The following is a 51,334-nucleotide window of genomic DNA, read 5'->3' as shown; positions in this document are numbered from 1 at the left end:
TTCCCTGGTAGCCCTTGTCAGTTCCCAAGGCGTGACCCCCTCACTACAGTGAGGAGTGGAACTTTTGCCTCAGGCAGTTTCTAGGGTCTCTACAGTGTTCACAGTTTGCAAGGGCCCCTGCAGTCTGCGCACTCTCCAGTGCACAGGCGTCTCCAGTGAAACTGCTCTGAGGGGCAGTTCCCTGGCAGTCTTCCTTAGATCCCAGGGACCCTGGTGTGCCCCCACAGACAGAGATGTTTCTCACTCACTCACTGTCTCTAGTGAGCATGCTGACCCCTACTCTGATTCCATAGGTGAGGTGGGGGAGGGTAGCTCAGTTTGCATTTTTGTGCAAGCTTTTCCTCCTTCTTATAGTGTGGAAATGTTCAAACCCCACATACCTTCATTGCTGTGGCGTACTGGATAGTCCCTCTGTTCTTCCAAGGATGATTTTTATACCCTTTTGAGGTAGTCTATTTCATTTGGTGCTGGGGGAAAGGAAGCAATTCGAATCTAGATTGCAGCCATGTTTACCCAGAAGTCTCCTCACAAATAGTATTCTCCCCATAGCTCACACGTTAACCCAGGGGTCGAAATGAGGGGAAAAAAGACCTAGGCAGCCTCAGGCTGTTGGCATCTCTACCCTCAAGTTATATCATGCAGCCTCTTGACCTGTTCAAACTATTATGAATAGAATTAGGAAGTCTTTATGAAAAACAAAGCTTTAACTATTCACATAAATTGTGTTGTTGTTGCTCAATTATTTCAGTCTCAAGACCTCTATTGTGGTTTTCTTGGCAAAGATACTAGAGTAGTTTGTCATTTCCTTCTGTGGCTCATTTTACAGATGAGGAAACTGAGGCCAACAGGGTTAAGGGACTTGCCTAGAATCACACAGCTAGTGGATGTCCAATACTGGGTTTGAACCCAGGTCTTCCTGAGTCCTGTCCCCATTTTCTATCCATGGAATACCACTAGTACAAATGCACTAGAAATACAAACTTAAAAACAAATCTGAAACTTTATTTTGACAAGACTACTCCAGACTATTTACAGCATATAGCCAAACATATATTTTTCTTTTAAATAATAGAAATATTTATTTTTATCTGAAAAAGAGCCAATGGCCATCATAAAGTCTGCTTATAATAGTTTAGATGTGAATGGAATCTTCAATCACTAAAGACAGCAAGACAGAACACAGTGAAAGAAAAAAGTAAAAAAGTTGAATGCTGAAGTTAACCTGAAAAGCTATACTTTTGAAAAATTGCATATAGTAATGTGGCCATATTAATTAACCTTTCCATTTTCTTAGATTTTAATTGGGGATTTTATTTTGGAAGATACATTTTAAATTGGACCAATATGTTTATGGCTTATCAGTTAGCAAGGTACTGAGGAAAGTTTGCTGGTTTGGGAACCAGAGAACTTGAGTTCCAAACAAATCCTGCCTCTGCCATCTTAGGTATGACCTTGGGCAAGTCATATAACCTCTCTTGGCTTTAGGTTCTTCAGTTTCTTCCAGCTTTAAATCTATGATCTCATTACCCACTTATTCAGTGTGAGGCACAGACCAAAAATGAAATTCCTATCCTTAAAGTGCTTCTGTTCTAATGGGAGAGGCAAGTACATATAGACGTATTTATAGATTATAAATAAGGATAAATAAATGAAGAGGAGTCAAAGGTAAGGCAGTTTGAGAGGCAGGGCACTAGTACTTTGGGGGGGGGGGGTCAGGAAAGAGCCTGTGATAGGGCATGCTTGAACTCCATCTTAAAAGAATATAGCGATTTGGTAGAACCGTCTTGTGAAGAGAGAATGAACTCTCTTTGTCTATTTTAATGTGCTCTATCAGCAACCTTTAACTCAATCAATGAAGAACTCACAAGACCCCTACTTTACACTTAAATGAGAGACTTCCCAAGTCACGTACTAGAGAAAACTCTCACCTCCAAAGGGCATTGCCCAGTCCTGGGCAGTCCTAGGCAAATTGAAAGGCTGCAAGTGGTTTCTGTGAAGAGGGGGAGAGACAGGAAACAATACCAAAAAAGGGGTATAAAAGAAGAGACCAACATGGTCTGGTTTTGGATTCTGCATAGGTGAGTAAAGCTGAAGAGACACGCTTTTCCTTGGAGTCATTCTGCATTGGTGGAACTCTGGCTGAAGACACCACTGGGATTTCTGGCTGAGGACTTCTGGGAAATCCACATGGAGATCGGAACTTAGAGAAGCTCCTGCCGGGGGCTGAGCCAGACTTCACCAGAGCAGCACTTAGGGCTGGTAGGCTACACCAGGCTTTGTGTCCTTCCTACATTTTCCACTTTCTCCATCACCATAATTATGACCATCAGATTTCCTAACCACTAGCTAAGTTGGGAAAGATGAGATTTTTGGTAGGAGTGAGATAATTTTGGAACAAGTTACACTTCCTAGTATACAAATAGTAGGCTTTGGACAGCTAGAGATCTTGATGCTCATAAGATCAGAAGATGCTCGTAAGATGCTCCTCATCATAAGATGAGGAAGAAGGAGGCTATAAAACATGTGGGTGGCTTCAATCCAAGTGAATGTGTTCCTCAAACATCATACCTCATTTCGAATCTGCGTGCCTTGCATTGGCTGTCCCAGTGCTCTCCCCTTCTTATTTCCATCTCTTTGCTTTTCCCTAGTTTCTCTTTAGGACTCAAATCAAATTCAACCTTCTACAGAAGAGGCATCAAACATGGAATAGTCCCAAGCTATTAAACCAGGTTGAAATGTAATTGGGATGTGCTTGACAAAAGTAAAAATCCAAAAGAACAAGATAATGTGAATTTGTAGTTTTCTAAATCAGTATGTAGCAACAGGGTTCCTTATGTAGGGTTCAGGAGCCCCATTAATTTTGGAGTTTGATGATATTTTTTATAGGAATCCTTCCCCAGTAATTGTACTCCTCCTCTTGCCTAGTGTCCTGCCTTTGCGATTACCTTTCATATTCTCTGTGTGTGCATCCATGTGTTGTAGATATGTCATTATTTACATGTTGTTCCTCCCTTTGGAATTCGAGCTCTTTTATTCCTCTCCTTGTAGCTACTGCATAGCACAGAACCTACAACACAGTGATGCTTAATACATGCTGGTTGACCCACTGCCAGATTAGTTGAATAATGGGACCAGACGCTAGTCACTTATGGGTCAATATGGAAGGAAATCTCTAGTAGAGTACTCCCTGGATCTGTAGTTTGATCTGTAAGTTTGTTTGTTTGTTTTTTAACATTTGTAGTAATGGTAGAATAAATGGCATGCTTAACAGCTGGCAGATAACACAAAACTGGAAAGGTCAGCAAACATGATGAATAACAAAATAGGGTCCCAAAAGATGTCGACTGAATAGAACAATAGACTAAATCAAATAAAACAAAATTTAAGAGTAATAAATGCAAAGTTCTAAATTTGAATGAAAAAAATACAAGTCTTTGAAAGAGATAAGGATGTTTGACTAGACAATCATTTTCAAGAAAAAGGTCAAGGGACTGTGGCTTACTCCAAATTCAGAATGAGTCATTGGTACAGTATGGCAGGTCATGATGTTAATGCAGTCATAGTTTGTATTCTAGTTGATTGGGTATCTAGAATGAAGGAAAGGATTAGCCCATTCTACTATGCCCCATACAGACCACATCTTCAGGATAAATGTATAGTTCTGAGCACCATATTTTAGGAAGGACACTGCTAATCTAGAGGACATCTAAAGAAAGACAACCAAGATGGCGCCCTTTCTCAATTACTTGAAAGGGAAGGAAGAGCTCATAATGCAGTAGAAGGCATTAGACTGTAATCAGTTTTTTAAAATGCCTTAAACCAGAATATGTCCTGCAAGATTAGACTGAAGGAACTGGGGGATTTCTAACTTGAAGAAGAGAAGATTTGGTTTGACATGAAAACTAGTTTCTAGAATTTGAAGGACATCCATGTAGAGGAATTGAAACTTGATCCCAGAAGTAAGAACTGGTGAAAACAGTTGGAATTATAGAGACCAATAGAGGCTTATTGAAACATGCCTTTGAGGAAATGTGTCTTCATTCTTTATTTCATTCTTGTCTCTGAGCAAAGACTGGAGGATCAATAATTGGAGATGGTATAGACATGATTTGTTCTCATATCCAGGTGGTATGTCTTCTTGGCCTCTGAAGTCCCTTCCATTTCTGGATTTCTGTGATTCTGTGACAAGAGGAGGGATAGATTTAGAAAAAGGAATGAGAAGGCACTCCAAACAACAGCATTTGCATGGGCAATAGCAGCATTCTGATTCAGAAAACCCTTCCATTAATTGGTTGCCCACTATTCATTTACCCTCCATGATATTCCGCACACATCATATAAGTAACAACACTGGCCACAATATACAAGATATGGATATGTGGTGCTACAAATTGAACCAGCATAATTATGTCTGATTTTACTGCCAATAGCTGTTCCATCCTTCTAGATGGAAAAGCTTTTATTAGAGATACAGATTCCTGATCATAGTGTAAGATCTTGTCTGTTTCATTTTTAATGGGTGAGAAGAATAAAGGCAAACATTGAAATCACTCAAAGATGTTCGGTTTGGACACATTGAGTTGCCAGTTCATGCTGATCTAATCCCTACCTGTGGCAGTTTCTTTATCCCATTTTCCATGACCCACTGGCAGCCTGTAATGTAATTCTCCACACTTATTCCTGAGAGGCTAGTTTACAAACCCAATCTCCAAATCAGTTCCAGGACATTGGTCCACCTGCCCTTTCTCCATTCCTCAAGAGGGAAGGAAGAGCTCATAATGTAGTAGAAGGCATTAGATTGTAATCCGTTTTTTTAATGCCTTAAACTAGAATAAAAAGTATACAAGGAATTGACAAAGAAATGACAAATTTGGGGCCCATGGAAGTTCGTTCACACCATCCATATTCTAAGCCATTGGGGTGGATTTTGAAGTCTGGGTGACCAGAGAGAGCGCCCACCCAATAGAATCAAGAAATCCTTCAAATATTCACGTGTAAATATGCTATACTTCTATATTTCTCCAAATATAAGGAAATGTTCCAGTGGTCCAACAAGTATATCAAGTATTTATTGCACTCTTCTAAATATAGATATGTATTATTTACTCTACAGGCATGAAATATTTACTTAGTTTTTTCCTTAAAAAGATATCGTAAATTATTCAGTGTCCATTCCATTTCACTGGTTTCCTGACACAGGTAAAAAAAAAAATAGGTTTCTTGGATCTTTAACAAAGCTTCAAGAATGAAGCTCTGAGGACCCACCAAAACATACTTCACAATAACCAAATTACCCACATGAGGATCCCAATTATGTCTGAAGCCAAACAAGGGAAAATGACAGGTGATGGAAACGTGAAAAGTAACCTCTTCAGTGCTAAGAAGTTGAACTCTGGTGGAAGGGAAGGATACAAAAAGTAAGTTTTCAACTCACTGTAACATCCTAAAGGGACTAATAGGAAAACAGAAGGCAACAAGCTCTCCAAACTTTAGCAGAGTTTCGAGACCAGAGACTCAAAGATTTTCATTCAGATCAAGACTCGTAGAATAAATTCAGCTGTCAGATGAGCATCGAAAGTTCATTTATTGTCTGTAATGGCTCCTGATAATAGGAGGGAAAATCCTTGGTGACTAATAAGGTACTTAATTTTAGGCTCCTTATCAAGAAGTGGGGTTTTTCTCTGTTCCCGGTTCTTATTATAAAGGTGTATAAATGATACTTTTTACTAGAGAGCCATTGAGAAGTGGCTATTTAGGATTTCAGCTCCGATTCTGCATGCTTTAAGAGGACATTTATAAGTGTTACCTCCACTAACTTACTTAGCAGGACATCTTAGCAAACCCATTGATCAAAGCAATGTTCCAATTTGCTTATACTAGTAGTAAGAGAGTTATAATTCTCTCCATGTCTACATGATATGCAAAGAGTGATTTCTCTTTTAAACCATGAGATAACCACATGTTTACATATCTTAATTAGTTTTCTCTAGGATGCACAGTTTGATGAATGAGGATTGACACCACTGAATGATGCCCTTATTCCACCTGTATTCAATAACAACTGGTTCTACTGAACTAAAAATTCATCTTAGAGTAAGTGTGCTATTTAGCATCTTAGGATATTCTACATGAACTGATGCAGAGTAAAGAAAGCAGATCCAAGGAAGTGATATGCACAACAAATGCAATGTAAATAGAACAGCCACACATCAGAAATCCAAAGCAAATGTAACATAATTATAGAGATAAATGGAACTCAGATGAAGAGGCGTTAGGAGACACCCCCCAACGAACCGCTTCATGGAGGTGGGAGGTTCATAGCTATTACATATTGCCCATCTTTTAGCACATTTTCAATATGTCGATCAGTTGTGCTGGTTCTAATTTTTCTCTTTTAAGTACTAGTTGTTCTATGAGATGGTTTTCTGGGAGGGAGAGGGATGCTCTTTAGTCATTTCAGTTGTGTCCAACTCTTAGTGATCCTGTTTGAGGTTTTCTTGACAAAGATACTGGAGAGGTTTGCCTTTTCCTTCTCTAACTCATTTTATACATGAGTAAACTGAGGCAAATAGGGTTTAGTGACTTGTCTAGGGTTATACAGCTAGTTAGTATCTGAGGTCAGCTTTGAATTCAGCAAGATGTGTTTTCTTGGGGGGCAGATGGGTAATCCACTGGTAGCTCAGTGGATTAAGAGCCAGGACTGGAGACGGGAGGTCCTAGGTTCAAATCTGGCCTCAGACACTTCCTAACTGTGTGATCCTGGGCAAGTCACTTAACCTCCATTGCCTAGCCCTTACCATTCTTCTGCCTTGGAACCAAACACACAGTATTAACTCCAAGATGGAAGGTAAGCATTAAAAAAAAAAAGATGAGTTTTCCTGTCTCCAGGTCTGGCCCTGTATTCACTGTACCACTTAGCTGCCCCAGGGAGAGGGATATTTGGGGTAACAATGATGATGTAAGAAATAAAAAAAAATCAATAAAACTTATCTTAAAAAAACACCATATTTATAATGTAGCACTCTATGTCCTTAATTCACTCTACTAAAATTTTTAATAATATTATTTTTTCTTGTCAGGGGAAGTTCCAGTAATTTGCTATGAGGAAGGCAGCTCTGGATTTAAACTAGCCTGAGATGCTTCCTGTTTCCTTGGCATCTTTAGTCACTAAGAAAGACCACTGACTTCAATTTATTATTTTGCTAGCCTAATTAATAAATTGATTTTTATACTCAGAAAAATATTATTCTGTTATAGTTGCTAAACCAAAACTGAATGCTTTAAAGATATAAAAATATTTAGCACAAATACACTTGTTAAAAAATTTTAAGTCTGATCTCAGACACTTCCTAGCTGTGTGACCCTGGGCAAGTCACTTAGTCTCCATTGTCTAGCCCTTTCCAGTCTTCTGCCTTGGAAACAATTCACAGTATTGTTTCTAAGATGGAAGGAAAGGGTTAAAAAAAAGAATTTATGTATACTATCTTTCACATTAGTTTATTTACAGTTTTATTTTGGGGATTTGGTTTTATATGAGTATTCTCTTACAATAATGACCAATATGGAAGTATGTGCTTTGTATTATAATACAAGTATGACTCAGATCAAATTGCTTCCCATCTTTTAGAAGGAGAGGGAAAGGAGGAAGGGAGATCATTTGAATCTTATAATTTTGGAAAATGTATGTTGAAAATAGTTATTACATGTAATTGGGAAAATAAATTATCTTTGAATAAAAAAAAATTAAGTCAGATTTTATCCATAACTAACTATCCTTATGGCTTGGAAGAGAATGTCAGTTGTTATTTCCCACTCTAAACCTTTCTAATTCCATTTTGGTTAGGGAAGAATGGACTCTCTCATTCATTCTTCCTTCATGTAGAATTTTTCTGTTTCAAATCTGTATCACCTCCCTCAACTCAGATTAATCCAAGAAATGATTGATAACAGATAGCATAAAATTAAAAAAAAAAGAATATTGGACTTGCAGTCAGGAAGACCTGGTTTTGAATCCTTCCCAAGAAATTTACTGGCAATGTGACCTTGGACAAGTCACTTAACATCTTAATCTCAGTTTCATAATTTATAAAACAAAGGAAAATAATATCATCTTTCACAGGGTTAAGATGACAAAATTAGATGCCTGCAAAGTAGTTTGCAAACCTTAAAGTGGGGACAGCTAGGTAGAGAGTCAGGCCTAGAGTCCAGAAGACCCAGGTTTAAATCTGATATCAGATACTTCATAGTTGTGTGATCCTGGGCAAGTCACTTAACCCTGATTATCTGACTCTTTCTACTCTTCTATCTTAGAACTGATAGATTTTTTAAAAAAATCCTTACAATTCTCTCTCTACTTTGAAGTTGTTATTTTGATCTCAATTCTGCCAATGGATGATGACCTAGAAACAGGAACTTAGCAAGAAGTCCAAAAGGAAGCAAGGATTTTAAACAAGACAGAAAAGTCAAATCTGTAGCAATCAGCATGAGAGACTCTGGCTCATGGATAACAGTGAGCCAGGACCCCCAGAGTTACTATTCAGATACCAGTCCAGGCAAGAATAGAGAAGCCAATCTCCTACTGGGTAGCTCCAGATGTAATAGATGGCTAATGAATTTCTTTCTTGAAAACTATTGACAAGAGAGAGGAATATATGGAAAATGAATTATAACTTCCAAGATCAAAGCTGTTGAAGCATCCAGGAAGGATTGAAGAGGTGGCTATTCTTTGGGGGAAATCATAGAATAGCAGTCATCAGGACATAGGTCCTGCCTTGGGAGCAGAGCATCATGGGGTTCCCTAAGCTTTATTTAAAAAAAAAAAGCCCTTAGAATCAATACTATGCATTGATTCCAAGGCAGAAGAGTGGTAAGGGCTAGGCAATGGGAGTTAAGGGACTTGTCCATGGTCATACAGCTGGGAAATCTGAGACCACATTTGAACCCAAGACCTTCCATCTCTAGACCTGGCTATCAATCCATTGAGTCACCTAACTGCACTTGATGGCTCTCTAAGCTTTATCAGAGTCCTTCAGTTTTGGACACTGATTAAATACCAGTTAAGCCTTCTAATTTCCTAAATATCAAGGTCCAAACACTCTCTGAACTCTTTTTCCTGGCAGAGGAAAATTTATCATTGGATAAGGAGCACCAGATTTGGAGCTGGAGGAGCTGAGTTCAAATTCCAGCTCTCCCCAACATTTACTAGCCATATGATCTAGGGTAAGTAATTTCACTTCTCAGGAACTCAATTTCCTCCTATGAGAGGCTTCAACTACTTATTCTTTAAAGTCTAGATCTTATCTCCTATCATTCTGTAATCGCTCAGATAATTCAAACTAAAAATCATGGAAGTCTGACTAGAATTATTGGAGTAACTCAGGCAGAGCCTGAGTTTTCTGTCTGACTTATCCAAACAACTCCTTAATTATCTTCTACTCTCTAGCTGTGAGGTCTTGGCCAGTGGGAGGCGAAAGGATTTTTCCATGGTCCCAAAGTAGGTTATTAGCTGTTGAGGACCCAGGCATCTTGACTGTCTCCATAGGAACCCATCAACTACTTCCCCATGGTTTCTACAGAGTTGGCCGAAGAGGTTATTTTTTCCCCCCTTTCTCTTCCTAAAAACAGCTGCATGCTGTCACTGTCACCAAATGATTATTACCTTCTACCTGAGAGCTGCTGCATTTCATACTATATAATTTGAAGCAGGGCGTGGGGGGGGGGGAGTTTGTTGCATAGAGGCATTTAAATAAAGATATTAATATTATAACTACTCCCCGGATTCACATTTTCAATGAATTTCACATTTTCCATCCAATTGGACCAGCGTTGGTCAAGTACAGATCAGGTTCAGGGGCCACAAAGATCATCAGATTTGGGATTGTCAGTTTGGGGCTCTTTCTTTCCCCTTCCCAAATGAGTAAAAATTAGAAACAGGAGGGAGGAATGAATAAGTCTTGTTTGAGAGAAAAACTTTTGTTGTAGATGTTTGACTAATAGCAGGGATATTTTGAAGACTGAGATTTAACATTATTATGAAGTCTAAAGTTATATTCAGAAAATGAGTTGCCATTTTAAGAAAGAACCTTTTTTTAAAATATCAAACCAACCATCAAATCTAATTAAGCACATCTAAAGCAGAAAGAACAGACACGCTAAGGAGGACTCCTCCAGTGTGAAATAGAACACGCCACTTGATAGCAACCCAAAGGGAGAGAAATTCTTCATGCCATTAAAAAAAATAAACATTCCTTTTTAGGAGAGATATCAGGTATCAGCAACATCAGGAAGGTTCTATTTAAGCGATGGTCTCACTGAAAAATGACAGCAGACATTTTAGGAAAATGACCACTGGCTTGGATTTTTATCAAAGAAATTTTGGTTTCTGGAAGTAACCATATAGCTATTTTATTTGACTTTGCCCTACTTTGTAGCATGTTGTTTCTACAGGGCCAACATATAAGCCTCACAGAGACAATGACCTTTGTCCCCTCTTTTGGTTATCTTTGACTTAACCATATACTTGGACTTCCTATTTTTTAAAAATAAATCTTCTGTCTTAGAATTAATACTAAGTATTGGTTCCAAGACAGAAGAGTAGTAAAGGCTAGGCAGTTGGGATTAAATAATTTGCCCAAGGTCATACAGCTAGAGGCCAGATCTGAACCCAGGACTTTTCTCTATGCCTGGCTCACAAGCCACTGAGTCACCAAACTTCTCCTTGGACTTCTTTATTTTAAAAAATATTTTTCCATGTTTACATGATTCATTTTCTTTTCTTCCTCTTTTCTCTTCCCCCTCCCAGAGCTAATAAGCAATTCCACTGGGTTGTACAAATGTTATCCTCTGATACCTGCTTCCACATTATTCATTTTTACCATAGAATAGTCTTAAAAGATGAAACCCCAAATCACATACTTGGACTTCTTTTGAATGCTTATTGCTAGGTGTGTCTCAGAGCCAAGACTCTTCCATCCCTGATCCTGGCAAACACACTGGACTGGTTTGCTGTTACCTTCTCCAGCTCATTTTACAGATGAGGAAACTGAGGCAAAAAAGATTAAAGACTTGCCCTGCTCTAATCATTAGAATATACTAGCTGGGAGTTAACCACTGGGAAATGTCAAAGCTTCAGGAAGGCAAATGCAGACCCTTGCTGGGAGTGCAGAAAGAGAGAGTCTCACCTGGGCAGGGGGACACAGGCAGAAGCAGAGTCATAGGCACAGGTGGCTTCAGAGTTTAATCCAGGAATAAAGAAGGAAGCAGAAATAGAGTTGAGACTAGAAAGCTAGGAAGAGCATCTCAGCCTCTGGAACATTGGTAGTAGCTAGATGGTACAGTAGATAGAGTGAGGGGTCTAGAGTCAGGAAGACCTGAGCCTTAAACACTTTATTGACTGTGTGACCCTGGGCAAGTCATTTAATCTTGTTTGCCTCAGTTTCCTCATCTGTAAGATGAGCCAGAGTAGGTAATAGCAGACCACTCTAATTTCTTTGTCAAGAAAACTTCCAAATGGGGTTGAGAAAGAGTTGGACCCACCTGAAAATAATTAAACAGCAAATAGCCATCAGGAATAGATCAGATGAATGGAACAGACAGATAAGCCCATGGAATTAAAATTTGGGTCACAGCAACCTAAATATAATGCTTTCAGGGGCCTTCCAGGTCATCTAGTCCCACCCCTCTCAATTTACATTCAGGGAAACTGAGGGGTTACCTGACTTGCCCAAGAGTATATTGGGGGGGTAGTGGCAGAAGCATGTTTTGCTTATTTGGTTGGTGAGTTCAGATCCCCTGTTCCCCCTGCCCCCTCCCCCAGGGATTATTTACCCTCTCCCTCGATATTAAGCAGTCTTCTAGGCATGAGTGAATAAAACTTAGCAAGTACATGCTGCTCCTCATACTGACAGAAATTTCTTTAGGGGCCTGAAATTTCAACAGAAAGTAATACAGTATGGCATAATAATAACAATACTAAACTTAGCTAGCATTTATTTTTAGGTTTTCTGGGCACTTTACATATATTATCTTGTTTGGTTTTCACAAGAAACATGGGAAATAAATTCTATTATTATTATTATCCCTATTTTGCAGATGAGGAAACTGAGGCTTATAAAAGTTAAGTGAATATGTTATTCAAGGTAATACAGCTAGGAAGAGTTTAAGGCAGAATTTGAACTCAGCTCTTCCTGACTCCATATCCACCCCTTCTCCCCCTATACTACCTAGCTGCTTCCAATGCTGGAAGATCTGGCTAGACTCAAATCTCCCCTCTCATTCTTTCTGCCTATGTAATATTAACTTTCTGGATTTCAATTTGTTGACATGGAAAATTTGAAATAAGGGCAGCAAGTGGGGCAATGGACAGAGTGCCAGGTCTGGAGTCAGGAAGGTCTGAGTTCAAACCTAGCCTCAGACCCTTACTAGCTGTGTGACCCTGGGCAAGTCACTTAACTCCTATTTCCCTCAGTTCCTCATCTGTAAAATGGAGACATAATGGAGAAGGAAATGGGAAATCACTCCAGTACTTTGCCAAAAAAATCCAAACCAAAACTCCAAGGACAAAGTCTGTGGGGTTCTGTAGAGTTGGGCCTTACTGAACAATAACAACAAAATGGAGGAGATGAATTATCCTCAGTGTTTCTGTTTAGCAGTCTTATTGGCTCCAGGGGTGCCTTCCAAAAAGGATCCCTTCGCAGGATCTATTTTGGATACACCTAACCTAGTGATTAGAGCACTGGATGACATGTTGGATCTGGGTCCTCCCCATCTGTGCTCCTTTCATAGATCTGGAAAGGTGTTTCAGATCCTGTCTCTCCATTCAGATTAATTATACCTCCTTAGATCTGCCTTGTGGTAATGAATATATTAAGCCATGTATATGGAAACACTCCCCAAGCTTCTTCAGAAGGTGCCTCATACCGCTAAGATGTTAAATTGCCCTTTCTTGCTGCAGCCTGCTGAAAAGGACTTTTATTAAAACACTTTTATTTCATTTATTTTCAATAAACACTCTGAGTTCATACATGTTCCCTATAGCAAATCCATAACCAAGGACTCAATTTTATACAAAGTGGCAAGGGATCCTGCCAAAACACAGCTGCGTTGTCTACGCTATGGTCCTTCTAAGCTCAATATATTACACTGTTCTCAGGGATATTAAATTGTAAGATGCTCCTGTGGGCTCTGGGGGAAAAGAAATGCAGTGGTACACCAAGTGATCAATCAACGTTTACTACGTATCTACTATGTACACTATTGGACATATAAAAGTTGGGTATGTCCTTGCCTTCATTAAGCTTATCATCTTCTAGGAGAATAGGATACAAGTATAAGTAGCTATAATATACAATATTTTCTAATATGTACATTATAGAGTTTAAAAAAAACAACAAAGTAGCAGGTGGAATCTGAGGGGGAAGGTCATTACCAAGAAGTAAGACTAAGGAAGGCCAATGGATGTATGGTTATGTGCAACTAGGTGGTGCCATAACGCAGAGTCACTGGCCCAGAGTCAGGAAGACTCATCTTCCTGAGTTCGATTATGGCCACAGACACTTATTATCATTGTGACCAAGGACAAGTCACTTCTCCTTGTTTGCCGCAGTTTCCTCATCTGTAAAATGAGCTGAAGAAGGAAATGGCAAACTACTCCAGTATCTTGGCCAAGAAGAGTTGGACTTGACTGAAATGACCAAACAACAACCACAAATAGCCATGTTCAACATTTATTATAAGGGGGACTAGAGAGCTGGCCTTAGACCTTAGATCTGAGTTCTAAGCCAACCTCTGATACATACTGATTGTGTGACTCTGGGTGAGTCACTTCACCTCAAACCATTTAATCTTGTGGGGCTCTTAGCAATTCTCTAAGACGATACATTGCAAAGAATGTGTATTTGTGAGGAGAGTTTCCTTATCTGGGTGGTCTACTTGAAATCCCAGGTACAGTCCTTGTCCTTTGCTCATTGCTGGTATTAAAATATTTTTTTCTGAATCATTTCCTACTCTATTTTCTTCTTTTCACTGTACTTCATGCATTTATTTCCCTATTCATGAAGTTGGCCCCTTATGGAGCCAAATTAAAACTGTGGACAATTTCAGGTGCAGCCAATTAATTGTAGAGGCAGAAACTCCACAGTAAGAGGCAAAACTGAACTTTCCCACCATGCATTCTAATTGAGGCTCCATTTTCAAAGGGGATGGAGCTCCAAATTTATTGAGAGAAAATTCTCTAAGTTTACTCCTTTGGGGGAAAAGCAATGACTCAACTTCTAAGATGTAGAAAGCAGACAGAATGCTGCTAGCTCACTTTCAATACTCTGTCTCTTCCAGGTCCTCTCGTTTTTTTTTTGTTTTTTTTTTTTGAGCAATTCTCTATTTATAGTTGACCTTCTGCTGACCTATCACCTTCTCTCTCCACTTCCCCCATTCCCCTGAGCTTTTCTAGTTAGTGTTTCATTCACTGGGAATGGGTCATCCATGCTATATCTCTTCCTGCTAGAGAACAGGCTTTCTGTGACTTCCAAAGTGACAGCTACTCAGATAAAATAACCCATGATAATATTCCAATATAAAAGGCCTACCATTCAGTTTGGTTCAATTAAATTCAGTAAATGTCTATTAAATGTCCATTAGGTACAAGATATTGAGGAATGCAAAGATAAATAAAGCACAAAAAGCTTGTGTCTGCTCTCACAGAGCTTACAATCTAATTAAGGGTTTCAAAAATTATGTGCTCAAATAACTTTGACATGAATGAGTCAAATGAATACAAAGGAGCTGTCCAGGCCAAGTAGTATAAGAAATTGAAGGAAAGAGTATAAGAGGTACCTTAGTAGGACCTAGAAGGAAGGTAGAGTGACTTAACAGAAATTGAAAGAAGGGAGCTGTCTATCCTTCTCCTGGGTAAGATGTAATTTAGCGGTGGTTTTCTGGAAAACCAGGTTTAACTCTAACTAGAGATTCCAATGGTAGGAGTTTCAAGGAGGCAGGAAGGTATGCAGAAGAAATCTTGTTATACCATCATATCCACCATAATGCAGCCTAACTCTTTTTATAATTTATTTATTTAGAATATTTTCTATGGTTCCATGATTCATGATTTTTCCCACCCCTCTTCCCTCCTCCCTCCCAGAGTTGACAAGCAATCCCACTGGTTTATACATATATCATTGTTCAAAACCTATTTCCATATTATTCATATTTGTAATAGAGTGATCTTTTAATGCCAAAACCCCAATCATATCCCCACTAAACCATGTAATTGATCATATGTTTTTCTTCTGCATTTCTGGTTCCACTGTTCGTTCTCTGGATGTGAATAGTGTTCTTTCTAATAAGTTCCTCTGGATTGTCATGGATCATTGCATAGCCACTAATGGAGAAGTCCATTACATTAGATTGTACCACAGTGTATCAGTCTCTGTGTACAATATTCTCCTGGTTCTGCTCCTCTCACTCTGCATCAATTCCTTCCAGTACCCATGGAATTCCTCCAGTTCATTATTCCTTTTAGCACAATAGTATTCCATTACCAACACATACCACAATTTTTTCAGCCATTCCCCAATTGAAGGGCATCCCCTCATTTTCCAATTTTTGGCCACCACAAAGAGCGCAGCTATGAATATTTTAGTACAAGTCTTTTTCCTTATGATCTCTTTGGAGTGAAAACCCAACAGTGCTATGGCTGGATCAAAGGGCAGACAGTCTTTTAGCGCCCTTTGGGCATAGTTCCAAATTGCTCTCCAGAATGACTGTATTGTTAGGGTCCAGTGCGTTGCCCGCCACCAAGGAAAAACCCACAGACAATGCAATTAAGCAGGAAGGGTCCTTTATTCTGGTCCGCGCCAGGGGAAGCTCAGCACAAGAGTTCCGCCTGCAGTTGTGAATGCAGAGTCTTTTATACCCGAGCCTGTCAGCATATCACTAGCCACCATACGTGGCCTACAAGTTCTCCTGGAATCTATGTTTTGGGCGTTGGTACTAGTTTCTCCTGGAATCTACGTGTTGGGTGTTGACATGTTCATGTCTCCTGACCCGGGTCTGTTGGCCAGATGTTCTACAGTGATACGTGTTGTGCTGGGTAGCTCCCTGCTTGGGGCCCCCTCAGGATCAATTCACAACTACCAACAGTGTATTAGTGTCCCAATATTGCCACATACACTCCAACATTTATCAATTTCCTTTGTGCAGCCTAACTCAATAGGATGAGGACTAGAAGAAATAATGGTACATCTATATTGATCTTTTCAATCATGGTGGAGTCATGTTTTGGCATCCCTTGGGGAATAACATAACTAAGCATCACTTTTTCCTGAGGTGATACATTGAGCAAGAGTCTTGTTCTAATTAAACCTAAAATAGTTATGAGGAACATAGAAATATAAATGATTGGATTGGAGGAATCCTGATTTTAGCTGGAACCTAGGTTTCTGTTAAATGAGACCACATCCACACATGTCCCAATATAGTTATGGTCCCGAAATAAAGTCATTTTTAGTTAAGATGTTCTTTCTATTTAAATTAGTTCTATTTGGTGAGACCATTCATTGGAAACTGAGAAAAGTATCACTCTGGGTTGCCCAGTATTCTGACTTAGCCCTAGGGCCATTTAAAAAATCATGTTCTCTATACATATCACAGTGCCTAAAGGAAAACCATCTAGGCGAATGGTAATTCTTATGGATTTAGGAAGGGGAATACATACACTAAAGTCCATCATGAGAAATTTGATGATATTTAAATTAGGCTTCTGTCTGCTCTGAAGTTCACTTTTTGGGGTGAGAGGGTAGGGAGGCAGAATTTGAAGCAGCTAGGTGGCTTAATGGACAGAATATCAGTTTTAGAATTAGGAAGACATGAGTTCAAATCTTACCTCCCCCAATAACTAACTATTGGATTCTTGAAAAGCACTTAACTTTGGTTAGCCTTAGTTTTTAGAGTTGTTGTAAGGATTAAATGAGATAATATATGTAAAGTGTTTTGCAAACTTTGGAGTTATTAGTTAACTAGGTGGTAGAAGTATTGTAGTAGTAGTAGTAGTAGTAGTAGTAGTAGTAGTAGTAGTAGTAGTAGTAGTAGTAATGATAATAATAATAATAGTAAGAACCCAAAGCTAATATTAGAAAGCAGGTACCATAAACCACCAGGGCAATATGCACATGGCAGCTATTCTAGCTAGAAACTATTCTTCATTACTAACCTTTATGATTTGTCTCTAAGACCCAAATCTGAACCATACCAGCTACCCACCTGGCTAGCCTGGTCCATCAGTATTAATTAAAAATGCATGTTAATATAAAGGAGAATTTATAACTTCCTTTGCCTGACAGGTGCATCCTAAGTCAAAGAGGATGAATAGCCGAGGCTACTACTTATGAATTATAATCCACTTCTCCCAATTTGCATCCACTTTTTCCAAGCGTCTTTTTTGGAAGTGTGCCAAACAGGCTTCCTTTCCCCTCTCTGCCTCACTCCCACCTTAGAAGGGAGAATGCATTTGTAGAAATGTATCCCTATTTATTCTAATATTTTTCAAGTAGAAACCTAAGGCCAAAAATGTTGGAATGCAGTGAAACATCTTTTCTCTAAGAATGCTTCTTTCATTCATAATTACATTTAGTCACTTTTAACACTCTGCCTTCACAATTTGATCTCTAATTTTTGGTGTAGGTTTTTGATACTATTGTCATTACTACCACTGCTTCTACTAGTATAACTACTACTACTACTATTACTCCACCACCGCCACCACTAGTATGACAACTACTACTACCTAATCCACTACTAACATTACTCAATTGCCAACATAATTATTACCATTACTCTTACTACCATCCTCATTCCCTACCTCTACAATCTCTGTTTCTAGAAGTTTAAGATGGGTCTGTCTCCACAGGAGCCCATTTCAATGTCCCATCAGGACTTGGAGGGGAACCTGGGTTCTCCAAAAGCAGCAGAAAACAAGCTTTTTATGGGTTCTATCATGTTTAAAAGGTCTTTCGGTTGTCTAGAACAGACTGAGCCCCCATCTGATGACCAATCCAGCCATACTTCTTGGGAGGTTGGCCTACTTCTAGGTGATAAAATCTGTGGTCTTGGTAAGTCATGAAGCAAAGAAAAATAAAACTAACCTTTGAACCTTTTATTTCCTCAGCAAATTCAGTGGAGAAGTGGAAAGGGCGAATAGAAATTTTAAGAATCATATATTCAAATTATTAATTCTAATCTTTACAGATTATATATGTATTTATATTTTATGTATATTTGCATATATTATATTTTATTATGTATATTTTAGATAGTCTACATGAATTAAATAATTGTTGGAACTTTAAATGAAAAGTCTTTGTCCAGTCAACCATGAATCAACATACTATTAGGAAAAGACAGAGAGGCAAACAACAAGCACTTATTTGTTTCTTTATTATTTATTATATGATATATCATATATTTATTCAACATAAATATATTTATAAATAGAAATAAATATTATTTATTCTTATTACATAATAACATAATTAAAAACCCATACTTTTATCTTACAATCAATATGTGTATTGATTCTAAGGCAGGGGAGTGGTAATTTCTAGGCAATGGGGGTGAAGTGACTTGCCCAGGGTCACACAGTTAGGAAGTGGTTCATATTTGAACCCAGGATCTCCCTCGGGCTCTCAATCCACTGAGCCATCTGGCTGCCCCCAACATGAATTTATTAAGGATTTACTTTGTACAGGTAAGCAATGGGAATACAAATGCGAACAGAAAGGAAGTCCCTGCTCTCAAGGAATTTACATTTTAATTGGGAAGACAATGAATAAAGAGGAGCTGAAAAGAATGGGGAGGGGAAGTTTGTAAAAGGCTAGATTTGGAGTTAGCAGATCTAGGTTTGAATCCCAGCTTCCTACTAAATATCTGTGTGTCCTTGGATAAGTCTCATAACCTCTCGGGGAATCATCTGGGGTATAGTGTCTGAGATTGCTTCCAGCTCTACTTCGATAAACCTATAGTCCTAATAACTAGCCCACATCTGCCTCGATAGACTTGGACAATTGGATAAGTAGAATACAAAATGAAGTCGCTGTGAAATAAAAGGAGGGCTCCCAGGTTCTCATCAGAAAGGCAAAAAGTCATCTTGTGTTGTGTCTGTAATGACTACTAGCAACAAAAGCAACCTCAAAATAACAGAATTATTATAGACCAAGATGTATTGCAGGGGAGGCAAAAGTGGAGAAATTCTAAAACTGGACAAGATCCACCAAATCAGATCAAGATTGACTTTGATAACTGGTTATGTGAAGGCAAAGGGGGGCAAAGGGAAAGATGGTGAAAAGTAGGGTGGGAATGTAGCCAGGGGCTCAGATCCCTCTCTCTCAGATGAAATCCATTCCGACCAAGTATACTGGTGGGGATCTTCTCACAAATCACTTTATTTGGGTTCTTTGACCCCCTGCCTGTTGAATGATACCAGAATGAAACATGAAATCTTAGCAAAAAAGAAGATTTATGTCTCCACACTGTTGAAACTGTAGTTCCAATCTAAAAATTAATGCCATTAAATTTCAAAAATTATAATGAGCACTATTACTATATTGCAATTACTGCTTCAATTATAATTCCCCACGATTGGTTACGTGGTATCTAGCAGCAGTCAGTTACACAACAGCAGCAGTGGACAAGTAATGGATGGGCCTCGTTGTGGTGCTGTTGAATTGTTTTCAGTTGTGTCTGACTCTTCATGATCCCATTTAGGGTGTTCTTGGCAGAGATATTGGAGTGGTTTGCCATTTCCTTTTCCAGCTCATTTGACAGATGAGGAAATGGAGGCCAAAAGGGTGAGGTGTTTTGCCTAGGGTCACACAGCTAGGAAGTGTCTGAGGCCAGATTTCAACCCTACTGAACTATTTCATGGATTTCAGCTCATTGAGTGGAATTTGGGGGGGGGGGGTCAAAATAGCTAATAGGTCTTACCTGAGGTGTTAAATGGGTATAGTTAGCCCAGGAATTGCAACTTGGATATCTAGATCAAAAACAAGTTTTAAAAAAAAGATCCTTAGAAAGTGATAATCTTAGTGAAATTTGATTAACAGTTGTTAAATAAAGTTTTATTTGAGTTTTTCTTTTAAATGATAATGTCTTACTGCTTTCTAATGACAGCAGGGCATACTAGTCAGAGCACAGGACTTGGTCCCAGGAAGAACTGGATTTTAATTCCACCATTACCACTTACTAACTGAGAGAACATAGGCAAATCTGAGCTTCAGTTTCCCCATCTGTAAAATGGGAATAACTACCGGAAACTCAGTTTCCCCATATGTAAAACATGAATAACAACTTCTCTGAGCTTCATTTTTCCTTTCTATAAAATGGGAATAACAGCCCTAGCACATAGGTCACAGAATTGTGATGAGGGCCAAATGATTTAATGTATGTATTTCACTTTGCCGATCTTAAAGCACTATTAAAATGTTAGCAATTAATACTAAAGCCAAATGTAAATAATTGTATGATTCTTTGCTTGTTGAGATAACTGTATATGGTCTACTAAAATACTAGTAAGAATCTAAATAGTACTTTGAGGTCTGCAAAGAGCTTTATATATGTTAACCCATCGATCCTCTCAACAATCCTGGAAGCCAGGTGCTGTGATTATCCCCATTTTATAGATGACCCTCTGTCAACTACAGCTAAGTGACTTGTCCAAGGCTGCAAAACTAGAAAGTATCAGAGACCAGATGTGAGCTCAGATCTTTCTGATTCCAAGTCTAACACCTTCTCCGAAGGCACTCATCTGCTAATGTTCTATTGACGATTAGATAATCTGATTCCTGAATGAAGACATAGAATAGTTTGTGATATAATAGGAAAGGAAAATGTTATTTGTACTAAAAAGCAAACTTTTAAAGACAGATTGCCACTGGGTAACTATTTGTAGAGGACATAGGTGACACAAATTGAGCTTTTCCCAAGATTCAAACTTTCCCTAAGAATTTAAGATGAGGAAAGAGTACATGCTGAAAACAGAAGAAAATTGTGATTAAAGATACCATCACTCTAACACATTTTGGAAAGGCAAGGGTAAGAGAAATACTGATTTCTCATTAATCACTTTGAGGAAAAATCTGCTGATCTAGTCATCAGAGAGTAGCAAATTATTCAGTAACAGGAGACACAACTTGGAGGTGAGATTGACTTTGAAAATTTAGAAGTTTTGTTCACATTAAATTCTGTTAGCAGAAGCTAAATGTTTGATTTCTGAAGGCTTCCATATGGAAAAACCCAAGATGGAAGGTCTCATAAGCATCAGAATATTTTCAGCAGCACTTTTTACAGCAGTGAAAAACAGAAACAGAGGGGGAGGAATAGTTGAACACATTGAAGTCTATGAATTTAATAAAATATTATTGAACCATAAGAAAAGACAAACGAGGAATTCAGGAGACTTGTGTGAATTACAATGGAAGAAAGCAATCACAATCAAGAGGATAATAGACACAATGCTACCCCATCAAAAACAATGATATCAAAAAGAAACAACTCAGATGAATTTTTTCTTGGTCCAGAAGAACAAATCAATCAATCAATAGCCATTTGTTGAGTGCCTACTATATGCCAAGTACCCTTTAGATGCCAAATGAAACATACTTGCTTCTTCTCGATAAAGAAGAAAGAAAGCACAAGAGCTTAATATTGCCTATGCTCTCAGTCAATAAAGCACCTACTGTGTATCAGTTGTGTACTAAGCAAGATGAATACAAAAATGTAGGGTACCAGGTAGGAACTAATCATGAAAGTATTAAAGATGCCTTCAAAAGCTGACTCTTATGAGCAATGTGTTCATGTGCCAGACTTATGGGCAGATTTCTAATATTTCACATAATTGATTTCTGGATCCTTGAATGGCATCAGTACTCAAACTATGTGATATTCTGACCTCTCCCCACACCTGCAGTCCAAAGGTCAAATGAACCTCTGGACTGGGCGCTGGCTTCTACATTCTCTTAGCCTACATCTCGTTTATCCGGTTTACCAGGTTTACCAGGTTGATGTTAAAGTCTCTACCATGTCACATGTTTAATTAACTACCTCCCATCCCCCATTCCTTGAATCTACAATAAAAACTGGGTTCACCTGTAGCTCATTCCCTCATTCCATCAGAGCAGCATCCACAGGCTGAATGCCACGTTACTTAAACCTACGTGTCTGTGTCTTTCTTCTCTCCTTCTGTTCTCTCTTAGTCTTTAAACCCTTCCATCCATTTTCCCACAGTCCGTGACGTCCCTTTCTGGTGCTCACCCATGAAAGAATATTTTGTAGCTGCTGGTCAGCTACAAAAAAAGAAGCAAAAGACAACCAACCCCTGCCCTCCAGGAGCTCACAATCTAATGAGGGAGACAACAAGAAAAGACATCTGTACCCAAAAAGCTTTCATCAAGATAGATAAGAAATAAGAATGAGAGGGAAAGGTACTTGAATTTAGAGGGCTTGGGAAGGGCTCCTACAGGAAGGAGATTTTAGGTTTAGAATTTAAATGGGATTAGTCAAGAGATGTAATTGAGGAAAAAGCCTACTGGGCATGGAGAACAGTCAGAAAAAATTTCCTGGAGCCAAGAGATGGAGTTTCTTGTTTCTAGACAGCAAGTGAATTGAAGTGTACATAATAAATGGTAAAGTACAAGAAAGCTGGAATGAGAGGACCGGGGTAGGTTATGAAAGTCTCTGAAGAGAGAATTTAATACTTAATCATGGAAGCAATAGAGAGCCATAGAAGGTTATTGATTGAGGTAGGTCAGACTTGAACTTTAGGAAAACTGCTTTGGTCACAGAATATAGGATGAATTGAGATGGGGAAGAGTTGCAGCAGGTAACCTCACCAGCAGGCAATGGCAATAGTCCAGGTATGAAGTGATGAGGTCCTGCACTAGAATAGTGAGTGTGATGGTGTCTGAGGAGAGAAGAGGACATATTTGAGTGATGTTGCAAAGAAGAAACTGACAGACCTTGGCAACGGACTAAATAAGGAGGAATGAGAGATGGTGAGGAGTCAAGGATGACTCTTAAGTTGTAAGCCGGAAAGACTAGAGTCACTTATAAGCTGTTTTCATGAACTATTTTCTTTGTAATGAGGGAGGGTTCAATGTATGAGATGTGGAATATATTGTGAAGTTGTTGATATATATAGGCAAAGAACTGGCAGCCAAGGAGGTAGCTATCAACCAGGAATAACTGAGAAAATTGTGATTTGTTCATTTAATGAGATATATTGTACAATAAAAAGTAATGAAAAGGAGTTTCAGAGAGATCAGGGAAAGCTTGTATGAATTGATGCTGAGTTCTGAAGTAAGCAGATTCAGAAAAAATTTATACAATAACAAAGACATTGCAAAGACAGAGAACTTTGAAAGATTGAGGTACTATTTCTAACACAATGAACAAAAATGATTCCAGAGGATCCATGATAAAACATACTACCCACCTCCTGACAGCGAAATGATGGACTCAGGGCAAAGATTGAGACATATTTTTTGGAAATGATCAATTTGGAAATTTGTTTTCCTTGACTGCATATTCAGTATAATATATTTGTTTTTTCTTTTCTCAATGAATGGGCGGGTGGAGAGAAAATAGATTTTGTTTATAAAAAATAAAAAATTTTAATTGCTGATCTGTTTAAAAAAACCCTAAAGTAACAATGTTTTTTTTTTTTCCTAAAGAAAAAAAAAGAAAATTTCCCAGTGTTTAACTGATTTGGTTCATAGAAGACACGTGTGCATGGTTTTTCATTTGTTTTCCCTTTTTGGAATCTCACCAATAAAGGAACTTAAATTTTTTCCATAGTTCCTCATTGTTTTCCATTTTCTATTGGGTGATTTTCATGTTATTTTTAAGCTGCTTCCCTTTATAAAACTAATAGATGAATTTTTTGGAGGAAGTTTCAAATGCCATTAAAATATATATTGGCTACATATACTGTATGATAAAAAATAAATCCTCTCACTTTCCATTCTGTTTAATCTGACTCAACAAGCATTTATTAGGTGTCTCCAATGTGATAGGTACTCAGGCTTAAAGATGAAACCAGTCTCATTTCCTCAGAGAGTTTATATTCTATTTGGGAACATAACATATAAATAGTTAAGTGAATACAAGATAATCTGACAGGTAAAGACTTCTAACAAACCTGAGGATTGTATAACTGGGTTTCTTTTTAGTTTGGGGAAATGAGTCCACGATATTAATCTTAGTTCATATTCCCAAATAGGTCACTTACTTCCCTCTCTACATTAGACAGTTGCATATTTGATCAATTTCCCAGGTTACCAGTCCAGATTAGTTAAAGAACAAATTATAAATTTGGCAGTCTCTCCTCTTGTGGTATGTCATTTGTCAACAAATCCCAGTCAACACTAGGTGGCACAGAGATTGCTTTCAAGGAAGAGGCAAAAGAGATAATGGATTGCACCACTCTCTGGTGACATGAATACTATGATCTATCTCTGCTGTATGGCATTGGAATATCATTTTCCAAAATATACTGTTTCTAAGCAGATGAACAGTGCCACTTTTTTATTTGAAAATTGCCATTTTGTCCCAGAAGACACAGTGTTCATCCAGAGAAGATTCATTAATGCCATTATTTACATTTTAATTTTTATTCTTGTTTTCTCAAAATTTTTGCCTTAGTTTATTTTGAAAGGATAGCATTTTCCCAGGAGGAAACAGAAATGGAACTTTCAAAGATTCTTTGAGGAAAGATTGTTGATTTTTCAGTTGGGATTATATCATTGTATATTCAATGGAAAGTTACCCGTATGTGGGCTACAAACACACACAGGAAATGATCTCAGGTCTCTGTTGTTGGACAACTACATATTATTTCTGACTTTTCTTGACTGCCTAACATAGTGGCTGATCTTCTTTTGGCCATCACAGTGGTGCAGAGAACTACTTTTCAACTTACTGCTGATTTGATAAAACAAAAATAATGTCTTTTCTGTTTTTTTGTTGTTGTTGTTTATTTTTTTTTAGCACGCAGTTTTGGGAAACATTGATTAAAGTTTCAGGTCCCAAATCCATTATTTTTGACATGTAACAATAATTTAAACTCTTTATGAAGTAAAAACGCAAAGGCTACTGATGTCTTATATTTGCCACACTGTTTCAAAGTGCTTTAATATCTATGATCTTATCCCCACAATGCCATAAGGGCAGGAATTATGTTATCCCCATGAGAAAATGGAAAAATCATATGACTGGGATAAGATTAACCAGAAGGTTAGTAGTTTAGCTATTTAGAATCCCTAGTTCCCCTCGAAGCTCAGGTCAAGTGTCACTTTCTACACGAGAACATTTTTGATTCCGGTCCCAGTTCCTGGTGCCTCCCTTAAAATTTTTCCTATGTTTATTTTGTGTGTATATACGTGTATGCACACATATAATCTATTCTCATCAGAGTTTACAAAGTAAAGAATATCTTGTTAGTCAATGATCTATTAGAAGGAATTAAAAACTATCTACATATATGTGTGTATATATGCACCTACATATCTACACACACACACACACACATATATATAGATAGTATTAAAAATTAATGTCAAATACTCCAAGTATTATATTTTATAAGATTTGTTAATAATCACTTCAAGTACAGGAAAGTGATAGCCTGAGTAAAGAACGGTTTCCTGGACCGCAAAGGCAGGAGGGGGGAAGAGAGAGAGACAGAGAGACAGAGAGAGAGAGAGAGAGAGAGAGAGAGAGAGAGAGAGAGAGAGAGAGAGAGAGAGAGAGAGAGAGGGAGGTAGGGAGGGAGAGAGAGAGAGACAGGGAGGGAGAGAGAGGGAGGGAGGTAGGGAGGGAGAGAGAGAGAGAGAGAGAGAGAGAGAGAGAGAGAGAGAGAGAGAGAGAGAGAGAGAAAGAGAGAGAGAGAGAGAGAGAGAGAGAGAGAGAGAGAGAGAGAGGGAGGGAGGGAGAGAGAGACAGGGAGGGAGAGAGAGAGACAGAGAGAGAAAGAGAGAGAGAGAGAGAGAGAGAGAGAGAGAGAGAGAGAGAGAGAGAGAGAGAGAGAGAGGAGGTACACAAACTTTAAAAAAGGTAAGGATGTGAAGAGAGGACAAAAGAGGAATGTTGGGAAATGTAGTTCAAGGGTACAAAATTCTAATTACACACATCTAAACTATAGGCATATACTTAAATATATAAGCACCTACATAAATATACATATGCATATATCTACATGGTATGCATACAGTTCCATATGTGCATTTATATATATGCTTATATACAAACCTAAACATACATAGACACATGTGTATATGTGTCTCTGTATGTTTGTGTGAATATATGTGTATGTCTATGTATGTTTCATTAAAGGAGTCCATGTGTCCACTGATGACAGACTCACTGTACTATGCTCTGGTCAAACTCTATCTAGAGATTCCTTTGCAGTTCTTTGTGCCAAATTTTAGGGAGAACAATCACACACACACACACACACACACACACACACACACATATATACATATCTCTATATGTTCCTTGCTCTGATAGAATGTAAGCTTCCGGAAGGATCAGTGGCAGCCTCCTTTTCGTCTTTGTAGCACCTGGCACATAGTGACTTCTTCAGGAATGCTCAGGAAATGACCAGATCTCTGATCTTTTTCTACTTCAATAATGAGATTAGAAGATCAGCGTTTTAGAACTGGAAGGGACCTTTTTGTTGTTATTATTCAGTCATGTCCAGCTTTTTGTGAACCCAAGGACCATAGCATACCAATGCTCTTCGTGGATTATTTTTTGGGGGGAGGGGCAAAAATCTTGGAGTGGTTTGTCATTTCCTTCTCCAGTGGATTCAGGCAAATAAAGGTCAAATGACTTGCCCAGGATCACACCGCCATTAAGTGTATGAACTCCAGATTTGGATTCAGAACTTCCTGACTCCAGACCCAGTGCTCTACCCATTGAGTCATCTAGCTGCCCCTGGAAGGGAACTTAGAGGTCATTTTGACTTTGCTTCTCATTTTAGAGAGGAAACTCACAGTGATCATGTGCTCATTCTATTTTCCTTTAAAAAAGGAAGGATTTATATTGGTAGGTTGCATGAAGTTAGACTGGAGAATTCTACAAAAAAATGCTTCTTTTTACAGTTTGCACTAGGGGGAGGGAGGTTTTTCCCTCCCTCATTCAAATAGATCAGCTTTTTACTGAAATCATTTATCTACATACTAAGCCTTCTTTTCAGAATTTCCAAGGTTATGGATGTCCTGTCAGTCAATGACCTATTAGAAGGAATAGCTAGTAAGTGTTTTTAATCATTTTTATGTGCACCTTTGTCGCCTCTCTGTCATTCTTCCATTACCTTGGATTTGTTGAGCTCGTGCTCTCTTCACAAGCTATTTTTCAAGAAATCAGTAAAGCTTTCACTAGAAATTACCTCAAACAAATGAAATTCCTCAAACATAGTCACACTGCCCAAAGCCGTGTGCTTATCTTCTTTCATAAATGGGGGGGGGGGGGAAGCAAGGTCATGCTTTGTCAACTTTTTTACTTAGAGATGACCAAGGAAAAGCTGGTGTGTGTTTCCAAAGGCAATAGATATTCAGAAATCGCTCTGCTAGGTCAGCCTGAATTTATACCTGCTATGCCTTCCACATATATTTTTGTGAGGAGAATTTCATTGACTGGTTACTCTGAGTCATTATTCTACAAGTGTTATGATTCTGACATTGCCATTTCTTTAAGGTCATGGCGATCGTAAGCCTGTGGACTCGGGTTCAAAAAATAAACTATAATTATAAAATGGGTGAGGTAAGATACCAGTTTATATGGAAATGTTTGAGAGGATTTAGTAGATTCAAAAATCAATATGGGTCAAGGATATAACATGAATGCTGAAAAGCATCATAGCTTTCATTAAGAGAGACCACGTATCCGCCGGGGCTCAATCCATTCTACTCTGCCCTGGCCAACCTATATCTGGAGCCGTCTTTCCAGTTCCAGGCACCAAATTTTAGGGAGAACAGTTATAATCTAGATAATGTCTACAGAAGTGGGGCAAAGATGGTGAAGGGCCCAAGATAAGGCCTGACTGAAGGAACTGGGGGGAGGGATATTTAACCTAAAGAAGAACATATTAGGGATTAGACTTGTTTTCCCTAACTGGAGAGGATAGAATTAGAAGCAAGGATTGACAATTTTAAAGTGAAGAGAAAAGACATCCTAGGAATTAGAATTGTTAAAAAATGCAATGAGTTTCCTGAGGATGTCATGGGATTCCTCTGACTAGAGACCTCAAAGGCTGAATGACTTCTTACTGTATGGTGTAGACGGGATTCTTATTCAGGTGTAGGTAGGATCAGATGGCCTCAGACATCTTTAATAACTCAGGGATTGTGTGACTGTGTGGCTTTTGGTAGTTTGTAGGCTGAAAGAAAACGTGGATAGGATGTATGAGTTTCTTACGGAGGCTTCTTGCCAACATGGGGTGAAAAAAGAGAAGTTAGGGCAGGAAGTTCACTTTATTAATGGAAATTCACCAACTACATCTGGAAACCAGTGAAAAGACTCTAGATTCTCTTCCTTTCACAAAATGGATGGCTATTGTTATTAAATAAAAAGACTCAGAAAGTTAGTATTTTCTCTCAGTTGTAGAGAAGTGTTTCACAGAACCCAAAATATTAACAGGAGTATTCTGGCCTAATTCTAGGAGAGAGTTGTGCCCCAACTATTATTTTGTTGATTAAAAAAAAAGCACTTGACTCATTAGAACAATGAGAACAGAGCTTGACCACATAATTCTCCCTGTGGTAAGCTTCACTTAAAGTTAATAGCTAAAGGGTCATTGAACAGAGTTTGTTTATGGGTTCATTTATCAAAGACTCTTTCATGATCTCAGAAATGCATTTGAAATTCCTCATTGGAATAGATTTTTGAATAAAGTCTTATTTTCAGCCCAAATAATTTGCATGGTATTGCTATTCAAAATATACTATTTCTCAATGAATAAACATCCCTCTTCGTTGCATTCTGCATTCTCTTTTCATTTAAAAATTACTGGTCTATTTAGGAAGTCATAATGGTCACTTCAGGAAGATTTATTAAAGCTTTTATTTGCATTTTAAAGCTTTCTGTCTTTAACTCCAAAGATAATAATGGTGGAGGAGTAGTTGGTTGAGATATATACTCTTCAAAAGTTATCTTTTAAGTGCCAGTCATTACAGAACTATCAGAATTACATTAAATAGCTAAATTAGCTGGCAAAAATTATTTTTATAAGGAACATAAGAATGTAGAAATACTCATAGTATGTCAGAGCAATAGATAATGAAATCAGATAGTCTGTTTCTGATAGGAACAGCAGCAGACATTTTTGTTGAGACTGTAACATCTCCTCTAGAAGAGGGAAGGATGGCCTGGACTTGGAACTTAGAGATTTTTCCATTTGATTCCTAAGGCAATATATATACATACATATATTGCCTTATATAATGTTATATTATATAATAGATATATATATATATCCCATAGTTAGATACTGGAGCTAGTACTAAAAGGAGATTCCATAAAAAACTTGAATCATCAAAAGCTTGTTAAGGTTAACAGTCATTCCCCTCTCTGGGGGTGACATTTCAAGAGAAAACCAAAAATGAGTATAATGAGAAAGGAGAAAGGCTAATAAGACTTATTGACCCAGAGAGTGAAAAAATGATGGTTCTCCAAAGGTTGGATTACAGAGGGAAGAATTTCTGTTTCCTAGAAACTGAGGCACAGAAATTCCAGGCTTTCTGGGCTCTATGTAATGTTGCTTGTGAGAATTTTTAGGAGTTCAGAGAGAAGATTGGTTCCAAGGATCCTCACCTAGAGCTGGCCTCAGCACTGAATGAAAACCATTACATATAAAGTTTTCCCATCTATCCCTCAGACATCCATTATAAGTTTTACATCTAAACAGGAATTTCCTAGAAAGAGAAGGGAAGAAAAACCTTTTCTTCCTTTGTAGCAGGAATATTTTGCCTTGCCAATCACTGTGAAGAATCAGTGTTTAACACTTAAATGATTATTGTGTGCCTGAATGATTCTTACTTCCATGATTGCATCATATGATCCTCTGCAATGGGGTCTCAAGTGAAGGTGGAATTACCCAAAATGGGATGTTGTGGAAAGGATTCTGATTCAGGTATGGGCTGAGTCAAATAGCATTGAAAGTCCTTGCTCAGTCAGGATGCTGGGATAACCTGGCCCTTATGGTCTGTAGGCTGATAAAAAAAATTATGGTCAGCATTTCTGGGGAGAAACTTTTAGTTAGCATGGAGAGAAAAGAGAAAAGTTAGGATATGAAGTTCCCTAAATGAATTTATTATTGGAAATTCAACAATTGTATTAGAAAAGCACTGAAAAAGACTCCAGGTTCACTTCCTATTCTATTTTCTACAAAATTCCCTATTAAGATGTTGGATTTCTTCTATCTGAGGTTTACCTCCTGACATGGTATGGGAGAATAGAGTTAGGTGCCCAAGGTTAGAGGGAGTTGGCCTACCCTAGCTCTAAATTTGACTAGATAAGAAATCTGTAGATGAAGGCAGAAGATAGCTTAACCTTCCATCTACTCTTTCTTGTGAGCTCTTTTCCTGTCTATCTGACAATTCAAATCTGATCTTCTTTAACCCTTAGAAACATTCCTGGCGCCTAGTAAGCATTTAGCATATGCTTCTTGACTGGACTTGATGTGCCAGAGATATCTCAAACTCATTATGTCCAAAACAACTCATTGTCTTTCATGCCCAAACTTACTGATTTTGCCCCCTTATCCCATTTATCCAATCATTTTTCATATCTTCCCATTTCTATCTCCACATCTCTCACTTGTATTCAACCCCTTCTCTTGACTTGCATAGCCACCACCTTAGTTCAGGCAAAAGGTCAATATGAAGCACCATGAAATTTTTATCAGAATAGCCAAAAATGCAGCAATAATGATTAACTAGGCTTTCAATCAATAAAAATACTCATTAATCACATCCTGGGTGCTCAGTACATTTACGATAGCCTTACTTACCACAATCAGACATAGATTAATATCTCTTTTATCCAGCCTCTTCAAATGATCACGTTTTCCATATAAATGCATTGTCCAGGTGACTAAAGTTTATTCCTTTAAGTTCCAGAATATTTTATATTTTATTCCAAATACTTGATATGGAAATGACTCATTCTTCTTAAACATACAATTATAGAATTTAAATCTAGACCCAAGATGTTATCTAGTCCAACCTCTTCAGTTTGTAAGAAGCACCTCTTCTAGTGTCAGCCTACCAACTTAAAACTTGTATTGGCAGGATGGGGACCCAGATGGTGTCAACGACTTCAACTCTAGTTTGAGGGGCAACCTGACAAATATTTAATATTCTCACTCAAGAGCCCCCACCAGTGTGTAACCTAATAAATCAGTCAGTAGACTCAATTGACATTTTAAAAAGTTACTTACTGAGAAGGTATAGCAGGAACAGTTGGTACAAAATATTTTCCCCCCCCAAAATCATATATATACCCTTCTCCTGTATACATCAAGGGAGTATGGAGTCAAACTTAAAATACAATGGTTGTGTGACACACACAATGGTTGTGTGACACACATGTAGGGACCATATGTGGCAAAAGAATACCTCCCAACTTCTGGCCCTGGAACTCATTTGTGGAGTCCTTAAGAAGTTTAACATGGGCCTGTTATGATGGATGAGTTATTTTGTTGTACATATGTTCTGACTCCTCAGAGGGCATGGCATCTCCATTTTACAGGCAGGTTAGTTGAACTTTTTCAATATGGGGGATGGTGTTTCAGCTGGATGAGGCAGTCTTCTGGTGTATTGAACAGGTGACTTGGCTACCATCTTGCAATCTCTTCAGAACAAACAGTTCTTACAACATTGCAATCTGGGTACCTTTATCTCAAGACAGCTATTCTGTTACCTTCTAATTCCTGTGATTACTGCTGCCAGACCTGGTGTATTCAGCTACTCATTATGGTTACCTATAGCACTTTTGATGGGCCTTCTGCATTTATTAGTTCACATGTCCACTTAAGAATATTAATTTACCCACAATCAGGAAAGAATAAAAACAAAGACAAAAGCAGTCAAGTGCTCATGGCTGCCATGTTTGGGTGGGAGAGAGGGTCAATGTTCCTTAACTCCTGGGACCAGCTCCCCACCTGAATATTGGGAGCAGTTCAAAACAGTTCTGCCCCCTCAAAGACTTAAAGAAAAGATCCTGAGAAATAGACAGATTGCTTTTTTGTGGACAATCAATTCTGAATCAACAACTTCTAAGTCACTGTTTCTTCTAGCCCTAGTGCTCTAAAAAAGTACATTGCAAGTCATCATGGCCAAAAACCAGCTCCTTCCAAGTTTCTACATGTTTTCTTAGATCAAAAATGGGTGTGGAATATCTGTCCATGCTCAAATGATCTTCCTCAATGGCCAGTCCATTCCATTATATACTGATAAAGAGCTTGAGGTCTTGAGAGATCAAGAAACTTGCTAGATATTACCTTTAATAATATCTTGAATGTTGTCTTTTTATTGTTGCTTAAAGGTCATATTTGTATCCTTCAAGGTTCTAGGTTATATTGTATATAGCTTAAGTTGCCCCATCTAGATAAGGAAAGTATCCTTACAGTATGAAAATGGGGAAGACAGATGTTACCCAGGGCAGAACTTCTGTAGCAGTGCCAGGAAATGAGAGGTTTCTTGTGATGAGGAATGAAGAAAAAATACTGTAGGGTGTATGGGTCACTCAAAGTCAAAACCTCAAGTTGAAAAACCTTTGGCATTAAAGTCAGTTTCACTCTCTAATGAGAAGAATTTGAAGTTTTTCCTAACATTTCTTTCTCTATATCCTACCCCAAACCATCTGTCTGATAATAGATTTAGAGTCAGAAGGAACCTCAAAAAGACTGTAGTCTAGCCACCTCATTTCATAGTTGAGGAAACTGAGATCCAAGGAGGTTAAGTGACTTGGTCAAGGTCATATAGGAAGTGAGTAGCAAAGATGGGATTTTTAACCCAGGTCCTCTGACTCCAGAGTCAAAACTCATACCACTGTTCCAAGGTGCCTCCCAATCTTTACTCTGTAATATAAAAGTCTGCATTTGCCAAAGGTGAAATATTGGCTGGTGTGAATGAATAAATGGATCAATGAATGGATGAATGAATGAATGAATGAATATTTATTAAGCATTGTACTAAGCATGAAGAACAAAAATCGAAGAGCAAAACAGTCTACTCTAAAAGGAGCTCAAAGTCAAATTGGGGGAGACAACTCCATTAACAGAGTTCAGCCATAGATTGGATGGAAGGGGCTGGAGGTCCTAAGTGGGCAACTGCAGGGCTGATGGGAAGACCTAAGAATCCATAAGGCTCATTGATAGGTCAAAAGGCAATGCCTCAGGGTCTGGAGGATATCTTTTCAAAGTAGAAAGTAAGGCCTCTAAGTCTGGAGGGTGTGGTGCTAGGTCAAAGATTAAGTCTAAGTAAACTTTAGGGTACCAGAAGGCAGAAAGCACTAGCAGTCATCCATCTTACCAGAAGGATTATAGTGAGTGGTTCTCTGCTCATCTAAGTGGTGTTCTTGGTCATGTCCTCTCAAGAGTGGGTCAGGAATAGAAGGAGGCTTACTGAAGGAACTTAGCCCACCACTGTTATGGAACAGATTCAAGGGTTGTAGTAGAGAGCTCCAGATTCCTTCTCTTGAGGATGAAAATGGGGCTCAGGTCTTGCCAGGAGGTAGGTGAGAGATGAGAGTGTTGATGGGAAGGTTGGGGAGGAAGGGTTTCCTGTGGTTTCCTTTTTCCCACTAGACCTGCTAGATGGGATCAAGGATCCAATTTGGGGGATGAGCCCTAAGGGAAAATCAGCACAGATCCCAAGAATATACATATGACCCATGTCCCTCAGAATGAGCTAGAGATTGGGGCTTTTCTACTTTTCAAGAGGCAGTGTAATGCCTTGAAGTCAAAAGATGGGGGATTGAAACCCTGACTCCGACAATTGTGTGACCTTCAGCAAATCACTTAACACCTCTGAGCTTCAATTTCCTCATCTATAAATTGGAGATAATAGAACTAACTCTTAACTATTTCCCAGAGTTGTTACAAGAATCAAATGAGATAATGCGAGGGACAGTGCTTTGCATAAGTTATATAGTGTCATGCCAATCTAAGGCATTATCATCAAATATAAAACAGGAAACATCTCCTTATCCTCCCCGAAAGACCATTTGTCTATTAGAAAGATAAGCCATTATGTAGAATTTTTTTTCTTCCCAAATAATGTAATTGAGTCTTGGCTGTCTTCCTTGTGAAAAAAAATGGGCAAAAGAAGAGGTGAGCTGCGGTGACCCAGCAGATTTTAAATTATGGATTTCAGACTTTCGGGCTTTTAATACAAACTCTGAATTTAAGCTTTTATTCCCATCAAATTGCTCTTTCAATACAGAGACAGTGAATAAAAGCTTCCTTTGGTTGTATGCTACTCAGGTTTAGTTATTCTTCTAGGGGAGGGAGGATCTCCCTGGCTCAAGGGCGGGAGGATGCTGCATATACAGCATCATGGTTCTCACTCAGGGCAGGGCCACCAGAGGTCAGTTTGGAAAGTCTGCCTTCCTGAAAATTATCCTTCTCCATTGGCTTTGAATAGCCACATTGCAAAAATCAGACTTTTATTTTATTTTGGTTTGGGTTTCTTTTTTTCCTTAAAGGGAGAGAGAACTAAGCGTCAAAAAGATGTCAGGCTGACATCTAACCACTGAATTGATGGCTCTAATGCAGCCACTGGTATTGTGGGTCTCCTGGCTCTTTCCTCTGTCTAAATCTTTAACTGCTAGCAAGGCCAAATGTAAAACTGGGTCATCATCATTCATCAGGCATGTATTAAATGACTGCTTGTTCTGGGTTGCATGCTAATCAATTAGAGAGACCTGACTTTTGTTCTCTAGGAAATCATGATCTAATTATAGACCTAACAAAAGACTGGAAGGGAGAAATACTGGCCCTAGGGCACAGATTAATTTAAATAATTAAATATAAGTCATTAAAATAAATAATTAAAAGCTGCTCCTATAAAATGTAGCAAGGCCAACTGCCCTGACTTTCATCCCCCCCCCCCCCAATTCATTCAAATCCAGTGGCCCCTGGAGGTAGAGTGTGTCGATATAGTGCATGAGTCAATACGTGACTTTTCACAGGTTTTCTGGTTCTAATCAATTATTTAACAGTATGGATAGTGGCCAATAATAGCTGTAAATGAAGTTCTATATCTTCAGTTGTCAGTCAGCCAACAAACATTTATTAAGGCCCTACTATGTGCCAGGTACTGTGTTAAGTGCTAAGAAGAATACACATATAAAAATGAAAGACACTGCCCTCAACTAGCTTATACTCTAATGGAAGAAGACAACCCAAAATATTCATAATATGTATGGATATACATATATATAAAAACATGAAAATATTTTTGTAGCCTTAGTTTCTAACACAGTGCCTCATACTTTGGAGGCTATTAATTAATGATCCTTGTATTAAATTAGTATGTTGTTCCATAAAATTCCTACTTTGATGCCTCAATGAAGAATAGAAGTGACAGGGACAGCAAGGTTGCTCAGTGGATTGAAAAGCAGGCCTAGAGATGAGAGGTTCTGGATTCAAATGTGACCTCAGATACTTCCAGCTGTGTGACCCTGGGCAAGTCACTTAACCCCCATTGCCTAGCACTTACCACTCTTCTTCCTTGGAACCAATACACAGTATTGATTCTAAGATGGAAAGTAAAAGTGAAAAAAAAATAGAGGCAACCATGAGTGGTCTCAGAGGTTATGCCAGTGAAGCATAAACCCTGCCATTATATTCTGAGTTCTTCATCTAACTTCATCATTATATATTGAGGGGTTCTTCACCTTTTTTGGTGTCTCATTCTCCTCTGATAGTTTGGTGAAGTCTATGAACCCTTTCTCAGAGTAATATCTTAAAAGGCATAAAATAAAATAAGATTGTAAACACAATTAAGTATATTGAAATAGTTAACAATTTAAAAAAGTTTACAGATTCCCCAGGTAAAGGACCTCTGTACTATTATGTACTGATTTGAAATATATCCTGTTATTAAGCTGTGTTTTTTGAGGACCAACTTGATTACATGTAGCACTGATGGTATCTAGAGTTGCTTCTCTGTTCTTCATACTCTATGGGTCTATATTCACTCAAAAAATAGCTCATGAGCACCCACTGATGTGTTAACTTTTTTCTAGTCAGCCAGGAGATTCAGTTAAGTTCAAAGCAAAGGGATTTGATGAAATTGTGAAAAGATTTGCAAGAGAATACTTTCCCCACAGACCTAGGGCATCTCTCTCTCTTCTCTTTCTGTCTGTCTGTCTGTCTGTCTGTCTGTCTGTCTGTCTGTCTCTCTGTCTCTCTGTCTCTCTGTCTCTGTCTCTGTCTCTCTCTGTCTCACTCCCTCTGCCTGTCTCTCTGTCTCTGTCTCTGTCTTTCTGTCTCTGTCTCTGTCTCTCTCTCATGCACACACACACACACACACACACACACACACTCCATGCAAATAGACATACGTGGGCAGGAGTCATGCATGAGGGACCCACATGAGGGGAATATGGGGAGAGGTACAAGTCACAGCTTCAGTGCAATAGGATTCCTATGTCTTCTGGTGATATCATCACACTGACCTCAGAGGATTTATTTGTTGCTTGGGTGGCATCTCATCTGGATATGTAGTCTCTGCTGAGCATTGCTCTCTACTCTTGCATCTGTATCATCTTTTTTAGGACCAGCTAAGATATCTCAGCTTCAGTCTAGTAGCTATGTGACTAGAACATCACTCTTGTAAGGGCAAGCTGACCATTCTTCCATCTTAGCCACCATAACAGATTTAAAAAAAAAAAACAGGCTGGGCAGAGTGTCCTCAAATTTGGCCCCTATGGCTGGAGGACATCAAAGCTTTTTCGTCTGGAAACTCATATTCTCCCAGTATGCTCTCTGATTTAGCTGTAAATCGATTTCAACCAAAACAAATGGTAGTAAGGAAATAAAGTCAAAGTTTTTCACCCACCTATCCTACATGCCTGTCTTACTGTCAGCAGCAAAGCTTGGTTGCTTTGATGCTGTATTTTGGTCATAAAAAAAACTGTCTCCTTATGAAAAGTATGGAGAGGCTTATCCTCAACTGGTACTTCATGCTCTGATCTTTTTTTCCACCAATTATAGCCCATGAAAGAGACAACCCCCCCCCACCAAAATGGTACATACTCCTGTATTACTTGCTACCTTCTGCTTTTGCAATGACAGTGGCAGGCAGTCAGTAAACCAGTACAATGTAACCAGTATATTTTTTGAGTTACCATTTTTTATATAACATAATATAATAAGTAACAAAACAATGATATAATACATATAGTTTGTTATAAATGTGAAATAAATTATAACAAACATATTTATATGAGAGAAACAAATTCTCCCACTTGCTCTGCCCAAAAATCTATGTCTCATTCTTTTTTTCTCCCCTCTCTCCCACCCTTTCCAAGAAGGTAGATAATATGATATAGATTGTATATAGTAGTCATTTCTTTCTTTAAAAAAACAAACAAACCCTTACCATCTGCCAATACTGTGTATTGGTTCCAAGGCAGAAAAGCAGTAAGGGCTAGGCAATGAGAGTTAAGTGACTTGCCCAGGGTCATACATCTGGGAAGTGTCTGAGGCCATATATGAATCTAGGACCTCCCATCTCTGGGCCTGGCTCTCAATCCACTGAGCTACCCAGCTGAACCCAGTAGTCATTTTAAAAATTAATTATTTTATTTAGTCAATTTAGAACATTATTCCTTGGTTGATTTAAGAGCTAATAGGGAAAATAAGGGAGAAAATGGAATTCCAGGTATAGAATTCAAGCATCAGACCAACAGGTTAGGCTATATAAAGGAGATAAAAGTGGCACACAAAACTTCCTAATAGTTGGATAGATAGAGGTTTTGCTGACTCTCTAATCACCATCTCTTATGATAATTTCCACCTTTCTATCCTTTCTATAAATCCAAGTTTATTAACTTCTTTCAGAATTTAAGAATAACTTGGTATATTTTAGTCCTATATAAAATTTAACCTATGCTTCTCCTGCCTTTTCATTTTTGAGCCTTACTCCTGGTCGAATACTCTTTTTCAGTGATACTGACCTTCTTACAAGCAAGATACTCCAATTCCAGACTCCAAGCATTTTATTTGACTGTCCCCTTTGCCTAGAATGCTCTCTTTGCTAGATCTCCTTCTACTGCTCTTCTTCCTCTCTTCCACTGTGTATGGGGTGCTCAGGGAGGGGTAGTATCTCTGGTATGGAGGGCTTGTCGTGCCCTCTTAGGGCAGCTCTGCAACCTCTGACCCTTACCTGACACCCAGCTCTCACTTGTGGCTCCCAGTAGGTGCTAGCATGTGGCAGCGGCCAAACCCCAGGCAAGGGCTTCGACAGGCCAGCTAGACCTTGTGAGGGTAACCATCGGGTCGTCGACCCCTGGTGAACCAGGGCTTTGCTCACCCAGCATGTGAAGACTGCTTCGTCTGAACAGACTGAAGAAACCAATAAGAAGGTCCAATGGCTAAGATGGTGACGCAGCAAAGCACTGTGGAGTGCTTAGGGCGTGTGGAGCACAAAGGACAACATGGCCATCCAATGCCACTGAGGAAGTCTCCAGGTGTAACGATTTTTCGTGCCAATGGACCCAGGCTTCCAACACCGAGAGAGTGGGATTGTCTCTGTGCATCGACTTTTCCACTTAAATCTCATTCACACACAAGTGTCTTTGTGTACATTCATCCATACACCATAGATGAAAACGCACAAAGACAATCGTCATCCTCGGTTACTGAGAGACTACTACTACTACTACTACCTTGGTTACAAGAAACATATTCCTTCCTTCCCTTCTTTCCCCCCACCCTTCCTGTAGTTGATATGCAATTCCACTGGGTCTTACAAGTGTCCTTGAACAAAACCTATTTTGATGTTGTTGGTGTTTGCACTAGGATGTTCATTTAGAGTCTACATCACCAACCATATCCCCTTGACCCATGTAATCAAGCAGTTGTTTTTCTTCAGTGTTTCGGTTCCCACAGTTTTTCCTCTGAATGTGTTCTTTCTCATAGATCCCTCTGGGTTGTTCAGGATCACTGCATTACCAGTAATGCAGAAGTACATTTGATTGGACCACAGTGTATCAAACTCTGTGTACAGTGTTCTGGTTCTGCTCCTTTCACTCTGCATCACTTCTTGGAAATCGTTCCAGTTCACATGGAATTCCTCCAGTTCAGTATTCCTTTGAGCACAATAGTATTCCATCACCAACATATACCACAATTTGTTCAGCCATTCTCCAATTGAAGGGCATCCCCTCATTTTCCAATTTTTTGCCACCACAAAGAGTGCCACTATGAATATTCTTATACAAGTCTTTTTCCTTATTATCTTTTTGGGGTACAAACCCAGCAGTGCTAAGGCTGGATACAAGGGCAGACAGAATTTTAGTGACCTTTGGGCAGAGTTCCAAATTGCCCTCCAGAATGGGTGGATCAATTCACAATCCACCAGCAATACATTAATGTCCTAACTTTGCCACATTCCCTCCAGCATTCATTGCTTTCCATAGCTGTCATGTTGGCCAATCTGCTAGGTGTGAGGTGATACCTCAGAGTTGTTTTGATTTGCATTTCTCTAATTATAAGAGATTCAGAATGCTTTTTCATGTGGTTATTAATGATTTTTATTTCTTTAACTGAAAATTGCCTATTCATGTTCCTTGCCCATTTATCAATTGGAGAATGGCTTGATTTTTTGCACAATTGATTTAGCTCTTTATAAATTTGAGTAATTAGACCTTTGTCAGAGATTTTTGTTATGAAGATTGTTTCCCAATTTGTGGCTTCCCTTCTAATTTTGGTTGCATTGGTTTTGTTTGTACAAAACCTTTTTAATTTGATATAATCAAAATTATTGATTTTATATTTTGTGATTTTTTTTCTAGCTCTTGCTTGGTTTTAAAATCCTTCCTTTCCCAAAGATCTGACATGTATGCTATTCTGTATTTACCTAATTTATTTATAGTTTCCTTCTTTATATTAAAGTCATTCACCCATTCTGAGTTTATCTTGGTGTAGGGTGTGAGATGCTGATCCAAACCTAATATCTCACCTACTGTCTTCCAATTTTTCTAGCAGTTTTTATCAAATAGTGGGTTTTGGTCTCAAAAGCTGGGATGTTAGGGTTTATCATAGACTGTTTTGCTGAGGTCACTTACCCCAAGTCTATTGCACTGATCCTCTTTTCTGTCTCATAGCCAGTACCATATTGTTTTGATGACCACTGCTTTATAGTATAGTTTGAGATCTGGGACTGCAAAGCTACCTTCCTTTACATTTTTTTCATGATTTCCCTGGATATCCTTGATCTTTTGTCCTTCCAAATGAACTTTGTTATGTTTTTCTCTAATTCAGTAAAAAAGTTTTTTGGTAGTTCAATGGGTATGGCACTAAACAAGTAAATTAATTTGGGTAGGATTGGCATTTTTATTATGTTAGCTCATCCTACCCATGAGCAATTGATGTTTTTCCAATTATTAAGATCTAGTTTTAATTGTTTGGAAAGTGTTTTGTAGTTGTGTTCACATAGTTCCTGTGTTTGTCTTGGCAGATAGATTCCCAAGTATTTTATACTGTCTAGGGTGATTTTAAATGGAATTTCTCTTTCTAATTCTTGCTGCTGAGATGTGTTGGAGATATATAGAAATGCTGATGACTTATGTGGGTTTATTTTGTATCCTGCAACTTTGCTAAAGTTGTTGATTATTATGATTAGCTTTTTGGTTGAATCTCTAGGATTCCTTAAGTAGACCATCATGTCATCTGCAAAGAGTGATAATTTGGTCTCCTCCTTGCCTATTTTAAGACATTCAACTTCTTTTTCTTCTATATTTGCTACCGCTAGTGTTTCTAGTACAATGTTAAATAATAGTGGTGATAATGGGCATCCTTGTTTCACTCCTGATCTTACTGGGAAGGCATCTAGTTTAGCCCCATTGCAGATGATGTTTGCTGATGGCTTTAGATACATACTGTTTATTATTTTTACAAAAGAGCCTTCTATTCTTATGCTTTCTAGCGTTTCCAATAGGAATAAGTGTTGCATTTTGTCAAAGGCTTTTTCTGCATCTCTTGAAATAATCATGTGATTTTTGTCGGTTTTCTTGTTGATATGGTCAATTATATGGATGGTTTTCCTAATATTGAACCATCCTTGCATTTCTGGCATAAATCCTACCTGGTCATAGTGAATAACCCTCATGATCACTTGCTGGAGTCTTTTTGATAGTATCCTATTTAAGATTTTTGCATCTATATTCATTAAGGAGATTGGTCTGTAGTTTTCTTTCTTTGTATTTGACCTGCCTAGCTTTGGAATCAGTACCATATTTGTGTCATAAAAGGAATTTGGTAGGACTCCTTCTTTGCTTATTCTGTAAAATAGCTTGCATCATATTGGGATTAATTGTTCTTTGAATGTTTGATAAAATTCATTTGTGAATCCATCTGGTCCTGGGGATTTTTTCTTAGGGAGTTCTTTGATGGCTTGTTCAATTTATTTTTCTGATATGGGGTTGTTTAGGTATTCTATTTCTTCCTCTGTTAGTCTAGGAAATTTATATTTTTGTAAGTATTCATCCATATCACCTATATTGCCATATTTATTGCCATTTAATTGGGCATAATAATTTTTAATGATTACCTTAATTTCCTTTTAATTAGAGGTGAGGTCTCCTTTTCATTTTGGATACTGTCAATTTGGTTTTCTTATTTCCTTTTTTAAAATTGTATTGAACAGTTCTTTGTCTATTTTATTTGTTTTTCAAAGTACCAGCTTCTAGTCTTCTTCATTAAATCAATAGTTCTTTGACTTTCAATTTTATTAATTTCTCCTTTAATTTTTAGGATATCTAATTTAGTCTTCTTTTAATTTGTTAATTTTCTAGTTTTTTAATTTGCATGCTTAATTCATTGACCTCTGCCCTCCCTAATTTGTTAATATATGAACTCAAAGACATAAATTTCCCCCTGAGTACTGCTTTGGCCACATCCCATAGATTTTGAAAGGATGTCTCATCATTGTCATTTTCTTCAATGAAGTTATTAATTATTTCTATGATCTGTTCTTTAACTAACTGATTTTAGAGAATCATATTGTTTAATTTCCAAATAATTTTTGATTTGCCTCTACATGTACACAACTAATTATTATTTTCACTGCATTGTAGTCTGAGAAGGCTGGATTTATTATTTCTGCTCTTTTGCACTTGTTTGCAATGTTTTTATGCCCATGTATATGGTCAGTCTTTGTGAATGTACCATGTGCTGCTGAAAAGAAAGTGTCTTCTTTTTTGTCACTATTTATTTTTCTCCACATATCTACTAACTCTAACTTTTCCAAGATTTCATTAAATTCTCTTGCCTCTTTCTTATTTATTTATTTATTTTTTGGTTTGATTTATCTAGTTCTGATAAGGGAAGGTTCAGGTCTAGTATACTACTAGTATAGATTTTCTATCTATTTCATCCTTGAGCTCCACTAGTTTCTCCTTTAGAAATTTGGATGCTATGCCATTTGGTGCATACATGTTGAGTACTTATATTACCTTATTGTCTATATTGCCTTTTATCAGGATATAATTATCTTCCCTATCTCTTTTGACTAGATCTATTTTTACTTTGGCTTTGTCATATATCATGATTGTGACTCCTGCCTTCTTTTTATCCGTTGATGTCCAATAGATTTGGCTACATTGTCTTACTTTGACCCTATGCATGTCTAACTTCCTCATGTGTATTTCTTGTAGACAGCAAATGGTAGGGTTTTGGTTTCTAATCTACTTTGTTACTCGCTTGTGTTTTATGGGTGAGTTCATTCCATTCACATTCAGAGTTATGTTTGCCAGCTGTGTATTTCCCAGCATTTTTATTTCTATGCCTAGTCCTGCCTTTTCTTCTTTCACTATTTCCTTCTACACCAGTGTTTTGTTTTTAATCAGTCCCCCTAATTCCCACCTTTATTTTACTTCCCTTTCTACCCCTCCTCCCTTCTTATTCCCCTTTTATTTTCTTTAGAGTCTTTTTGAACTACCCCACCCCACCCTCTTCCTCCCTTGTATTGCTTCCCTCCCCACCAGTCCATTTGTTACCCTCCTATTTCCCTATAGGGCACAAATCAACTCTCTGCTCCAATGTATCTGATTATTCTTCCCTCTTTGAGTCAATTTCAATGCATGTAAGAATTGAGTATTTCCTATCTCCAACCTCTTTACCCTACCAGTGTATTGATGTTCTCTCCCCCTCCTGCCATGTGCTTCTTTGTGACATATAAATTTACCCCATTTTGTTTATTTTCCCATTTCTCTTAGTATTAACCTCTTTTTTTTAGCTCTAGATGTATATATGTGTATATACATATATATTTATGCATACATATATCTATATACATATTTATGTCTTGGTATTTCATCCTATACAGTTTGTCACTGTTCCCTCTAAGTATAATTCTCCTAGATATCCAGGTGATAACAATTTTTAAGAGTTACCAATGTCTTCTTTTCTTATAGGGATACATATCATTTAAACTTTTTGGGTCCCTTAAAAAAATATGGGTTTTTTTTGGTATTATTCCCCCCCCCCTTTCTTAATTACCTTTTGATGATTCTTTTGAGTTCTGTGTTTGGGTATAAAATTTTCTGTTCAGGTCTGGTCTTTTCTTTATAAATGCTCAGAATTATTCTATTTTGTTAAATGACCATACTTTCCCTTTTAAGAATATAGTCAGTTTTATAGCTGGGTAGTTGATTCTTGGTTGCAGACCTAGTTTCCTTGCTTTCTGGAATATCATATTCCATGCCTTTCAGTTCTTCAGTGTAGATGCAGCCAGATTCTGTGTTATCCTCATTGTAGTTCCTTGGTATCTGAAAGACTTCTTCTTAGCAGCTTGTAATATTTTTTTCTTGGTCTGATAGTTCTTCAATTTGGCTATAACATTCCTGGGTGTTGTCAGTTGGGGATTAAGTACAGGAGGTGATCTGTGGATTATTTCAATCTCCACATTTCCCTCTTGTTCTAGAATATCGGGGCAGTTGTCTTGGATAATTTCCTGTAGAATGATATCCAAGCTTTTCCTTTTGTCATGGACTTCTGGTAGACCAATGATTTTTAGTTGTATCTCCTGGAATGATTTTCTAAATCTTCTGTTTTGTGAATGAAGTGCTTTATATTTCCTCAATTTTTTTCATTCTTTTGATTTTGTTTTATAATTTCCTACTGCCTTATGAAGTTGCTTGCTTCTAATTGTTGTATTCTGGTTTTTAAAGACTGGATTTCATCCTTGGATTTTTGTTCATTCTTCTCCTTCTGGTCTGATTTTCTTTGGAGGTCATCTTTCATCTTCTTTGCTTCATCTTTCATTTTCTTTGCCTCATCTTTCATCTCCTTTGCCTCATTTTCATGCTGATTAATTTTGACTTTCAAGACATTATTTTCTTGTTTTAGTTCAAGTGCCTCTGTTTCCAGATGACTTATCTTACTTTTAAAGTTCTTTTCCAAGTTGTCTTCAGCCTCTCTTAATTGTGTTTTGAATTGTATTTTGAGTTATTCCAAAGTCTGTGTCCAATTTGCTGGAATTTCTGTGTTTTTGCTTTGTGTTCTTTCATCCTTCTTTTTTACATTTGCTCTTTGTTCATTGCCTAGATAGATGCTGTTGATTGTAATTTCTTTTTTCTTTTTCTGTTGTTTGCTCATATTTGCCCCTTCTTTTCCCCCTGTTGTTGTCTACACTCTTGCTCTTCTCATTATGTTTTGGATATGTGGTTTTGGGCTTTTCTATCAGCCTTCCCTCATGGAGTTTAGTCAGCAAATCTCTCAGCACAGTCTGTGGGGGACGGGTGTTGGAGCTTGAGCTTCTCTGCCCTTTGAAGGATTTGATGAGATTAAGGCCAGCTGGGTTGAACTTGCAGAGCTGGATGTGCACTAAGGTCAAACCCTTGCGAAGGAGGGGCAATATGGAGTGTCTCTGATGCTGCAACTAGGCTGCCTGCTCTGCACTTCTTCTCCAACTGCTTCCTCACCACCTGTGTTCGACGCTCTGAGCCTGGCACAGCTTTGCCCGCAAGGTGCTCCCTCCAGACCAGCACTCTTGTCTGCCCAGAGGTTCCAGCTATTGCTGGAGGATCAGCACTCTAGGTGGGAGAGGGGTCCTGGGACCTTCCTTCTTCCTTCCCCTTAAACCCAAGTGTTCTCGAATTCAGGCTTTTGGAAGACATACCTTTTAAGTTGAGTCCAGCTGGGGGGCTCCTTTGCTCTGTCCTGTTGTTAGGTTTGATTTTCAGTCCCCTTGGAGCATTTAGTTTGTAATTGGTAAGGAAGGGTTTTCAGAGGTCTGAACTTTCGCTGCCTCTATGCCGCCATCTTGACTCCTCCTCCAGCAAGCATTTCTTTTTTTTTCTCATTTCATTTATTTTAATTTTTTAATTTTAGTTTTTTTATTTGAATTAATTTATTTAGTCACTTTAGAACATTATGCCTTGGTTACAATAATCACATTATTTCCCTCCATTCCCCCCTTCCCACAGCTGACGCACCATTTCTTTGGGTATGACTTGTGCCCTTGATCAGAACCTATTTCCATATTGTTGGTGTTTGCATTAGGATGCTCATTTAGAGTCTACATCCCTAGCCATTTCCGCTTGACCCATGTATTCAAGCAATTGTTTTTCTTCTGTGTTTCTACTCCCACAGTTTTTCCTCTGAATGTGGATAGTGGTTTTTCTCATAGATTCCTCCAAGTTGTTCAGGATCACTGCATTGCCACTAATGGAGAAGTCCATTATATTTGATTGTGCCACAGTGTATCAGTCTCTGTGTACATTGTTCTCCTGGTTCTGCTCCTCTCACTCTGCATCACTTCCTGGAGGTTGTTCCAGTTCACATGGAATTCCTCATTTATTATTCCTTTGAGCACAAGAGTATTCCATCACCAACAGATACCACAATTTGTTCAGCCATTCCCCAATTGTAGGACATTCCCTCGTTTTCCAATTTTTTGCCACCACAAAGAGCACAGCTCTGAATATTCTTGTACAAGTCTTTTTCCTTATGTATGATCTCTTTGGGGGTAGAAACCCAGCAGTGCTATGTCAGCAGGCATTTCTTAAAGGTCCATTATTTTGAATTTTTTGCAAGAGGCACTAGGATTCCAAAGACAAAGCAAAAAAATCCTCACCCTAAAGGAATATATATATGAATTCCTTCTACCATAGGGTTGTTGTTTTTACTGGACCTGAAATATCTTAGTTACACAGAAATCCAGATGGGGAAAGTTCCTATACTCATAATTCATCCTGATACCCATTTTGCAATGCATGATCTTAGAGAAATACCTGAAGCTTTGAAAGGTTAAGTAATCTGCCTGAGGGTTACATAGTCTGCATATGTGTCATAGGAAGGAATCAAAGTCTTCCTTACTTTGAGGTATCTATAAGTCCATGATGCTTCTTGCTTGGGGGAAATAATATGTAATGAAATGAATATATGGCACATAACTTGAGACAGAAGATTATTCCAACAACTAGAGCAAGCAAGAAAGACTCCCCATAGGAAATGGATCCTGATCCTTGGAAGATGCAGAAAAGTGGGGGGAGGAGGAAAGATGATACACCCCCCTAAAATTGCACAATTCTTAGATTATCTATACATGTTATTTTAACTGTTAGTATTCTCAATGTATGTTCTTTGTCTGTAAATCAGTGAGTTAATAGTCTACTAGAGAAAATAGACTAAATCCATGTAGACATTTTCACTAAAATGAAATAAGAAATGAAAAAGAAGAGATTTTAAATGAGAGATACCTCACAGGTTCTCCAGTTCTACTCCTGGAGGCAAAAGAAAGATTTCATTTCACCTTGATCTCAAAACAAAGGCAATAGGTTTCAACAGAAACTTGGTCATATTGCCTTGCAGTGTTTACAATGAGCATAAGCAAACAGATTACCATGAAGATAATTATAACTTGTTCATCAGCATCTGTTGCAGAGAATGGATTTGAGAAATTCTATGAATAACTTGATAAGACCTTCTAAACTTAAGCTAGAATAAACCTTTACATTTAGGTATTTCAATTCAGAAAGGAGACATTAGAAAGAAGATTAAAATATGTTGGAAAACATGATTCTGGATCGAAAAATGAAAATGAGCAAAGATTTATACAGATTATCACAAATATTTTCTTTGAGATGAAATTTGGAAGTTGCCACATGTAGGAAGCACTGAACAACATCATAGAAACTGAAATGAACCATATTTTAACAGATGGGAATTGAGAAAACATGGAAGCCAAGGGCAACACCAATTTAGAGTACAAACTTCTTTGTAAAATATTATGAAGAAAGACAATAAATGAATACAAATAGTATTGCCTCACAAAATAGCAAAAGACAGCTTTGCAGAAAACAAGCCTTCAAAGGGCTTGGCACGAGACCCAGACAAACCAGGATGTCTCAAAAACATTTTTACAGTGGAAAAATGTTCCACAAAAACAGTGGAAGGAGTACAACAAATAGATAATGAAATTAAGCAGATACTTTGGCTCCTCTTTGGCTATCTAGTCTCATTAACAATAATTGAATTTGGAATTTGTCACTTAAGGACCCAATGCATTATGTACCATTTGATAAAGAGACAATATCACGTTGGAAGATGAAGTCACAAAGAGCAGCTATACGTATTTTGAAGAAATCCATAGTGGAATCAACATAATTTTAAAGGCATATAAGGATAGATTTTTGAAGAATTGGAAAGAGTAAAAGTTTCCGGAAGAATGGAAAAGATAATAACCTATTAAAAGGATAAATAACACACAAAAACTATAAGAAGGAATTTATATATATATATGTATATACATACACACACAGACACAGACACATGCACACACATATATAACTTAAATTGGTAACCACCATCTTGGGCAGACATTCTGTATGAAGTCCAAATCAAAGAGAGATTACTTATAGGTGGAGAAGTGATTTAGATGTTCTTATTTTCATATGTTACTGTCCTGATTGCATCAAGCTCTGGAAGGCTACATGGCATTCTCAAAATGATAAAAAACAAAACAAAACAAAACAATGCTTATATTTATATGATGCTTTAAAGTTTCCAGAGTAATTTGTAGATATCTCATTTCAGCCTTATTATAATCCTGTGAGGTAGATATTAGAACTATTATTGTCTTTATTTGATTGTATCCATATAGATGTGAAAACTGAGACAGACACTTATGTGACTTACCTACATGCGTTGGAAGAGTCCAAGGTGGAATTTTTGCCTAGTTCTTTCTGATTCCAAATTGAACACTCCATCCATTTTACCGTATTGTGTTGAAGAGATAGCTGGGGAGAGGGAGATAGAAGTGGACAGTAGATGATCTGACTTCTAGTTTGGAAGTTCTTAAATTTTTTTGGTGCCATGGTTCCCTTTGATCAAATCTATAGATTACTTCTCAGAAAATGATTTTAAGTGCATAAAGTAAAATGCATAAGACTATAGTTGGAACCAAAGGCTCATGTATTTTTCTCATCAAAGTAAATTAATTCCCTGAAATCTATCTATATAACACTCAGGGTATTAGAGGACCTCAAGTGAAAAACTCCTGCTCTACTTATTAGGCTATACCACTAATATACCCAAATTTAACTCTTTATTCATTGGTCCATCTTAGCTCACATACACATTATGAAACCTCCCTTAGTAACCAGTTTCCACCATTCTATCTCAGTGTGCATGGTTGGACCCCCCCCCCCAGGTGGAAGGTTTGAAATAGAACTTCCTTCCTTAGAAATGTATTTGGTTTAACATATTTAACATATTATTTGGTTTATACATATTTGTAAAAGGTTTTGTTTTTCTTGCCTTCTCATTGGGCAGGGGCAAGGGTTGGGGGAGAGAAAGAATTTGAACTGAAAAAATAGAGTAAAGAATTCTATGGTTTAAAAAACATTCCCCCCCCCCCCAAGGAACAAACTATCATACTTTGAGGATTGCCCCCACCCCCAATCTCCCCATTGATTTGTTTCTTATTCAACTCCAGTCACCAAACATTTAAGTAACTAATATGTGCGGTACAATATGTTGGGTTTTGGTCATACAAAGATGAAAAGAAAATAGTTTCCAACTTAAAAACTAGTATAGTTTACAGAGATATCATAGATATAGGTAAATAAATATGATGTTAGTTTGGAGAGAGAGAGAGACAGAGACAGAGACAGAGACAGAGACAGAGACAGAGACAGAGAAAGAGAGAGAGAACCTTAAATACAATATGGGATCAGGAAAAGCTTTGTGTAGGAGAGAGCACCTGAGCTGAGTCATGAAGGAAAACAAAGACTCTAAGAGGTGGAGGCCAATTCTGGAGTTGGGGGTGGAAGACTGTAGGGAGGATTATCTGTACAAAGGTACAGAGATGAGAAAGTGGGAGATGTTGAGATCAGGAAACAGTTAAATTGCTAGTTTGTTTGGACCATAGTAAATGAAAAGTGAAGTAAAGTTAAAAAATTTTAAAAAGGTAGGTGGGAGCCATATTGAATGTGTGTTCCACACTAGGTTGAAGAGTTTGCCTATTATAGAGGAGGCAGTTGGTCTTATGATTAAAACACCTACATTTCTCACCTTTCTTGAGTTTCCTACAGTTTCCACATCTGAATTTCTTTTCAGGGTTCAAAGCTTTAGGACCGTTTTAAACATAACAAACATTAAAAAGGCAAAAATGTTCCTCCTCCATCCTCCTCCCAATACACATTACATTTCAGTGTGCCACTCAGGGTCTGAATCTTCCAGCCCACATTGATTTCTCCCTTCTTTGAATTCCTAAAGCACTTATATTCTGAATCATAAAATTTAATATGAGACTATTTGTTTCTTTGTATTGTTCTCTAGTTGTTTCTTGCTCATAAATCTGGTGTACCCAACTAGATTTTAAGATAAGGAACAGTGTCTTCAATTTGGCATTTTCCATGATACTTGGCCCAGTTTTAGAGCACACAGTAAATGCCTAATAAATAATTTGGGGCCTGTCTTGATATGAGTAATAAATGTAAGGAGTGTAAGTTGTATAGAAATATCAATATGACATACCATAGACTTTTCACAACTTACTTGTATCACCATTTTAGAAAACCTTCCCATTCCTGCTCCAGTCACTGATCCTAAAGAATGCTCAGAGATAGTATAATATTTGTTCCAGGCTTCCCAAAAGCCAAGACTTAGTCCTTCCTTCCTAGTCCTTATGATTCTTGGCTTGGAGGATCACACTTACAGATCAGAAAGGAACCTCAGAAACCATGTAGTCCAACGCCTTCATTTTACAGATGAGAAACTGAGACTCAGAGAAGTCCAGGATCACACATCTGAGAAGTTCTTGAAGTAGATGGTGAATTTAGGGATCTTTCTGATTCCAATTTCAACACTCTTTCCACTATGCTGGAGGTCCTCTTACTCTACATCCAGTTCTTTTTCTCCTGTACCATACTGCCTCTTTTAGGGTCACCAGGATGACCACATTTTGAGGGGCATAGTCTAGCCAGTAGGTTTCCAATATTTTTGTTTGCTTGTTTCTCAAACTTTCAACAAAAGCCACAATGACAAAATTGTGTTGTGAAATTGGGGGAGGAGTAAAGGAGTGTTTTAGATACAAAATTGAGCAATTATGACTTGCAACACCATTCATTACAAATGTTTAGCCTAGCCTGACCGGACCGGACCCAACCTCTTTTTCCATCTTCTTGAACCTCTAATTTGTTAATCATTAAATAGAAACTGTTGACTTAGGGTATGAGTTGCAGTTTGGAAGGGCGACTGAATTTGGGGACATAAGATCTGGTTTAAATTCTGGCTTCTGATAACTAAGGTTGAGCCTCATTTCCTCTACTGTAAAATGAGGTACCAGGTGATCTCTAAGGGCTGTTGCATATCTAAAAAATCCAGCCCTCAAACTAAAACAAATACAGCAATGCACTTGGGCCAGTCTTAGGTAGAATTGTAGAGTGGCCCTCCATCTTTTTCCTTTTCATCAGCCAATGAGAACCTACACCCAGTCACCCTTGTTCTGGATCCATGAGCTTCCTATGTGGGATGATGGTAGGCCACTGGACTTGAAAGGCTAGATCTGACTATAGTCTCAGCTAGTGTGAAACCATTGACATGTCAGTT

General features: G+C 38.0%; 1 long non-coding RNA gene across 2 annotated transcripts; it reads right to left on the bottom strand.

The window, feature by feature from the left end:
• Window positions 1-981: 981 nt before the first annotated feature.
• On the bottom strand, window positions 982-50,733 carry LOC130454648 (uncharacterized). Of its 2 annotated transcripts, XR_008912438.1 has the most exons (4): window positions 50,442-50,733; window positions 48,419-48,519; window positions 19,972-20,020; window positions 982-4,179 (listed from the first exon to the last, which is right to left on the bottom strand). It is a non-coding gene; the product is annotated as an uncharacterized LOC130454648 (long non-coding RNA). The 2 variants fall into 2 exon arrangements; XR_008912437.1 differs by lacking the exon at window positions 19,972-20,020 and having other exon boundaries at window positions 50,442-50,729.
• Between the last annotated feature and the right edge of the window lie 601 nt (window positions 50,734-51,334).

This window comes from Monodelphis domestica, chromosome 5 (genome assembly GCF_027887165.1).
Source record: "Monodelphis domestica isolate mMonDom1 chromosome 5, mMonDom1.pri, whole genome shotgun sequence".
Taxonomy (NCBI): Eukaryota; Metazoa; Chordata; class Mammalia; order Didelphimorphia; family Didelphidae; genus Monodelphis; species Monodelphis domestica.
The sequence above is the reverse complement of the archived record's forward strand: the minus strand, read 5'-3'. Positions and strand labels throughout refer to the sequence as shown.